This window comes from Nuphar pumila, chromosome 10 (genome assembly GCF_984573655.1).
Source record: "Nuphar pumila chromosome 10, dmNupPumi1.hap1.1, whole genome shotgun sequence".
Classification (NCBI taxonomy): domain Eukaryota; kingdom Viridiplantae; phylum Streptophyta; class Magnoliopsida; order Nymphaeales; family Nymphaeaceae; genus Nuphar; species Nuphar pumila.
Window position 1 is genome coordinate 115096144 of NC_143258.1, and position 72089 is coordinate 115168232.

The window sequence follows — 72089 nt, forward strand, 5'->3', positions numbered from 1 at the left end:
TCTCTCTCTTTCTAGACGCCCTCTCTTCTTTGTCTCATGCTTCTCACTTCTCTCTTTTTATGTTCATCTCTGGTTCACATGAGGACCAGACCCCTAAGGTCTGGTCAATCTGTTTTCTGGAAGAGCCCAATCTCCTTCGGTGCCTCAGGCCATGCATTTTAACTTTTTTGACAAGCCAATCAGTGTTGTTGCGTTGCAGAACATGCATACGAGTTTTAGAACGTGCGAGATTCTATCTCGACTTGCTACGGACCTTTAAGGTACCTCTACAATCCTTACATAGCCTTACATCAGCCTTCATCAGTTTTCGAGGACTCAAACCTAAAAACTGCATCTTGTCGGATACTCAATTTTTATAAACTAGTAACCTCTGACCATTAGCACCATTTTTCCATATTTGGAACTATACTAGACCCTTACATACGTCCCTAGGTCATCCTAAAGCAATTGAGCTAGGTTCTTTCAGTTCTAGACCGAAACAAAAACCTTAGTTGAGATGCTTATCGAGCTCAAATCACACTTACTCGATTGGCCGTTTGACCCTGCTTTTTACAGCTTCATCTTAATGTCAACCACAAGAAACCTCAAACCTCTCTCTCACCATGTCAATAAGGGCTCAACACTCTATACATGTGACCTACAGGTCTCACGACATAGAAACTGCATGTTTGACTTGAATCTATCAAGCTCAAATTGTAGTATTCGTTCGTTGAAAATTCGAACCTACTTTTTGGTCCTTATTTTGAGCCTTACACATCGAAAAATCTAGTGGGTGTAACAATTGGATACCAAGATACCAGGCATCTTCCAAGTAGGTTCATATAAAATCTTGATATACCAATTTTACTAATGCTTATTTGTTATGTTACATTATAACATTTTGATTTGCTTTATTACAGGTATTGCACATGCACTTAGCATTTTGAAGAAAAATTGGAAAGGACTAGCATTTGAAATTTAAGTTTATAAGGTTGCAAAAGTACACATGAAAGATCAATTTGAAGCTACAATGAATAAAATAATGAAACTTAATATTGCAGTATATGAATATCTAAACATATTGGAGGCAAGTACATGGTCAAGAACATGTTTTCCTAAGGGTTGCGAGATTGCGCATATCAAATATTTTTTGTGAATCATGGAATAGAGAGCTACATGGAAACTTGCTTTCTACCAATTATTAATGCCAAAGATTGGGTTAGGAGATCATGAAGACATTCCAATGAAGGCAAGTTCTAGCTGCAACTTGGACTGTGGCGATGGTTCACATTAACAATCACAAGCAAAATTGTCAAAATTTGCAAATTATATCAGTCGGTATTATATCTACATTTGTTATGCCTTGTAATTTGATTTTATTTATTTCCCGTTTTTCTCTTTGTTAAGTGATTTTAAATTCACTAGTTTAAACATATTTTTTGAATTTATGCAAGATATCAAGAGGTTGAGATCAGGTTAATTACAACTCTTTGGTTTTCCATGCATTCATCCAACTAGAGCTATAATGGAACTTAGGCATAATATTAATGATTACTGTTCACCATATTATACCATAGAAACATATAAGTGTTATGAAGTCATCATACATGCTTTGCTTAAAAGAAGCCATAGGCCAGAAGTAAATACAATTTATATCATTCATCCAAATGTTAAAACATCCTGTAAGTAGTCCAAAGAAAAATAGAAAACGACGAGGGTTCATCATCACAAAAGCATATTCCCTTGCAAACGACTCATTGTTTAAGTTGTTCGAAAATGGGATATAACCTTAGGACCTGCAAGGAACCTATTCTGACCACTGTCAGTGAGTGTGGATTGGTGACAAGCAAAAAGGAAGATATATTGATTTTCTTGCCAACAAACCAAGGAAAAAATATGCTAGAAGTGTTAATACTAGAGGTGAAGCTTCATATTTGTGACTTTTGTTAATTACCTTACAAAAATATATCAGATACACAAGTTTTGATATATGTTGTCACTAGTTTTTACTGTTTTGTTTTTTATTGCCACATGCAACAATACACATATGATGTCGATCATCATTGATGATGAGGTTTGAGCCTCAATAGGTAATTTTGAAAAATGAATGTTTATGGCATATGGTGTGAGATCTCTTATTTTTCACTGCCTTCTTTTTTGTTCCATTTGTTTTATAACTATCCTATGTGGTAAGGGGGGTCCTGTGTCAAGCTGAAGGTCCAGGTTCGACTGGTGCCTAACCCCAGCTTGCCTTTCAAAAAAAAGTTACTAACATGATCAATTATTCTTAACTAATGCAGAAAGTCTCAAAGCACGATTTTGCTTAAAATGGGTGATATTAAATGGGAGGTATTAAAAGCAGCTCATTTTGGACAATGAAAATTAGGCCTTCTATGATTAAATTTTTTATGTTTATATGCCCAATTAGACAGCATTATTATTAATCATGTTTACTTTATTTTTTTATATTCAACTCTCTTTTTTTTTATGTGAAATTGGATATCTCAAGAAGATGAAACTCATTTATTTTATTTGTTAATTGTTATGCACATATTATGGAATGTTCTTTTTTTGGAGTGATCAAGTCCAAACTCATTTCATATCCTTTAGGATGGGCCATTTAGCAAAGTTAGATATATTGATTGGTTTCTTTTATTTAAGATCACGTTTACCTAGCACATTTAAAATTTCTTCTTTAGAGTGTGGTGCACACATTCCATGGACAAGATAATAATGATAGCAAGCAAAGTTGTGAATATGTATGATTTCCTCTAAGTACACGTTTGTTTCATTCTCATGGAAGAAAATCGCCTTTTTTAGGGGGGGGGGGGGGGGAGAGGTTAAGGTATAAAAGGATTTGCACATGAAAAGTTATAGGTATTAGAAAAAACTGGGGCACACTTGTACTGGCATGACACTTTCTTACCATGATGCCTTTATGTTTGTTACACTTATGATGGGAAAGGGATGCCAACTTAGCATTTTTCATAGACAATTGCATGGAACAAAAATGAAATATGACTGTACTATACAGGTAATTTGACATGTTTATCTAAAACCCTACAATTTTTATATTTTTATCATATCCAAAATCGCAAATATCTAGATTTAAAAATTCCTTTTTACCCTTCGCACATGCGATTTTCTAAATATATGCAGATTTTCTCTCAAATATGTGACTATTTTTTGCATAATAGTCTTTGTTCTCAGATCTGTAACTCTTTGATCCGATGTCAATAGTCATTGAAAAACTGAGACATAGGCCTATAACTTTTTTGTTTTGAGTTAGAGTCAAAAACTCTTTTAGGGTTTCCATTTTATAGCTCCAAAATCAGAAGAGAAGCATGCTCTACAGACTAGAACATGCACATCTACACTTTTTTTGTTTGCTTTATGTAATTTTTCAGCTACATGCACTAAAAATAAAAAAAAAGGACAAAGATAAATCGAGATGTTAGCTTTCCAATGTCACTAATATCACCTTGATCTGATGAGCAGTTGGGGAAAAATGTCATCTGGAAGATAGGCTATTCGGATCAAGGTACCGTGCACGCACAACAATATTGCCGCGCGACTTGTTCCCATGTGCCATGCCTGCAACTACCATATCCCTGGCACACTGCTTGCTGAAAACCTTGAGGCTGATCAGCTTTCTGCAGCACTGATCAGCTTTCTGCAGCACAACACCTTGAGGCTGTGAACCTCCCTGCACTAGGGTGTGCAGAAGTGTAAGGCTGTCCTGCGAGATAACTTGATTGAGTAGGCTGACCGCAGCCTAGGCCGACTGTGGCCATACTTTGTGAGAAGAGTGTGATAGCTCTTAAGTGTGTTTGAGTGATACTTTGCTAGCCTTGTAACCTAGCTTTGAGCTAGACGAAGCCCCCTATTCCCCTTGTAATAGTGTAGAGTGTCAGTGGAAACATCAACACAAGCACACACTAACAAGTGGTGCCGAATACAAGGTCCAAGAAGAGGGAGGAGCTAAAGAGAATAGCTCAACAACTCCAAACTTCCGCGCAACGAGATTATAGAGACCTTGAGCAAGGTCCTTGCCTTCCGAAAATAGATCCTAAAACTAAGGTCCCACCACTACCTCCTCTATTTTGCTGCGCCCCTATGACTATCCAAAGCAAGGACGGGCAAAAGAGGTTTCTAACATAGAGATTCAATTCCATATTGTTGAAATTAGATATCACTAACCTAAACCCAACTACAGAGGTATGTTTGCCTCATGATAGCCATGGACAGCTTTATGAATTCCAGCTTTCTACTAAGAATTTGATGGATTTTGAAAGCAAATTAGGTGCTGGCTCTAAGTACACTATTAATGTGCTTTAAGCACCATGCTTTTGGTATATATAATGAGTGTAATCTAAAACCTACAATATAATGTGCATTGCTAGAGAGAGAGAGAGAGAGAGAGAGTTCACCAAGAGTTGAGGTTGAGGGAGCGAGGGGGGTTTATAAAGTTGTGATTTGATGAAGCCACCTGTTATTTAGGTGTCTCAAGCTCTGTAACAAATATCGCAAGATTTATGAAAATCTCGCGATAATATTGTGAAAATTTGCCTGAAAGTTTAAAACGGCAATTTCTTGAGAGATTTTCAAAATATCATGATATTTATAAAAAAACATAAATACCACAATTTAAATGCGATATTTACGTTTTAAATAGCTATTTATTGTGAAAAAATGTGTATTTTTATTTTTAAATAAATTTTTTTAATATTGTCTTATAAAAATAGTTTTTATATTTTTTAATTAGTTTTTTTATTGCCGAGATTTTGCTGAAAAAATGCGAGATTTATGAAAAAATTTCAATTCCTCGTGAGTTTTTGACAAACGAGATTTTGCCAAAAAAAACATTTGTCATTATGGTCTCAAGGCCAAAGCCATCCGAAAGAGATTAGTAAATGCAAAAAGTGTATATGCATGTAATTTTTCCATATTTGTGATTTTTAAAATAGGCAATTTTCTGGAGGTTAGCAACGTTATTTCCAGTTAACTAAAAATCCAATCAATTTTTTTATGATATGTCAAGCACTAGGAAGTCCCTTGTACATTGTAACTTTGTTGTGGCCAGTATCTAATATGCCCTCCACCATTTTTCACTAGTGTTGCAATAATTTATATTTTCATTTCACAAACTTGCTTTTCACTTTTTTTCCCAATAGGTAGCCTATTTTTCCACTTGGATATAGGGAAAAAATGAGGCATTTTTAACCAAGTAAAGACCTTTTGGATCCTCATTTTGCATGAAAGTGGAGGGAGTCTAAGACGAGCAAAAAAAAACCAAAAAAGGATGGCTATTACTGTCCTTAAAGTGTGAAATAGCCAGAACCCTCATCTTGATGCAAAGGGTAGCATGAGGCAATTTAGGGAATTCTAGAGTTCTCATTGTCTTCTGAAGTGTCATCCTAAACATGGGATCAAGGGAAAATTAAATCCATTGCATTACTTGTACTAAAAAGTGTTATGAGTTCACCAATTCTTATGAGGTGTGGTGTTTTACCTGACAATCCCTTATCTACAGAACCATGAAGGAGAAACTTAACCAAGTTCATGAATTTGCTCATTCGATCTCGATCCAACTAGATCCTGGTCTCTTTTTTATTCCCCTACTCTTCATGGTTTCTCTTACATGTGTTGAATCAAACCACTTGTTCATGCTAGAATACATATTTGAAACCAGAGCATAAGCTCCTCCACTAATGATCCTAGCATCCAAGAGATGTTCATAACGTCTATATGTATCCAAGTCCCCATGAATCTTGCAAGCACTGAGCAATGCCCCCAACACATGGCTATTAGGCTCCACGGTCATGCTTTTGATGATTTCTTCTGCTTTGTCAAGAAGACCAACACGCCCATATAGATCAACCATGCATGCATAATGTTCCATCCAAGGACGGATACCATAATTGGTCTTCATAACTTCAAACATGCACCAACCTTCATGAACCAAACCTGCATGACTGCATGCAGAGAGGATGGCAACAAAAGTTATGCCATCTGGGCGAATACCATGACATAACATGCGCGAAAAGAGCACGAGTGCTCGTTTGCCATCGCCATGCATGGCCAGGCCTCCTATGACGGAGGTCCATGCAATCAAGTCCTTGCATGCCATACCTTCAAAAAATTTAAGGGCCATCCTAATGTCCCCACACTTGGCATACATGTTCACTAGAGCATTCCCCAAAGCACCATCCACCCCAATACCACACTCATCTATATATGAATGTACCCATTTCCCAAGACTCAAAGCCCCCAATGAAGCACACGAAGACAGTGCACTCACTAGTGTTGCTTCATTAGGTTTCACTTCTCTCACTCTTAGCATCTCTCTGAACATATCAACGCTCTCCTCATGCCTCCCATTTTGAGCATACCCACCAACCATTGCAGTCCAAGACACTATATCTCTCTCAACCATGCCACCAAACATTCGCCTTGCACTTCTAACATCCCCACATTCCATGTACATGTCCACAATTGCGTTCTCCAAAACAACACTAGACCCATCCAAGTTCCTCAAACCATGTGCATGAATCCATTTCCCCAATCTCAAGTCCCCCAACTGCGAGCATGCAGAGAGCAGGGTGACGATGGTCATCGCATTTGGCCTAACACCCATGTCGAAAAAGGCCAAGACAGCCTCCTCGGCACGGCGGCAATGTGCGTAGCCACCGATAATGGTAGTCCACGAAACAACATCTCGTTGAGGCATTTCATCAAACACTTGTTGTGCATCACCCATACAGCCACAAAGCCCGTAAAAGCTCACAAGGGAATTCTGCACAAAAAGATCTGAATTGAAACCACACTTCACAATCCGAGCATGGGTTTCTCTCCCTTTGTCTAAAGATGGCAGCAGAGCGCATGATTTGAGGAGAAAGGTGAAGGCATAGTGATTGGGTGAGAGTGAGCATTGAAGCATGTGGTTGTAAGCAAAGATTGCATCCTGTGGGTTGCCTGAAGAAGTGAGGCACCTCAGCAGAGCGCTCATGAGGTGGGGTTTTGGCGCTTTGATGACGAGTGCGTGGAGTTGCTTCAGCTGTTGACCGGTGGGCATGCCGTTGCCATGCAACATAAAACCGTGCCGACTCTTGCCAAAGCGCCAGCTCGACTCGTTTGGCTGGGGTCGGATCAGCAGGCTTGCTTAGCTTAGCAAAGTGGTAGGCAACAGCCCACTAAGCCCACGGGCCGGCCCGGGGCCGGCCCGGCCCACCATCCGTTGGGCCTGGGCCTTCATTCCTGGCCTGAACCGCCTCAAAGCAGGCTGATACAAGCCAGTCCCGTCCAGCCCGAATGTATATATATATATATATATATATATATATATATATATATATATATATATATATATATATATATATATATATATATATATATATATATCTTGAACCAAGCCTTTAGAATGGAACATGTCTACTGAGTAAAAAATGTATCGAGTATAAGAACGTGTGGTATGTGTTGAAATGATTAGTGACATACAGTGGTAGCATGACATGCGATAGAGCAACGATATCGTCATTGATGTGATGGTGTATGATGACACAGATATAGAGCATTGTTTGATTAAGTTGTATGCCACAACAGATGAGAAGATATTGCATAGGAGTGTGTGTGGGTTAGGGCTATTTCTCATGGGGATCACATTAAGTATTTCAACAAAGTATGGTGACTCGAGGCTAGGCGAGTGAATGCCTAGGCATCAGGGAGCAATCAGAATAGTGTGGCTTAATATGACATATCAGATATCAACTGGCCAATAGGTTGGGCGGTCATGGGAATAATCTTATTATGTTCATTACAGACCCACTAGGTCTTCTAGAGTAACGCTCTAAGGAGGTCGCGCTGCAACCTTAGAGGCGCAAGTGTTGCTGTTTGGATTGGTTGGTTGTCCTGTTGGGTGTGAGTGTCAGCCCTTTCTTAGAGCTTGGACAGTTGCTTACACACTGTTATTGTTTTTCTTCTTTTATATTATCGAGGGCATAACTCCCTGATGTTGCTATATACTCTTCCGTCTACAAGGGAGTGTATATTTAAGCAGGGATTTCAGTGTATTTTAAACTCCAAGAGAACACAAAGTCGCACGCACCAAGAGCCTAGCTTGGATGTAGTGTTACACACTACTATAAACAATGAAATCTCCTAATCCATGTGGTAGGGGACAAGTCCTCTTAGACCATAGGACAGGCTTTTTCAGAACACCATCGTCTTGGATATACATGATTGTCTCCTACACTCCCATTGTGAGAGAAAGGATCTTTTAGACCATATGACGGGCTCAATAAGCTCACTGTCATTTCGAATCCATGGAGGATGTGCAACTTTAATGTGGCTTCCTTATAAAATTTCATTTATCAAATAATATGCAATTCACAGGGCATTCTCCCTAGTTCAAGGGTCATAGCCTACCCCAACTCGAATAAAGCCACACTTATAAACTTAAGATCTCATAAGTTGTATGCAACAATCCCTATTGCTATTCATGCGGTATAGACAATTGGGGAAACACTGACATCACAAGGGTTTATGTATCAACAATTTACACAGTATACCATAAAAACCTATGCATTCATATGCATATACTATTAAAAGTCATTTTAGGATCACAAAAGATTTGTTTTCTAACAAATTAAGTTTTTATGTCAATTTAAACCAAAAAGAATTTAATGTCAAACCATAGGGCCATTAATTTCATTAACATCCTTCTCATGTGCATACAATTTCAACACAGATGGATATAAACTCAAAATAGAATTCAACATTAATCATGATAGTGCTAGATGAAGCAAGCAACTTAAACAAATATGCTAAAATCCAATACGAAGATTTCTGAGATAGTCATGTTGTAATACAATTCAAACTGTTAAAATGAGGTTTGACTATGGTTATAAAAACAAAACTTCGGTGATTTGAAAACAAATGTCAATTTTAGTTTGGATCGATAAAATCTCTTTGTACTTCAAGCAGGCCTATAACACTAGCGGTAGCAGACTTCACCACCCACTGGATTTCTGTTTGGGATAAAGATCTTGTATCCCTTTGGAAAACTCCAATGAGTTGCTCACTGGTGGGTGACTCCACTATTTTCATTGACTATGCTAAACGACCACTTGATTTCCTAGGACTAAGTCAATTGGGCTGATAAATCCCAATGACATGCCAAATTGGCCAATTTTGTAATGCCGCGATATATTTAACCCCTTGTAAAACACATGAAAATCTAAAACTTTTCTTTTTTGAATCATCAGCGAAAACTTTCTTAGCTTTTGGTCAAAACCTCAGGCCGGTTACAGAACAATCAATCACAATAATATAAAATTTTAATTGAATAACATTTCTCAAAATGATTCTATTGTATAAGTCAGAGTAATTACAAAATTCATAATAACACGAATGTTTATACAAAATATGTGTCCCAAAATTTGGGGCCCAGGAAAAAAAATAATTGGCTCTCGACACTGCCTTAACTTTCCGCAACTACTCTGGCTCAGCTACTTAGTACCTAAAATGGTTTTTAGTAGGAGGCTAGAGCAGCTCCCAGTAGGAATACAAATATCTGAGCATGCATGCATAAAATCAAGTATACATGTAACAATATTCTTTTCGTACATACCAAATAAACAACAGTTATCAATATATACACATATAAAATATTTTTTCAACCAAATTCTAAAATTTAAAAATCACAATTCAAAACATGCATTCATTCTCATACAATTGAGAATATGTGATCATTCATATATATATTAAACACAATTCAGAATATGTGACCATTCACATATACATACCATAATTCATAATATGCAATCATTTGCATATATATATCACAATCAAGTAGTTTCCTTATTTAGAAAAGGATGTCAAACACAATTCATGTTAATAAATCATAATCATACATGTACAGTTAAATAATGCATATACTTACCATTATGAGTAGATCATCTCTTTCATGCATAGGTGGCTTTAACTTCTTTTATTTATGTTTCTTATTTAATGATGCATGTGATGCTTTACTATATGTATAATATAATTTTTTTTTCTTTTATAACTTTTTTATGGGTACGACATAGTTATACGGATTGGAGGCTCTGTAACATCGCATATTTTTATATTTAGTTAAATTTGATTTTTTTGTCAAAAATTTGACTATCTGGAGAAAAATCGTTTAAGGTTCGATTTTTAAACTGATGTCTTTGAGTCTGGGCTTGACCCAGGTCTCATCGACAAGGTCGAGCCGAGCCAAACGAAATGTGAGAAAGAGTTTTAATTTTGACCTTTAAATTCAAGCAAAATTCAGGTTATTTTGAAGAAAAAATCAGAATCTTATATGCGTGTAATATATCGTTGGATGCGTAGCAAAATTTTGAGTGCAACAATATCTTGTTTTCTTGATTTCGAGTTCTGATTTGCCCAAAAACTGCATTTTTCTAAAAATTTAGCAGTTTGTCAAAATGAATCCGGAGTTGGATTGGATTGGGTCCAAGGCCTATAATCCAAATTAATATGGATTTGGATCGTATTTAAGTCCTACTTAAATATGGGTTTGATCCAGCTCTTGATCCAATTTTGTTTTGGGTATGGGTTTGTTTTTTGGATCCGGATCTGAATCCAAATCCAAACCCAACATTTTCCAGCTTTAAATTTAATTTAAAGCCTTAATTTGGTGTTTATTTGTGTTAAGAAGCCTCCCCTATTAATTTCGTAATTTTTAAAAAAAATTATTTGTAATTTAATATTTATTTATTTAATTTAATTCCAAAATTTTATTTTTTATAGTTTATTAGGACTTCTTAAAAAAAAAAGTTCTTATACTTACCTAGAAGGAACTAAGAGGATTTAAGGACTTTAAAAAAAAATCAGAAAGTTTTAGAAAAGTCAACATTAGAGTTTTTAAAATTTTGGAAAACTAGGGGAGAGTTTCCCATATTGGAGACTCTCCAACCCTTTTAGAAAAGGCTGGAGAAGGGGGAAGGAAAGAGAGAAAAGAGAAAGAGAGAGAGAAAGGGGAGGAGAGGAAGAAGGAAGAAGAAAGAAGAAGGCTCTTCTTCTCCACTCATCCAGCCCCTTTTCCACCATTGTTTTTCCCTATTTTTCAATTATTAAAGGTATGAGTCTCCTTTCTTGAGATCGATTGATATATTGAATGTAGATAGGTTTTCCATGTTTGATTTGGATGGAAACTCATAAGAAAATGGTAGATTTGTATGCATACTCTAACATATATGAAGAAGGATCAATAGATCATCTTCCATAAGTGTAATATTTACCTTATTTACCTTTTTGAAAATAAATTTCAGTGTATGCATCATTTTACACAAAAAAAAAATAGAATTTCGTTTGATGGAAGATATGTGTATTTATGTATTTATGTGGATGGGCATCGATTTTGATGGATATATTTGGATCTGTTCAGTCGTTTCTCATAAAGGAAAATTTTTATACATCATACTTCTTTGTTTTAATTAACCGTGTAATACTTATGGTAATCTAGATCAGCTACCAGTCAATATGAGATGATTTATCATCTAGATGACTTGTTGGATGTTTTTGTTAGTTTCAGATTTATTGGTTGAATTACTGTAAAATTTTCTATTCTCAGAAGAATATGTTTTTACTGGCTTATATCACTTGGAGATTTTTTCTTCTTCTCAATAGGCAGTCTTAGGGGGTGGGGGGATAACCTGCGTAAGATTCTTGGAGATTGTTTTTTTTTGTTAGGTGATGGTATAATTATTTTCATGTATGTTGAACTTACATGATATAGAATATCTTGTTGTAGTTCTTTTTTATCAGGAAACTCTAGATACTTGTAGTGAGGTTTCTGGAATACAGACTTGTTTCTGCTGGCAAATATTTGGTTACATCTTTCATGATGAATGAGTTACTAACTGAACTTTGAGTTTTGAAATATGTGGACAATCAACTAAGATCCAACGAGTGTGGTATTTAGGCAAGTGTTTGTGTGTCATTATTGCAAAAATTATTAAAGACTTGAGGCATCAACATAGTGAGCCAGTGGTTGAGCTGCTTAACATCAGGTATTCTAATCCGTGCAACTTCTACCTAAGCCCTGATCACATCTTCCTAATTCTAGTAAGGTTGTTGGGTCTTAAATCTTACTTGTCATAGACTGGATATTGAATTGATGGATCTTTATTTTGAGCAGTTCAAGGACTGGACTGATGTGTCTCTTCCATATCATTGTCATGCTTTTCCTGTTCTGAAAAATTACTCCCTCTCCAAAAGACATGGTTGTGCTGATTAGTGTGGGTGATTACTTCCTCCAACTTACCTCCGTGTTGTATCCTCGTTATACTATTCTTAATGGAAAATAAACAGAAATGATGTGTCATGTCTCTTTTGTGTTGTGTTCTTGTGACATAGCTCACTTTGTTCACATACATGTGAAAAGTTATTATGAGTTGCATTTTTTACTGCAAGTTTTATTGTTAAATGCTTCAAATGTGTTTTGGCGTTTGATTTTGATTGCATCTAGATGGTTTCAGTCTTCATTTTGGTTCTAAACTTAAGACGTTGGACTGGGAGCAGTCACTTGTGATAGCAGGTTGAAAAATGGTGAACAACTCCTTTTTTTGTCTAGGCTGAAGGCATGAACCAACTCAACCAAGTCCATTGGTGCCCAATATCCTTAGTCCAATTTCTAATCAGGTTGAGATGAATGAGATGTTATTGAGTGTTTAACTTCATGATTCAGGTACTGTAAATGTGGGTTGGTGGGAATTATACATGCTTCTATCATATACAATCTATTGTCGTCCCCATTTGATAAGTGTCTAATGTTAATTACGATGACAACATTGAAGTACCCGTACAATCATTTTTATCGCATGTCAATAACCTCATAATATTAATACTATTTGTTACTGCCTTGGTCCCCTTTATTATCCCATTGTGACCATCTTCCAGTCGTTAAAGGAACATCATGTTTTCATCAAAAGTTATTGTTGTTGGCATCATCATCATTAATATCACTTTTTCATCATAATGCTTCATGGTGCGATCTTTCCAGTGAGTAATCTTGTCATATTTCTGCTGAAGATTTTGTCAAGAATATACATAATTTAGAACAGTGTATGAATGTTTAGTTGGAAGTCTTTCGGATAAATTCAGAATCCTATATTAGCTTCTATAATTTAGAGCTCCTTATAAAGTATGTTGGTATATGTTGCATGCACCATCGCTTGATTGTTCATTAGTTTACTTGAGGAAGCTTATGACTGAATGCATGCATTTAACATGAATACATATATGGAATGAAAGCATGCACATGGCATAGTGAGGTAAACTCATGCATATGAATGACGTAGATCATGCACATGTTTAATTGGCATGTATGGAGGTGCATTGGAAGCATGTTGACGTGATTGCATATATGGCATGTTACAATTTTTGCCTATGATGCATCGATGATCGAAATGAATCATCGTAGGTCTGAAGAGCCTTGAGCTTTGGTTTGCTCTTTCTTTACTTGTTTAGATGCATCACAAAAATCACATTAATAGTTTGCACTATATTGCACTGTTCTATGCTTTTCCACGGGTGGTCGTCCCGTGATGGTTCTCGCAGGGGTATATGCGAGCTTTTGCCTTTGCTTTTGCATGTTGAATTGCAAAACTCAATAATTTGCTTTTAATAAAAAGATAATGAATAAGAACAATGTAATATATGTTCTTAGATCTTCTATCAGAAGAATGAGAATCTTAGAGATTCAGTTTTGGGGGACCATGAGGATACAAAAACTTTGTGTGCTTTACTTTTACCCCTGAACCCGATATTGAGGTTCTTTCTCATGGCCACAATGTTAGAGAGAGTCTGTCACTTTACCTGAGGGTGGTGTATTCAACACATGGTATACCAAGAAAGTGACACTTGTGGGCGTGGAGGGTCCCTAGTATCTCCGACATTAGATGTGGAGGTCTAATGTTCCGAAGGTGATTTGTCGATGACTAAGTTTGGAACCCAGTAATAATATACAACTTGTGTGTTAAGCTATCCTAGAAACTAACTTGACATCGAGGATTTTACCCGTTTAGTGTATTCGCGGGCAACTGTAATTAAAAAGAGGAACTTAAATTGTATGCATTTAATATGACATACATATGAAAAAAATAATTTTAAGGAAAGATAATAAAGTGTTCATGCATTGCACATAAATCATGCATAATACTGCTATGCATTAGATCATATATATTTTACCTGTTCCCTTAATTATTACACGTTGGTGGATACAAGATGTTTAATTTCTAATGCATGTTAAATGTCTTGCTTACTTAAATTATAATCTCTGTTAATGATTAATGTTTTTTCATGCTTAATAAATGCTCCATGTTGCATGAATGCTTAATTGAATTAGGTAATTGTCATAATTATAATTCTTTTAAATTATTGAATAAAATTTTATCTAAATTTTTTATACCCATTTATTTCATTAGAGGGATTTCTACGCAAAATTCTTCAGATTTCTGACACCCACTTTTTATGATTTTTTCACAGCTGCAGGTGACCAGTGAAGCGACTAGCTTCTGGGAGAGCTATGGGTGTCACGTTTTTGCTAGACAGTTCACAGAGGGACAACGTGACTCAGTCTTTTTCTTTATTTACTTTTTGTCATTAAAATAACTCTGCTATGTCTTTTGCAATTATTGTTAAATACTCTTTCTTTCATGATTAATAGATAAAGAGTTGCTATGAATTGGGATGATAAGTGTAAACTCTATTGTGGTTGGTTGTTTTATCCAATTGGGAGTGGAACTGTAAAGGCCTCAGGTTTCTGGGGATGTTTCCGCACTTGAAAAAAAAATCTTTTCCGCATTTTCAAGGGGTATGAGTTGAGGTCGTTGCAGGCTCAGCCTAGAGGTACATTCAATCAATTTTGTATTTTATTACCCTGGCCTTGTACATCCGCTTTGATCCTTAGGATAGGAACATTCTAGTCAAAAGAGAGATCCCAACACCCACAACCTGATATATCAGAATTTGCTTTAAGGTAAAGTTCAATCTCACTAAGTGGTAGTTATCCCCTATCTTAGGAAAAGTAACCTATTGTGCTTAATAAAACCCCACAAAGACAATCATATTGCCTACTCTCTCATTGTAGGCCCAAATGAATGAACATATATATCACTTATTATTCAATTAATTCTCATTACATACGTGCTAAAATATTATTTACTTATTTACAAATTTTAGAAGCACATATGATTTCAATCAAACTATCATAGGGTTATCAACCACCCATCTAGAGCACTTAACATATATTAGTTCAAATAACCATACACAAGGTCATGAGCCACTAATTTGGGCACGAATCATGCATCCTTTCAATGCAATAATCATATGTTTGCCACACATGCCACATAAGCAAACAACATTCATATGCATGATTCAACATAATGTTGGGATCATGTTGAATTTTCTTTAGCCTATCATTCATTCGAATATTTTTTTAGCCTATCATTCAATCAATTTTGTGTTTTATTACCCTGGCCTTGCATATCCACTTCAATCTCTGAGAGAGGGACGATCCATTCAAGAGAGAGATCCTAACACCCGCAACTTGATATATCAAAATTTGCTTTCAACTGAAGTCTAATCTCATTATCACCCCATGACATAAGTGGTAACTATCCCCTATCTTCGTGGTTGGGGAAGCAACCTTATGTGCTTAACAAAACCCCATGAAACCAATTGTACTACCTACTCTTCTATTTGAGGCCCAAGTGAACAAACATGCATATCTTATTATTCAATTAATTTTGTTTACATACATGCTAAAATATTATTTACTTATTTACAGATTTCAAAAACACATATGATTTCAATCAAACCAGCATATGGTTATCAGCCTCCCATCTAGGGCACTTAACATAAATTAGTTCAAATGACCATACACAAGGTCATGAGCCACCAATTCGGGCTCGAATCATGCATCCTTTCAATGCAATAATCATATGCATATCACACATGCTATATAAGCAAACAACATTCATATGCATGATTCAACATGATGCCTTAGCCTATGATTCATTCAAATATTTTCCTTAGCATGCATTGCACATTTCAATCGCATGCAGTAACATAGCCTTCAATATCATGCAGTAGTATATCATGTATTTGCATATTTTTAGTATTAACAATTTATATAGCATTGTACCATACATTACCCGTGCATCTCTATACGAAGAGAGTCTCTCTTAGGACCACCGAACATTTACCAATGCAATATAATCAAAATCCTAGCAAAACAAGTCTCATGGTATGTTCCTGGCTCTATTTGCTTGAATTCTAGGCTTAACAACCCTTACCCAAGCTAAAAAAAGAGAAAGAAAATGCATCCTGGTATTCTAGGACTGACTCTTTTAAAGCAGGGGTCGACTCTTTTTAAATAAGGGGTTGACTCTTTTAAACCAATTTGTACTAAAATAACATATTAGTTTATATTTAAAGAACGTGCATACAACTGAAAACATAGATTTAGTTCAAACTTAACTGTGTTATAAACACATACGTTGTAAAATATTGATCTTTACAACTACACTCATGCATTGACAAATTCGGTTATTGTTCATGTACATTCTTAAAACAATTTGAATTACACAATCGTAACCAACAAAACTAAATCAAAGTTTTACTGTGTTGTACTATAAATCAGATCCGCAAGCATTTTGCAAAAATACATGCATTACTTATGTGTATGAAATCCACAAGTGAAGAACAAAAATCATAAGTGTAGCAAAATCTATGAGTTTCCTTATAAACATATTTTTTTGAAAGCGTTTATATCCAAAATGTAGAAATACAAACAAGTCTTATCATAATGAAACTTGAAAAGATATTTGAAATATTTGTGCATATTCATGTTCAAAACTTCTGAACACATGCATATTTTTATTTGCAAAAGTTTAATGCATGTATTAACATATTCTATTTGTTATGATATATTACAAAACAATTTTGGAAGATATATATATTTACAATTTTGTAAATCAATAAAAAGTACAAAAATTCCTAATAAGAAAAGATTATTACACAAGCAACCCAAATTTATGCATATATGCTAAGTCAAAAGTGAACCTACCTTGTAATGTGTGCGGATACTCGAAGAGAAGCAAAATATCCCCAAAATACTGGAAGAGATTTTGCTCCAAAATGTGCGGGGTAAATTGCACTTTCAGGCGACAATTCGAATGCGGGCAAGGTCTAGCTCGAACCGGTTGAGAGGAAATCAACTTATGTGAATCGAGTAGTAAGGTTGAACCATGTAGGCTAGGAGAAAATGAGTCAACAAGGAGAACCAAGTTACTAGAAAAACCGAGTCACTAGGGGGACCAAACCGTGTCACAAGGGAGAACCAAGCCGGGTCACTAGGGGGAAAACCAAGTCACTAGGGGGAGGTGGCAACCACCAAAGTGGTGGTACAAAGGGAGAGATGAGAGGAAGACATAGAAGGAAGGGTTGAATGAAACTAAAGGAGAGGGAACCCCCCCTTTATAGTGGAGGAAAGGGCTTAAGGGTTTGCTAAGTGTATGCTTGGGGCTTACAATTGGTACTCTCAATGCAATACCATAGGCTAAACCATGGGCTGCAAGGGTTTTGATCCTCTAAAGGGATCTAACCAGACTAAGTTCTGATTTTGGTTGGATTTCAATATGTAGCTGGGATCTAGTTTTTATAAACTAGGTCCCTATGTTTTTACTAAATTTTTAAAACAATAATTTTATTTATAAAAATGATATTTTCTAAAAGTTTTGAGTTTATGTAAATGTTTCTATGTAGCTGACTGAGCTTGGTCAACAAGGGTATGGATGACTATGACCCTAAAGTCGCTACAAACCCCAAAACTTTTTGAAGTTACCATTTTGCCCTTAAAATTGTCGGGTGTGTTTAGAGCTCGTACGAACTCTGATTTTGACAAAATCACTTTCGTTCTCTTCAAAATTTTGATGTGAATGCAACTGTGTACTCAAATAACATAAATTAGATCTTTAAAAAAATCCATAATTTATGATTTTGCAGTCACTGCAAATTGGGGTCAATCCAAACTCAATTTAGCTTTTTAATTTAGAGCGGGTTCACGATATTTAGATCCCCAATTAAATAATAATTTAATAGTTGTTTCGATAATCGAATTTCTTCCAAAAAATTTCAAAAATATTATTAGTCATCAATGATACAATAACATTTAATAAATATCAAAATCTTGTTGAGAAATAATATGATAATAACAACTAATTAATTTGCGAGAACATTATAATTAATTTCATTAATTATGCTAAAATAATGTCTTTTCAATATATTTCAAATCCATAGAATTTATGGGTATTACATATTTCCCATTTTAAAAGAGCCTTGTAAACTCTAATAAGGTTGTTGCAGGTCGATATACCATTCAGCCAGTGGTCCAATTGCACTAATATGAACGGATATTTAAATCCACACTTAAAATCAATAAGAGTACTATGCTTTAAGATTAAAGGACTTTGAAAACATTTGAAATGAATTTTTCATTTGGTTTTAAATGCCAAATTTGATTTTTTAAATAATATGATTTCAAACAAACTCAAAGATGATAAAATAAAAGTAAAATGACACTTAAAAAATATAAAATATATAGCTAATCACTTTTAAAACAATTTAGGAAATCTGATGGCTTTTCAAAACAATTTTAGTAAATCAATTTAACTTAACCTGTTGGCTTTTCAAAACAATTTTAAAAAACCAGTTTAACTTGAAAGAGGTTGCAAAACCATATTTAATAACAATAAAACCTTGTGATATTTGAAAAATGAATAAATTTAGAAAATACAAAAGTTGTAATAAAGTATTTGGTTTATGAGATTTATTTTCAAAGTATGTAATTAAGAAAAAAATGAACTTTTGAACATTTCAAACAAAAGTTATAAAACACCTAATTCAATTGCTTACAATAACAAATTTATCAAACTACAATATCATTATCAAGAAACTAATTTAGAAAGTAAATCTAATTATACAAATATGTGTGACTAATTACTAACCTTACTCGCTTTAATTGTAAAAACTAAAACTAATTATTCAAAAAAATAACTTAAGGCAAGTATGATCCTAATTATCAAAATTATAACTACTTACAAAACTAAATTTAAGAAAATTTAATTACTAAAATTAATATTAATCACTTATCTAAAATTCATGAGCTTCATCAGTTGTCGTCATGCCTCCTTTTCTTAGCCCCTCCTCTTCCTTCCTCTCTATCCACTTTTCATACCCCACCCCTAGGGATATTTATAGAGGAGCCAAGGCGGCAAGAGTAGGGGGTAGGCCGTTTGGCATGGGGTGAAATGATCATTGATCCATGGCCTTCATTTCTTCTTTACATTTTATTTTATTTTTATTCTTCATTTACTTAAAACATTACTTGTAACTAAACAAATACCCCCTATTTGAATCCATTAAAAATATGTAAAAATTCAAATCCCATTGAATAAAAAATCAACTTCAGGGTTCTAGAACAAATTTTAGAATTTTGCAATTGGGTCCAAGATTGTGCTTCTCAAAATCTTAAGTATTACTTTTGTATTATATTTTAAAAAAGTGTCTCTTTACATATTATTACTTTGTGTCAAATGTCTGACAGAAAATCTTTCATAGTTTAATTATTAAAAATAGTTACTTATTATGTGCACATTTCACAACACATGTATATATAAAAAAACCCAAGTTTGACTTTTATATGAATCACTATATTTGAAGTAAAATTAAGGCCTATAACTGAAAAAATAGGTTTGCATATTGCAGATTGACTACTCCAATCAAATGCATCTGAAAGCGAGGTTTGTTTTGCATAGCTAAAAATTAAAAAAAGAAAAGAAGTGCCATTTTCCAGACAAAAAATGGCTAGGCCCGTGCCACCCCTGCTGAGCGGCACCAGCCTGTCCATTTTCTAGTCAAGGGATGATTGAAAATGAAAAAAAAAACTGGAAAAATAAAAGAAAAAGAGCAACCACAAATTCCTCCCCCCCCTTCCCGCGGTTTAATTTTAGAAAATTTTTGAAAAAAATTGAAAAATCTTAAAAAATTTCAGCCAAGTGATGACCCCCTTTGAAAAGTTTTGAAAATTTTAAATATTGGAAACCAAATTTTTTTTGCCCAACTTTGAAAAGTTTTGAAAATTTTAAATATTAGAAACCAACAAAATTTTGCCCCACTTTAAGCAAAAATCTTATATTTTTTTTGAAAATTTTCAACCGAATAAGTGATGCTCCTTTGAAAGGTTTTGAAATTTTTAAATATTAGAAACCAAATTTTTTTTGCCCCCCTTTTAAGCAAAATCTTGAATCGGCCGCTGTTTGGCATGCAAGCAATAAGTTTAGAGTTTAAATCATATTGCTTACAAGTTTGAAATAATTTTTTATTTTTAAAGGGGCTAGTTTGAGCTTGGCTTACTTAGGTTTATAGTTCAAATTCTATTGTTTTCAACTTTTTAAAAAATGTCTCTTTTAAATGAGCTTGTTTGTGCTCGGCTCGCTTGATACAAGAAAGGCGCCAAGCTTGAACGCCCTCAGTTCAGTTCGTTGGGCTCGTTTACCAGACCTAAACTCTACCGTGAGTATTTATTCGGATCCAGATCCAGATCCTGAAGATCCACTTACTGAAACTTGGATCCAGATCCTGAAGATCCACTTACTGAAACTTGGATCCAGATCGGGTCAACTCAGATCCGATCCGTTTGAACCCTAACTACATCGAATCTAATTTGGGTCCATGTTCGGATCAACAGTGATTTGGACCGTATTCGACCCGTTCGCATCCCTACTAGTTCGCAGTCTTCAGCGTTCCCCCCCCCTCACTCTCTCTCTCTCTCGTCTAGGGCACGCGATCAGACTCGGCGGAGCAATGGCGATGGCATCTCGGTTGAGATCGACTCTTCCCCTCATCCGCAGCACTACGAGGGCAGGATCCGTCCTCTTTCAGAGGCCGATCGCTCCTTCTCTTTCCCTCCCCAATCCTCCCGAGGTCTCTCTCTCTCTCTCTCTCGATTGATCGCTCCATTCATTCATGAACTCCATCTCTAAGCAATGCATCAACTTCATTTGCATTCATTTCTGTGGATTTCATGACATTAGGAATCGTGGAAGCGTTTATTGTGATAAGTTTTTGGTCTCAGAGAGACCGGAATCTGACCGGAAGGGCTCGATTGGGGCTCTCTCGCCGACTCTGGCCGAAACCTGCCGTGGATTCAGTCGTATACTTTGGTTTGAAATTCTATCGGAGGTCTTCGTATGGGTTTGCTTACCAGTTTCGGAAAATTTTAGCTACTACTTTCTCGGGTCGGAGCACGAAACCGAGGAATTCGGTGGAGTGCAGATTCCAGAATTGGAGTCGATCTGAACACTGGAACCGCGAGCTTGGTTGGATTTCTGAATCCTGAATAAGAATTTTAGATGACTTAAGCACCGATTTGGTGGGGTGTTCGGATGGACCACTCATCCAGAAATCTGGGAAAAGTCGCCACGGTGTGCGTGCTTCCGAATGCAACATCCCAATCTCAGTTTTATGGATAAGTGGGTGCTTCCCGATCGCCGCATTAGAGACTAAACACATGATTGTTGCCAGAGATATGGCAACATTTCAACTAGTTTCTGGCCATGCCGGAAATTGATGATGGTGAGGACCCAGTTCCCTCAACAACTGCATTCGAGCCTTTGCTGGATCGGGGAACTTGCTATGAAAGTGAAAATGAAAAAACGTTTGCTTTTGTTTTGGTGCGTGGGCTGTGGTACACTGCACGTTGTTTTGACATTCTTGGAATTCTCTTTTGCAGGGATCAATGAATTATGCAACTTCAGCAACACCCAAGAAAGATGCAGATGTTAAGGTGAAGGCCTGCACCTGCTTGTACTTTGATATCTAATGAATGAGGAAAACTTGTATGTGGTGGATTCTAAATTTTACTTTGTTCTTGCTGTTTCTACTGCCATCTTAGGCCCTGAAGAAAGGAGATTCTATTTAAGCATATGCATAGTCACTCGCCAAAATAATAACAAATGATTTTTTTTGGAGGTTTATAGATAAGTAGTGGACAACTCGACTTAAGGTGTGTAAGTATGCTTGGTTAAAGTGTCGAACAACAGATAGGGAGCGTAAGAGACCTGTACACATTATCGTTTTCTGCACCAGTTGGTATTGGCGTTGTCTGGAAATTGATGGGTTTGGCACCCATACAAAAGATGGGAGGGGGCACCATTATCTGGCAAATGTATCAACAAGATCTTGCTGCATTGCTAAATGGGGCCTATCGCCTAGTGCGAGGACATTGAGCTGTTAAACGGACAATGTAAGGAGAATTGCCAGTATATGTGATTTGTTTAGAGAGGAGTTGGAGTGCTTCCAACATCATTTGGAAGCTTGTCAACCCTTTTGATACCTACTTTCTCTTGCACGGTGAGAGAATCTAGGCCTGTTGATAAAGTATGGAGCCATTGGAGAAATTTGCTGATTATAGGCGATCAATGGTAAGGGCATCAACTTGCTAGTGGATGCCGTTTGCGTAATGTATAGATGGAGCGGTTGCTATGTTTGTTTGGAGGTTGTGGTTTCCCCTTTGTACACCTATCTGCACTTGCATGGGAATGAGTATCTAGGCATACAGGTAAATTATTGGATCACTTAAGGAATTTATGTGCAGGTTGGATTCAGAAGTCAGACAAGAAGTGGACAAAAATTTGATGGTGTATAAATGTTCTTAATCTTCATTCTCCTGGAAAGAAATGCAGGATATTTAGATGATGATCTATTTGTATATTGAATCCATTCTTAAAATGTAAAAAGGAGATTGTGCTAGGGCTTGGTCTACCTTGGATGCTATGTAGCAGCACTTTGCAATAATGTTTTTTGATGATATAGTGAATTGTATAATTATGTGCTCTCACTGAACACGCACAAGAGCCTGCTAAGAGCGTGGAGCAAATTAGTTGGTCCAAAAAATTGAGCCTGTACTCACATCAGATTGTACTATATCCTTACAACTCTGCTTCCAATTTTCTAGGAGGTTATTGGCTAACCCAAGGTTACCATCAAAGAAACAATAATAACCCTTTCATGATGGTCCAAGTCCCCAGTTATTTGTCAGAGGGAATGATAAAAATTTAACGTCCTAGTTGTCAGCAGAAACCCTATGTCACAAAGAATTAACTGTGAATTTGAGACCATAAGAAATTCTGACACGGGAGATTGCAATCTAAGTAACTCAAATAAATCCATTTTTTATGTGCGAGCAACAAAAAATAGCTATTTCAAATGCCTGGCGAATTGGAATGCAGCCAACATTTCAAGTTTTGGGCATCTTCTTACCCGGAACACTATAAGCTTTCTGGATAATGAAATTCAGTGGACACTTAGGCTTATTTATCTAAACAAAAGAAATATTTTCCTTTTGTTTTTATCTTCTACTTTAGAACTTATGGTTTATAGTAATGTTTTTGAAGAAATTTTGTGGTAGCTTGTACCAAGCATTTCATAAACCTGATCCATTTTTTCAAGCTCTGTGTGGCTTTCGATATCCAACTGACTGACAGTCCCTTATTTTCCCAAATAACGACATTTGAGGCTTTCTGTTGTTTATCTGCCAACCACAAAAGCCACTTGAGAATGAGAACTCAATTATATGATATTTAATTGATTCAGACACCCCCTTTTTTTTCCTGTTTGGCTTCTCTTGTCTAAAGATAGATATGAATTTGTCTGAGAAGCCTTTACTAATTCGTTATCAGCCAGCTGGATGAGCATGAGAATAACTTTCTTTCATGTGTTGGTCTTCTTTCCATGGGATGCAATGGCAGTGGTCTTGCCAATGATATCTCTCTTTTGTGGTGTCCCTAAACATTTTGTAATTTCGTTTTTGAGAAAAAAGTTTTGTAATTTCATAGACTGTTGATTTTATGATCTGTGATAAGATTGCTGTTTTATAGTGCTTTTTGATAGCCAAGCTGGGGGAAGTCCCTGGCCCAGATCCCTTGTCTATGATAGTCCCACTTTTTTAATTTAATTTAATTTTATTTAAGTTCTGAGCTATGTCACAGGGACATGCCACTCAAGGGGAAAATCACATGTCGGCATGACATGACATGGATTCAGACATGGGATTCGGTGCGATTCGCATCCGACAGGCAAACACCGTGTCTGACACATTGACATGATATATGACACGTATCCGACATGTCTGAATGGTGTCAGATACGCCAGACACAGTGTTTGACACACCCAAAATAGTGTCCGACATGCTCAACATGGTGTTCGATGCAATAAAAAGTATGCTTATAAATATAAATTTAAAAATTTTTAATCAATAATATATATATATATATATTATACTAATATAAATATATATAATATATGTACGGTTGTGTCCCCGGATCCTAATTTTTGAAAACTGCCATATCGTAGCAAGTGAATCCGCATCGTATCCTGTATCCGCATAGGTTCTGAGGTGTTCACTTTTATTGTTTCTTTTCCTTCTAGATACATTTGAAATGGAAGTGCTTTACAATTTTAGTTTTTGAATTATTTTGCTACCTAAGCTATATAATTGCTGCCTGGAGATTTTTGATTAATTAAAAGTTAACAAGTTCAACTGCCAGAGTAGAAAAGAAGGTTATCTCTTATTTCTTGATCTTTAACCTTTATCCTTGCCATAATTTTGACTAGCTTATTGTTTATTGCAAATTTTTTTGCAGGTACCTCTTGCTTTGTTTGGTGGGTCTGGAAACTATGCTTCTGCTCTCTTTATTGCATCATCAAAAGCTAATATATTGGACAAAGTTGAGTATGAGATTCTTGATGTTGTTGCGGCTTCCAAGAAAAGTCCAATCTTCTCACAGTTTATTAAGGATTTATCAGTGCCTGGAAAGACCAGAGTAAAGGCTGTCCAAGAAATTTTTTCTGAGGCAGGGTTTTCAGATGTTACAAAGAACTTTTTGGGTATTAATTTGCCTTTGTGATTTATGTTGATTTTCTGAGAATTATCTTTCCAGTTGCTGGATTTGTATAGAAATATGTTTTTTCAGATGAATCTTAGTAGCATGAGCCTCCATCAAAGGCATACCTCTGCTCATTTCTTTTTATGTACTGCTATGCAAATTAAGCTATCTTAGGTGATTTATATGATGTTTAGGTTCGTGCTTTTGACAACTTTGATATGGATTATTTTTTATAGGAAGCATTTTCTGTCTGTGAAAAACAGAGGGAAGCCACCTTAGTGTACATTCTTTTGGTAGGTGAGTGTACAATTAAAAGGTGTATATATGATTTTGTATTTGAGCAACAAGGTAATTCTAAAGATTTTAGCTTCCAAATTGGTTAGGCGTCCTAACTCTTAACAAATCTCAAGGTAAGAAGGTAAGACTTGCCTCTTGATGAGAAGACAGAACTTAACATTTGATATGCATATGGTTAGCTCGATTTGTAATAGTTGCTGAAATACCTGGATGTTGTGTGGTCCCAAAACTTTATGTTACAGTTTATAAAGTTTTCACTATAAACTTCAATGGAGCCTTTTATGATACCTTGAAGGAAGCTAAGGCAACAACATTAATTCTAGTGTTCTTAGGTGCGAGAAAGGGGCCAATTTTGGTAGCTGCTATCTTTGTAATGTTTTAGGATGTCTTTGCTAGTGCTCATTTTTATTGCTTTGTTGACTTTATAACTCTGGCATTCTTTTCCCTTTCCACTTAAGTTACTTGGTTCCGAAGAATGATAGACATTGGGTTTTAGCATTTTATGAGAGAGTTTAGGAGTAATGCACTAAGGTTCAGTAAAGTAAGAGATGTTGATGGCAAAGCCAAACTAAATATGCTTCAGGTGGTAGTGTGAAGAATTCTCAGATTATGTGTTATTGTTGAACCTTTTCGTTGTGTTTAACAAAAATGTTAATGAAAGAAAAAATTGAGAGAGAAAAGAAATAATTGTGTCATTGGATAAAATTTTTCTATAAATACAAGAAAAATAAAAATATTATTTTTTTAAAGGGGTAGTGATGAGTGGCAATACTTGCAGGTTTATCCAAAAGACCTTAGGCCACTCATGAGTTCAGAAAACCTGTGACAATGCTTTCAGGTCTATCAAAAACCCTAGGCCACTGTGGGTTTAGCCAACTCGTGGCAACACTTCCAGTTGTATCTAAAAGTCCTACTGGTTTAGCTTACAAGTAGGGCCCGCCTGCTTATTCCCACTTATGGAATTTGTCAAGACTCAACGGTTTATCCATGTCATTTATGGGTTTAATCTCTCCCACCTATGAGTAGCGATACTTATTGGTTTATCTAATGACTGTATGCTACTTATGGATTTTGCCTTGCTAGTGGTACCTGCTTAATCCCATTAGTGGCAATACTTACCCGTTAAGTCCCAACTCACTGTTTAGTGTTTACTTTCCAGGTGTAGCCCAAATTTCTGATTAAGCCTCATTTGCCAATTCTAGATTAAACTCCACTTGCCACTTGTTGGTTCTACCCTGCTTACCATACTTAACTTTCCACTTTATAGTTTTTTAGTGGGTCCTACAGAAGTAGCTTACCAAAGCACCATCATTGTTCACCCATAAACTCTACTTGCCACTTCCCAAGTTGTAAAGCGCATGTTTAACTTCACTTTCCAGTTTTTTGGGTTTTACCTTCACTTTACAGCTATGTCACAGGGACTTGGCCAACTAGGTGCCGCACCCGCATCGACGCGACGTGGGTGCGGCACCCGGTGCGGTCAACCTGACCCTGGGTGCAGTCAATGCACCCAGGGTCATTTATGTCCAACTTTTGGACTTTATATATATATATATATATATATATATATATATATATATATATATATATATTTGCTGCACCCCTGCACCCAAGTTTTTTGAAAGTGCCGCACCCCCGCACCCGCACCCATGTGACATAGCTTTACAGTTGTGAAACCATGTTTAACCTCACTTTCCAGTTTTTTGGGTTTTACTTTCACTTTTCAGTTGTAAAACTCATGTTTAACCTAACTTTCCAGTGTTTTGGGTTTTACCTTCGCTTTACAGTTGTGAAACCATGTTCAACCTCAGTTTCCAGTTTTTTGGGTTTTACTTTCACTTTTCAGTTGTAAAACTCATGTTTATCTTCACTTTCCAAATTTTGGGGTTTACCTTCACTTTCTAGTTGTAAAACCCATGTTTAACTTCACCTCCCAATTTTTGGTTTTACCTTCTCATTCCAATTTCCATAGGTTATGAATTTTGATCTCTGTAGTGCTCAAGCAAAACAGAATATAAAAGAAAACATTTAGAACTTTATTGATAGAACCCTATCTTTACATGACATTGATCCTATGAAATTTTACAATGAAAATAGCAGTGTTATTAAAAATGCGCCTTAAGGCGCAAAAAGCGCGCCTCGCCTCAAGGCGAGGGGCTTTGTGCCTTGAGGCGCAGGCATAAGGCGCAAAAGCCCTGAGGCGCATGCCTCATACGCCTTGAGGCGTACGCCTCAGGGCGAGGCGCGCCTCAAGGTGAGGCGTACACGCCTCACCTTGTTTTGGTCAAATGGGGTCGCTATCAAAATCTACTGCATCAGCGAGCTCCGAAATGTCGACACCATAGGAAACTTCGGCAATGGCCTCATCGTTTCGAGTGTAGAGAACGACGACCTGGCTGTTCCTGCTGCTGAGATTATGCAAATGGATCGGTCGATGGTTGTCGACAACGAAAACCCGAGCGAGCAGCCCCAGATTTAGAATCTACCGCAGGTCATGGTGGTACCCCCAATTAATCAAGAGGATAGAGATGGGATGATCATCAGATCGGGTCTGATCCATAAGAAACCGAGTTGCAAATATAAGCCCAAAAAAAAAAAATCTTCCGACGGGTGCTGCCCCCCTATGCCCCTCACCAGGGGCGCCCCCTGGACCCCCGCCCGCTGGCCGCACAACGGGACCCGCGCCGGGGGGAGCCCTCGGACCCCCCTACTGCAAGGGCAAAAACTCTGAATCAGGCTCCACAACTCATCATCTAGACGAACCGACGTACCTTGAAATCTGAAGAAGGGTTTTTGGGAGAAGGAAATGATTTTTCAATTCTTCCTCTGTAGAAGAATGACGAGAGAGAGAGAGAGAGAGAGAGAGAGAGAGAGAGAGAGAGAGAGAGAGAGAGAGATTTTATCTGGATTTTGATAACACTTATGCTTCGGTTTTGCGTCAGTTAACTTCATTACTTGCTGAAATTGGATTGAACACAGAAGGGGCCCATGCTTTCTCTACTACATATGGCTATTCTCTGGATATTTTTTTAGCTCTGTTTTTTTTTCCTGCAAATGCGGCAAGAGATCAATTTAATTGAAGAGAATTTTGGTTTCTAATGTATGAAAAACAACATAAATAAGATCTCCTGCTGTGAGAGATTTTTGGTTTCTTAGATACTTAATTAGATCAAGTTGTTGCATTAATGTTACTTTTACATGTTAATCTCATATTTTTTCAGTATTTATTTGCGATATTTTATTTCTTGTTGGTTGTTGCTTCATCAATAAAGCATTTTTTATTTATTTATTAGATATTTTTTATAGTTTTTTTTTAAGTTTTCAAAAAAATCTTTTTGAGGCTTACGCTTTACGCCTCACCTCAGATTTTGGTGGAGCGCCTCACTACGCCTCAACGCTTTTCACAACACTGGAAAATAGCAAAAAGTAGAGGAGGACGAAGAGGAAAGAAACATTCTAGCTCCTGCTTCAGCCTTTCCTTCTCAATTTTTTTGTCTTTCTCCTTTCATCATCAGGATTTTTGTGGTATTCATAGCCACCTCCTTTGAGAGTTTACCTGTACTTGTCTGTTGTGACTCCCTCCACTTTGATCATCCAACTTGAAATGTACATAAAGGACATCCAATTTGTGGTATTTATAGTTCTTAAAACTACACATGTTGAGCTTCTTATATTCACTTATTCAATGAAAAGTGGGAAGTCGTATTGTTCCATCATGCTATGGTCATGGGCCACAACCAAGCTAATGGAAAGTGGGAATTAAGTGGATGAAAAGTGGGAGGTAAGGGCTACACGAGGCCTATTTGAGATTCCTGGAAGTGTTTAAATAGAAAGTGCATTTTGCAACCAAAAAGTGGGTTGAAAACTAGAAAGCTATGTCACATGGATATGTTTGAGATAAGGGGATACAACCATTTTCATGGAGATTTTTAATACAACTAGTACATAAGGGGATACAATACAGCAATAAAAATGGAGTATCCATGTGTCATAGCTATAGAAAGTGGTGTTAAACTGAAAAGTGAGGTTTAAACACCGGCAAGTGAAAGTGAAATCCATAACCTAAAAAGTGAAAAATAGGGATGAAAACTAGCAAGTGAGGTCAAATTTGTTTTTTTACAACTGGTAACTGGTAAGTGAAGGCAAAACCCCAAAACTGAAAAGTGGGGTTAAACATGGGTTTTACAGCTGGCAAATGAAAATAAAACTCAAGAACTAGAGAGGGTATGGAAAATGAAGGTAAAAACCCATAATATGGAAGGTGGAGTTAAATCCATAAAGTGACTAGTGAGGTTTAGTTGGAAAGTAGGGTTAAAAATAGAAGGTGATTTAAGGTTTTTAGGTAAACCGTAAGTATTGCCAAATCTCTTAAGTGAGATTAAGTGAATAGCCCCCCACCAGTAAGCTAAACCCCCAAGTAGCCTATTGTGTTTGATATTACAAAGAAGAGAAGAAGCACTAGAGAAGGAGGTCACTTCAAGAGCAAAACTTCATTAATTAAAAAGAGAAGTTACAACACTTATGAGAGTTGACCTCTCTAGCCTCACTACAAGACACAAATCTCTGACTTGTTACCTATAGCTACTTTATAATGATAACCCCAAGAATAATGATATGTACACAAAGAGGGGTAGCACCTAAACATGTAAAACACACATTATACAATACATTTCTCAACACTTCCCGTCAAACTTGAGATGATGTGAACACAATCATACCAAGTTTGAGGAGAAATGTCTGAAAAGCCTTAAAAGGCAAACTCTTGGTAAATCAATTTGCAATTTGATTTGTCGTCCCAACACATACCAATGAGATGAGTCTTTGATATGCTCTTCGAGTGAAGTGACAATCAATTTTGATATGCTTGGTTCTTTCATAGAACTCTGGATTTTTGTCTATTTGAGTTGCACTTTGATTGTTGCAGTGTAGTGGAGTTCCCTCACTAGTCCTTGACCCCCATATCTTCAAGCACCAACATCAACCACACAATCTCAATAGAAACTTGAGCCATGACCCTATACTCGGCTTCTAGGTTTGAGAGAAGAATTCTTTGTTGCTTTTTACTTTTCTAGGATATCAAAGCGTCTTCCAGAAATACACAAAATCCTGTAATTAACTGATGATCTTGAGAGACCCCTCAAAAATTTGCATGACAATAGGCTCTCAACTCAAGCGCCACAAATGAAAAACATAACAAAGTATAATTCATTTTACCCTGATATATCTGATAATCCATAGTACTATTGCAAGATGTGTGGGTCTAGGAGCACTCATGAACTAACTTACAACATGAACTGCAAAGGTGATGTCAGGTCTAGATATAGTCAAGTAAATCAGACTCCCAACCAACTGCCTATACATAGTAGGATCCTCCAAAGAACTCTTCATCTGAGTGCTTTAATTTGCAATTTGCTTCCATGGGAGTATCCACCTGCTTGTTATCATTAGCCAATCTAGCCTTGTTAGTTATGTTAGCTGCATGTTTATGTTGTGTTGTATTAAGCGATGTTGGGATACTCTTTTCCAGGTGGTTATTTAGAGAATTTTGATTATTAGGAATAAAATCATTCATAAAGAAGAAAAGTATTCTAAGATAATGACACAGGATGGAAGCAGACACATGAAGGTCCATGATCCATTTGGATTGTTCTTTGAATCTTTTTGTTTATATTTAATTTGAGTATTAGTTTTGGGTTTTAGTGAGGTATGAGATTTATGTCAAATTCATAGTAAAATTAATGTTTGTCCTTTTTTTATAAATGCTTGTCATAGAGATAGGATTGAGAGGGGTAATTGATGATTATTGGTTTTTCTTTCATTTCTGCTATTTAATTCTCTTACTTTCATTAGAGTGTAGTTTTTCCATAGTTAGCATGCTGTTGGTATAGATTGTATTTCTTGTGATCCTGCTTTGGGATTTGCATTAGTTTTGATAGACCTGTAAGTATTGCCAGATTAGGTTAGTTATAGACTTATAGGTGGAATTATGTTAAACTTGTAAGTGGCTAGAAAAAATCCATAAATGCCTAGGAAAAACGTGTAAGTATTGCCACTCATAAGTGGGTTTATGCTAAACCTGTAATTGTCTGGGGAAAAGCCATAAGTATGGCCACTCATCCTTACCCCTTAAAAGTTTATTGTTATTATTATTTATTTAAATGTTTTAATCCAACAAGCATAAACATAGATTATGGTACCCGTATAAGTGGACTTGATTGACTAGACCTTGTTGGATGAAACTGGTTATCAGTTAGAAATCCCTATTCCCCAATTGCAAGTGCTTGAATGGCAGAGGAATGAGTGTAGCCCTATAAACTGGAGTTTTGTAAACCGAGATCAACATAGCCTAGCGTTCTTGGGTCTAGGATTTCCAATCTCACTCACACATAAAAGAAAAGGGTACTCTCTTGCCTTCCCCATTCCCCTCCTTTTGAACAATTAGAAAAAATAAGGTAAAAGACCACAAGAAAAAGGCAACTGCTTGCCTAGTTGCTCAACTGGCAGTAAATAATTGATTGGCTAGAAATAGTCAACGAAAGTCCTGTAACTGGTCGTATGCCTGTGTCTGGCTTGATTAGGTGACTAGTTGACTGACTGATTTGTACTCCTTTACAAAATGCTCCCTGTAGGCAATTGTAGCCACAAATTTCTAATTAAGCTTTAATATATTATACATCTAATGACCTGTTTGCTTTGGTAACAGATGGGGATAAATGATCACAGCTGAGAAGGTAGAAGCTGTGATTGTCAGTCACAAGGTCAATCTTGTGACCAACTTTCACAAGCTTCAAGGCTAGAACAATCACAGCTGGCAATCACAATCACAGTCACAACTTGTACTTTTCTCGTGTTTGACTAACCTTGAGAAAGTGTTGTGATTGTTATTTACAATCACAGGATCTTTGAGAAAATCCAAGAATAATAGGTCATTGCAAACATGGCCTAAGAGTCATCACCTAGTCCTTGTCTCTTTTCTTTTTCAGAATCGGAGTAAAGTCTAATTTATACCAGGTGATGAAGTTAAAAACTTCGCAAAGGATTTCTATTGTGCATGACCGCTACCACTAGTTGAATAACTTTCAAGCTATGTAACATGGACACTTCTAACAGGGCAATGCACCTGTGTTGCACCTGCACCGATGTGGGTGCGACACTTGGACATTGCTTCCTTTGTGTCAGGTGAAGTCAACGACACTAATGTCCATTTCTGTCCAAAAGTGGATTCCAAGTTCAGTTTTATCTATATTATATACATAAATACACACACACACACATATCCGCACACAGACCCAAGTTTTTTGAAATTGCCATGTCGCACCCTCCGCAGCCACACCCGCCCCCGCACCTATGCGACATAGTTTTCATGAGTGTGATCATTTTTTTATTACAAAGGTTGTTTCAACGTTTGCTTGCAGTACTTACATCCATATGCAGGCTGCTAGTGGGTGGGTTAGATGTGTTTTTGCCAGAATTGCCTATTGCTAGTTGGGTTAGCTCTGGCTTGGGCTTATGCGTTTTATGCTTGCAATTAAATGGATTGATCTATGGTGACTTGCAGCATGACTGATTCATCGCCACTTTGATCCTGTGACTAAGTCTTGACTTATTGGGTTTGCAGTCATGCATCTGGACAAATTGTATGGAACTGTCTTTACTATGCCTATCAGTGTTTGTTAGTTTTTAAGCTTATCCTTTTGAAGCTTAGTCTGTTGTATGTGAAAGGTGATTTCAAATTTTCCACTCAAAGTCACTCTATTTGCTTGGAAAATTCCTATTGTCTCCATTATATTTCAAAAGATTAGGCTGCATGGTTTATATTGTGTTTTTCATTTTGTAGTAAAAAAAACATCAATCAGCTTATTGCACTTCATCCTTATGCCTTTCTTTTTGTGTATCCGAAGCTATTTTAGCTGAGAACGGAAGGTTGGGGTCCATTGAGAGCATTGCGCAGAAATTTGTGGAGTTGACAATGGCACACAAGGGGGAGGTGAAGGTCATTGTGACAACTGTCATTGTAAGTTCTGATTGTCCTTGAATAACTTTGGTTTTATTATGGTTTAGGCCCATTGAAAAGTGGTTTATCAAGAGATATTGCATGTTGGAAGTTTAGTTTTCTGGGCAAGAAAAAGTAACCTTTGATTACAGGGAGGTTACTGTAGTGTGCTGGATAGCACTTAATTAAAAACCATAATAAATACAATAAAAAATAAGACTAAAAAGCTTGCTTAGATGAGCCAAGCACCAATCCAACTACACAACTGCCAAGTGTTATGATTCTTATGAATGACTATATAAAGGTGGCAGTTGGTGAAGGGTATTGCTTGCAGTGGCTTTGCATGACTTCATGGAGCTCATTGGTTGTATTCTTTTTGCTTGGTAATCCTATCGATATAGTAGTTCAGAATTTTTAATTGATTTGTAGAGATTCTTATTGCCTTCTTATTCTGGCCAAATAATGTAAGAAGGCTCTCTTTTGATTTCCTTATTTGATATATGATGAAGGATTAGTTATGTATTATTTTATCATCTTGGTCATTTTCATGGCCTTGACTTTATGCTTTCATTACAATCTCTTCTCATTTTGGAGATAATTTTGCTTCAAGTTTCTTTCTTTCTGCCATGAGTTGCATAAAAAAGTAATTTATTTACATATGTTGAACTAGGGGACCTTTGCTGACATATGTAAAGTACTGCTTATTTGATTCCTAAATGAAATAAAAACAATATTTCTGTGTATTTATAAGAGTAATCATGCCTTTTTCGGCAATTGAAAGCTACAGCAAAATGCCTCTCCTCACTGCCATCAATTCTGGTTATGATTTCATGATTGATAGTCTAAGCTGTGTCAAGTGATTTGCTTTCTGCTTTCGACAGCCACTGCCAGCTGAAGAGGAGAAACAATTGAAAGAAACTTTACAAGAAATTCTTGGGCGTGGGAAGACTGTGAAGCTGGAACAGAAGGTAATGTTGATTTTGTATATTGAACCTTATCACTGTATTATGTGATCCTTTTGTGGTTATTTTTGTGTACCAAGCTTGTTAATCAACTTGTGACCATTTCATGTCATTCTGCAATATTGATCCTTGATTCTAAATGATGCTCGCTGCTTCCATTTGTGCTCTATTTTAATTAGCTTGTTGGTTGCTCATGCCTTCTCTTTCACAATCAGCTTGTAAATTTTCATGCCTCTGTGTAATCATCTTCTCTGTTGAGGCTTTGGATGGTTGGAGTTAGTTTTCCATGCTTTTAGTCCGTTAAATTCAAATTGTTGCTTTATGTGTTGTAGTTGTTTCTGCAATGTATTATAGCTGGATTCACCTTAAGATAGCAAATTTGATGTTCTTTTAAGTGTTGATTCTCCTGCATTTGATTATATCGTGTGACATTCTTTTATTGTGCGAGGTGTTAGTGGGAACTCCTTTTAGGTAAAAGTAAAATCTCTTCCATGAGAAACCATGTATTTTTGGTCAAGCACTAATCCTGTCAAATGCAATAGGCGCATGCTGCTGTTTCAATTTGTTGCTTTGGTCTTTATCCCTTCCTTATTTTTTGTGATCGCTGTAAGGATTTGAGGTAAGTCATAACTGAAGACTGGACCTTCTGGTAGATGTAATCTATTTTGATAATTTAGCTCAAAATAGTGGAACCTGATGTGAATCGTGATTGATAAAGTCATTAGTAACCTGATTGGTGAGAATGGGTAGTGACATGCTAAGTGGAAACTGGTGCACAGTTTAATGGGAAAAACTAGTTGAAGCCTAGTCGTCTCACTGGCTGACTAGTTGTCGAACGAGTTTGTCTGGTAGGGGTATATATATATATATATATATATATATATTCGTCTCATCAATTCATGAGTAATGAAGCCTTACTTCTTTGATGCCCTTTCAAGCTTCTCTGTCATATTAGTTTAGTTTTTATTTTCCTTATATATATAGGAAAACCTGTAAGAGTAAATTCTGGATGTGTGTTGAATGCACGTCCAGCGTTTATCTCAGACAATGTCTGGGATGAAAAATCATTTTTAGCGGCTGTCGCGACTGCCGCTAAAAGTGTTGTTTTCCTTAAAAAAATATCTGCTGCTGATCTGCGCGCAATCAGTGGCAGATATTGGTCCGATAACAGTGGACGATTTGCTCGTCCACTGTTACAGGCTTTTCATATATATACTGTCCAACCAAAGACGGCCATAATCTACAACCGATGATAATGGAAGGCATTCCTTCTCTAACCATTGAGTTTTTCATCAATTGGACTTTACATATTGGATTTTTATCATTCATTTAGTTAGCAATATGTTTTGGATTATGATTTTTTGATGCTTAAATGCATTTTTGTAAGCGCTAAAAATCAACGGCCTACAATACTTTGTATTGTAAAGTTTTAAACGCATTGTGAGCTGTCGATTTTTTACCTTTCAAAAAACATGCCTATATGTCGTAAAGTCTTGGTGTAAAGCATATTTCTTACTAAATAAATTATAAAGAACAAATATATGAGGTCCGATTGATGAGATACTCAAGCATTGGAGAAGGGGAGCCGTCCGATCGTTGTTGGTTGTAGATTTTGGACCTTCCTTTGGTTGGACTGTCCCCTTCCCTATATATATATATATATTAAAACTTGTCTAGCTATTCATGAGTAATGAACCCCTTTGTTCTTTGAGGGCCTCTCAAGGCTTTAATTGGTGCATGTTACTTTGCTTTCTATTTTCCTTGTTAACTGGTACATGTTAATTCATGGAACCTTGACAAATATATGTTGTCAGATGGGAGATTGTAAGATTTTGTCATTTTAATTATCATTTTATGATATTATGCATTTGATCACTACTTGCATATCATTACTCTTTGTACATGTTTTTTAAAGAGTACGAAAGAAGAGAAAAACATGTTTTTTAAGGGTGACAGCTTATTCTTACAACTCACCTAGTCCATGCCCATAACTTTTGAACCGAGTCTTCTGGTACAACCTGGCACATTTTATTGCATAGTACATCTCATGACCATGCGTGCTTTTCTTTTGAAAAGGGGTTTTCTGAAAGAGGTGGTAGGGCCTCTACTTTTGTAATTCAAGCTATGTTGTTGTTTTAGCCCCACTGAGCTCTTTGATGACTCGTGGATACTACTTTATTCCTGAATTCTTGTTCTTGGTTGCTGAAATTGATCTTTGCTTGTTCATGCCAATCGTCATCATCAGCATCTTCAAGTATCACTCTCATCACCATCTTCAGCATCATGATCGTTGTGGTCCATTCATTAGAAACTTAACGTGTTAAAGTTTCTGCAGATTGACCAGAGTATTCTTGGGGGATTAGTGGTGGAATTTGGGCAGAAGCTTTTTGACATATCGATAAAAACAAGAGCAAAGCAGATGGAGAAATTCTTGAGTGACCCTGCTATTTTCGATAGCATTTGAAAAGGTTCAAAGATCAGTCAGAAACTGTTTCTGCTTATTGCTGCTATTTCTTTCAGTTTTTGTTGGAAAGATGGTTGCCTTCTCTTTGACAGTCTTGTCATTTCCCTTTAAATGGTGCTTTTGATCACTATCCTGAAATAAAAAAGAAAGTTGGGCTCTGTTCTTTTCTGATTGAATTCTGCTCTGACTTTTATAGTTTTGAGGTTCTATAAGAAGGTATTGTTTTTTCTGACCTTTTTGCTATTATAAACATCAAACTTCACACTTGCACTTGCTTGACTCTAGCCAGCCCTAGAATTTCTAGTTTTTCAATGGTCAGTGTACGAGGTTGTCCTTGATACTGACCTCTTTTCTCTATCCAATGACTTGGGTCCAGTCCGAACAGGCCTGTTTGGGTCAGCCAAACAGTTTCTGGACCACTCCCATCCCAGACCTGGATTTGGTCATTATTTGCTGAATAACATACCAAGAGTAGGGTCCCCCCCTGTTTGGTCGGACTCAGTAATTCCAGAGTGTCTTTCTTTGTTCATAATGGATGAGACCTAGTTGTTGTGCTACCAAGGTTGCCAGAAGGGAAACGGGAAACGAGTTTTTTCAGGTGCATGTGAAACGGGAAACAGGAAACAAACTGGGAACCGATTGGGAAACAAATGGAAAACATTTAACAGGAAAAAACTTAACAAACATGAGAAACAAGTATCCCACAAAAGGGAAATGCATGGGAAACGACACATTTGCCATAAACTTTTGGGCATTTTTCACACGTTTTGAAAACGAGGTGTTTCCCTTTTCAGAAACAGTTTTTCAGGAAATGCGTTTCCCATCCTCTTATAGCTTTTTGGTAACCCTGGGTGCTGCTGCTACCCAGAACCGAGTCACTTAAGTATCCCGCTTTCCTGTGAAGTAAAATTCTGTGTTGACAAGACTACCCAGAACCGAGTTACTTAATGGGCCGCTTTAAGTAAAATTTTGGGTTGACAAGACCACCTAGCCTTACGTGCCCCAACTGTGATAAAGTAACGGCAGCCTCCATGCGCCAGCAGGATTTGACCCAGAGCCTTAGGCTTGACGTAGGACCCTGCTGACAACATGAGTAACTACCACCTTGGTCCCATTCTTGAGAACACATACATGATGAGTTGCATGCGTGTCATGTTAGTAATGCCTGCGAGGTCGCCTGGTTGGCTTCTTAGTTTTTTTTCCCTTGTTTTAGGCGTTCAGCTTTCTAACCTTGCTAGACCTCTCCAACTGTTTTGCTGATTTAGCGTGCTGTGTTGTCTCTCGTGTAAAACAGTCAATTTGGGAGTGAAGCCATCATTGTCATCGTGTAGCGAAGAAAAGTAGAACTTTGGTTTCTCCCACCATTTTCCACGAGATGTTTTTGGTCGCTTGTACAAAAGATAAAATAGTGGGTGTCAAGATTCTTTGTTCTTTTAGCTTTTCTCTTTATCCTTACCTCCAAAATTCTCTCTTTTTCTCTAGGGATGGCAATGGACCGGGGTGGAGGCGGGAGACAAGATCTTCACCCCTGCTCCATTACAAAATTCTGCCCTCCATCGCTCACTTCATTTCTGCACTACTTTTGATTTTAACCTCCATCCTCGTCTTCATTCTCATTTCATGCCCTCCATCCCCGGTCCAAACGGAACAAGGCGGGGCAGAACCTGTTTTTCCCCGGTCCCTAAAGGCATTTTAGTTATTTTACTAATGAGGGTTGGGGCAGGACGGGACGTGAAAAGCGTAAGTCCATCCCGCCTCCATTCTTGTATGGGGTTTGATTTTAACCTTCATCCACACCTCCTGCAACGACCCCAACTCATCCTCATGAAAAATAGTTTTTTTTTTAAAACAAATTGTGAAAACCAAAACCCAAAGATCCAAGCGAGGCCTCACAAACTTAACGATTTTCAAACTACAAGTAATCTTTACATTGAACCAACCACGAATAGCTAACTTTATTAATCAATAAATAAATGTTATAAAACATAATTAAAATAAATAATATAATTCAGAGCTACACTGTCAAGGAATATCAAAAACTAGTCACGCGATCTCGCAGGCTCCCTATGACAGTTATCCCCGTCACTAAGCTCTAGGTCCTAAGAAAAACATTCGAACTACAGGGTAAGAATCAAAGATGCTTTATGCGAATTCTTATAAAAATTCAAATAGGCAAAAAAAAGTATAAATTAAATTCATGCAAGACATTCAAAGGAATATAATAATAACAATCTCATAATTCATTTACCATTTAAGCATCTAAAGACAAATATCATGCAATAACAATTTCTCACATAAAACAAAACAAGTAAGAATGTATGAACTAATGAAGAATAATAAATATGCATGATTTAATTCACATGCATGAACAATTTATTAAGTTATTATCATAGTTATATTTTGCATGCATGTCCTTATTAAATACACACATGTTTAGTTTTACTTCTCATTAAACCCACGGATACTAAAAAAGGGTATACCAATTTCTGAAGTTCAAGATAGGTTCTCAGTTGTAGCTTAATACATAATTTGTATTTAATTACTAGATTTTACACTTGTCTTTCGACCGATATCAAGAATCAACATCATTCATCGAAACATTAAAAATCAATATCTAATGTCGGAACACCAGAAAAATCAATATCCACTAATGCCACTTTCTTAGTATACCAATAACAATAGTTGTGTCTACAACACTACCCCCAAGCAAAGTAGTTAAAAACTTCTTAAAACCACAGTCGGGAGGCGAACCACCATATCGAGTTCAGGGTCATAAATGCATATAGAGTTTTAGTATCCTCACGGTTTCTCCAAAATCGTCATCCAAAATTCTCACACTTTAGAAAGAACATCCAGGAAGAAAATTAATTACATTGTTTATCTCTTTTATTTTTTTTAACAAAAGTCAAGTTCTTTACACAAGAATTGTTTTACAAATCAACATGCAAAACCCAACACAAGACCTGACCCGCTACAATTTTTAATAGTGCAATTAAATTAGAAAACCAATATTTAAGAATGAATTTTGCGATGCATACAAACAAACCTTGGAGTAACACATGCTCTTGCCCCACACGACCTACAATGATTCACATCTGACCACCAATACATCTTAAAAAAAATCTTCAGTGAACATGCACACATACACAACTATTGAAATATGTCTACAATGCACATTCATTCACACACAACAAGAATGTACATATAAAATAAATTGCATATGCATACTAACAAATGCTTGCAACATGCATTTTTCATGATCTATCATATATATAAACTCTCAAATATACACATAATCATATACATGTATATAATAAATTTTATGAGTTTCCATGAGTAAAACATAAGTATGATAATCCAATACATATCACAACCAATAAACACTTTTGCCATTTATACGCAATAAATTTGAGCATAATACATTGCTCAGGGTACATAACATAACCACCGAGTTATCGCTTTGCTGCCACAATGCACAAGACGACATTCACTACAAGAAAATTGTTAATTAGCGACGGAAATTAGCGACGAATTTTTTCCGTCGCTACTTAGCGACAGATTAGCTAGAGATAGAATCTGTCGCTAATTCGCGACAGATTAGCGAGGAAACGACTTTTATCGCTAATCTGTCGCTACTTAGCGACAGATTAGCGACTGCATGTTTTTGTCGCTACTTTTTATTATAAGAACACCATTTTAGCGATGGATTTAGAGAGGGAACTCTGTCGTCGCTAATCCGTCGCTAATTAGCGACGGCGTAGCGACAGAATATATTCCGTCGCTTTTTTGGTATTTTGGTTTAGCGACGGAAACATTCCGTCGCTAAGCCGTCGCTAAATGTCACGTAAATCCCTAATCCCATTCCTCTTTCTCTTTTCCCTGTTTCGCTATATTGCTCCCTCCCGCCGCCCGTCGGCTCTCGCCACCGTCCGACCGCCGCCGCTCGCCAGCCGCCGCTCCCCGTCCACCGCTCGCCAGCCGGCGCTCGCCAGCTGCCGCTCCCCGTCAACCTCCCGCCATCGTCCGGCGATGCGCAGGTAATCTTCTTCTTCTTCTTCACGCTGTACGCCCCTTCCCTGCCGGAAACGCAGGGGGTTTAACCCCCTGCCGTGCTTTCCGGCAGGGGGGGTCGACCCCCTGCCGGAAAGGCATGGGGGGTCGACCCCCTGCCGGAAAGGCAGGGGGTTTAACCCCCTGCCGTAAAGGCACGGCAGGGGGTCAACCCCCCATGCCAGAACTGCCTTTCCGGCAGGGGGTTTAACCCCCTTCCCTGCCGGAAAGGCAGGGGGTTTAACCCCCTGCCGTGCTTTCAAACTAACAAATTGAAAACAAACTAACAAATTGAAAACAAATTGTTGTATTTGAAAATCATGTCGATAAAAGTAGAACTATTCTTAAATTTTTGTGGAAATCAAAATCCACTACTGAACTATGATAAATCAAGCCACTGATTTGCAATTTGTCAAACTGCTGTGAAAAGATTGAATCAAACTACTGGAAATTATAATAAATATGTTGTCATAAAATCAACTGCTAAAAAGAATGTCTAACTGCTGATATATATATAAAAAATTGACTATTTGGATTACAAACATCGGCTCAAAATAAAAATATAAGTTGCTGATGATTTGAATAAAAAAAATTAATACTTTTATGTTGTGCTAAAATCAGATCGTAATTATTAGAAACAATTACTGCTGTTGAAATAAAAAGAATAACAACGGTACTACAATTCAAGCTGCTGAAATTTGAAACGACTGTAGTTATGAAGAACCACACTGCTAAAATATAATAGACTATTGTGATTGAACCCAACAGTTGTAAAATTAATAAAATCGTAGCAAAAGATTTATTGTTTTGAGTTTAATCAACAACTATAATGACTAAATTATAAAAAAAAAATTCAAATCGAAATCAATTGGCTAGGTTGAGATTTAATCAACTGTGGTTAGTTAGAGTATTTCATAAATTTTTATCAATTTGTTAGTTTGTTCTAGTTAGAGTAGTTCATAAATTTTTATCAATTTGTTAGTTTGTTAATGTCTACTGGTAGTTAGTTTTACTTCAATTTGTTTTCTTGAAATCTGGTTAGTTAGAGTATTTCAATCTATTAGTCTTTTATAATTATATTTTTCTTAGATAGATTGGTATTTAATGTTCTCACAATCAGTTAGTTAGATTAGGGCTATTTGAATTCTTTATGATAGTGGTGGTTAAACGGAGTTCACATCTTTTCTAGTAAACTAATTGATTGATTTACTATTCCTTTGCTAAGTAGTTCAGATTAGAAATTGTCTATGACTTTATGTTAGTCGACTGGTTCAACATGTTATAGCTGGTTTGTTAAATTAGCATCTTCTAGTTAGATTTGGCTTAACATATATACTATTTTTCTTTTCTCTTCTTTCAATTAGTTAGAGTTGTTTTAATTTGTTTTAATTTTTTTAGTTAGTGTTTCATCTTGTTTCATGATTAGTTAGTTTGTTACTTAATTTGTTTTGTTTTTGTGCAGATTTTTCAACGGAACCAACTCGTGCTCGGCCACCTGTGGTAAGTAAATGACAAAAACAATGCAAATCGGGTAAATACCCATGGTGAGTAAGTGATGCAAACGTATCACATGTTATTTAATTTATTGAATGCAACACTTTATTGCTCACACACTCACTTAGTTGTTGATATCTAGGACTGCTTTGTTGGAGTTCGGAGATCATGCTGAGCATGATTTTAATGTAGGAATATGGAAGTGTTCTTATTTTTGGAGTACGGAGTCCATGCTAAGCATGGTAGTAGTTAGTGAGATATTGAAGTGTGTTTGCTGCAGGTACATGTTTGCCATTTATTTGATATGAATGATTATGATGTATTGCAATGTTTGATGTAATTGTATCCATGCTTGCATGTAGTTACTTTCAATTTGATTTTGACTTTCATGTGAAATTTTATAATAAAAGCATGCTTCAAATGATTGTATCGTGTCATTAATAGTTTGCACATGAAAATATTAAGTTATTAATGCATGCATCAAAATTCTTGTTATTGTTTGACATAGTATATTGCATGATAAATTTGATATTTTCTTCATCGTAGCATTCTGATTGTTTTTTTCTTAATTCGTTAGGATACTATTCGTAACATCATACGACAGAATGACTGCAAACCGTGATTGGATGTACCGTAGGATAGTGGACAATGAGTTATCGCATGAATATATGGATGGTGTCGATAGTTTTATTGAATTTGCAACGGCGAGTGTCAGTACGGTAGATCCCACAGGTCGGATTAGGTGTCCCTGCAAGATTTGTAAGAATAATCGATTTGTAGATTTTCAGATGGATATGTCTCTAACATTGCTCGGGCTGTGAAGATTGACGATGGACAGTTATATGGCTTGAAGAGCCATGATTGTCATATCTTTATGCAACGATTGATACCCCTAGCATTCCATGATATGTTAGACAAACCTATATGGGGGGTATTGTCTGAGTTGAGCGGATTTTTCAGAACATTGTGCGCATCGGAGGTCGTTGTATCAGATGTAAAGAATCTCGAGGACTCTGTCATCACCACTGTTTGTCTGTTAGAAAAGATATTTCCGCCAACATTTTTCGATGTTATGGAACATTTGATCATACATCTGCCATATGAACTAAGGGTTGGTGGCCCTGTGCAATATCGATGGATGTACCCATTTGAAAGGTATATGTTTTTTATATTTGTCTCTTTAATGACAGATATTTAAAATTTGAAATGTATATTCTTGTCAGATGCATGTTCGACCTAAAAAAAAAGGTTCGTAATAAAGCAAGAGTAGAAGGCTCTATTTGTGAGGCGTACACTTTAGAAGAGATTTCAAATTTCTCATCTATGTACTTCGAACCTCATATTCCAACACGTTACACATGCCCACCCCGTAACGATGATGGAGAACAAGTAACTATAGCTGACAAGCTGTCGATATTTCAACCACTTGGGCATGCATTTGGTAGTTGTCGATCAAGGCTATTGACAGATCGAGAGCAAGATGCAGCACACATCTATATTCTTTTTAATTGCTCAGCGATCGACCCATACACCGAGTAAGTATATGTATATGCAACTCAATTATAAATCCTTTTATGTTCTATATGTGGATACATGACTCAGTAATATAAGTATTTGTGGTTTGCAGACGATTTGATCTGGAGTTGCGAAACGAAGTTTCACATCTCACTGATGCAGAAGTACAAAAAGAACGTGAAACTAAGTTTGTGGAGTGGTTGAAACAGTTGGTAAAGAAGCTAACATAAATTTTGTACTTATAAACAACACTAAGTTACTTAATTGATCGTGATCATAATCATTGTTTATGTTTGTGCGTAGGTTTGCAATAGTGATGTTAAAGATCAAGGAATATGTGATTTAGAAAATGGTCCGACCAAAGTTGTGCAATGCTACAACGGGTATATCGTAAATGGTTATCGATTCCATACAAAAGACTACGGTATAAACAAATCAACGATAAATAGTGGCGTGTGTGTCAAGGGTAGCAGCTACGGTGAAAATGAACATGATTACTACGGTGTTATAGAGGAAATAATGGAGTTGACTTACTTAGGCATGAATAACAGGGTTACGATATTCAAGTGTCATTGGTTTGATCCAACTGCAACAAGACTCGACAAAGCTTCAGGCATTGTGGAGGTGAATCATAAATCCAGGTTTGGAACATATGAACCATTCATATTAGCCTCACAAGCTCAAAAAGTTTATTATACTTCATATCCGAGTATAAAAAAGTCAGATAGAAATAAATGGTGGGCAGTTTGCAAGGTGAAATCCAAACTATACCCCGAGTATGATCAGTTATAGAAAGATGAGTTAGCTGAAGACAGTGATTACTATCAATCAGATGATGTCTGTGACTTCGCTTATGGTCACGATGTTGCGCATGATATGCATGTCATATCTCCATTGGCTGATGAAACATTCATAGAGGAATGTGATCCAAATGATGTACCAAGTGGATGGGCAAACAATGAAGAAGAAGAAGAAGAAGAAGAAGAAGAAAGTCAAACTAGTGACGAGGAAGAATTCTCAAGCTAGTGAGCAAAATCTTATACTACAAACCTCTATTTAAATGCATTGTAATACTTGATGTGAGTTGTATTGCAATACTTGGTGTGAATGATTAAAAATTTTATTTGAATGTATTGTAATACTTGATACGAATGATTCGAATGCATTGTAATACTTGATGTGAATGATTTCAATTATCTGAATGTATTATAATTTATGCAATTAACGAATGATTTGAATTAGTGCAATACTTGATGTCAATGATTTAAATTATTTGAATGCATTGCAATGCTTGATGTGAATGACTTGAATGCATTGTAATACTTGATGTGAATTATTTGAATGTATTGTATGACATATGTTATTTGTTAGAATATGGTTCGTGGAGGTTATAGTGGTCGCTCATCCAGTAGTAGCCAGGCTCAACCTTCATCTTCACGGGCTCCTGTGATAGGTATATCATATAACTAATTAGATGCTTGATTAGTTCAAATGCACATTCTGAGAATTTCTAATGTATTTTTTTACAGATGATGTTGCGCCTGTACATGACCCACCTACACCAGTTGATCACACAAGTCAACAGCCAACACAGGAAACAGGGTCTTCTCAGGCTGGCACAAGAAGACTCATTCGAATAGTGTATATCGATAATCGACCGTAAGTATTTTGTTTTCAATTATTGCATATCTTTTAAATATTTTATATTGATATTTACTGTGTAATAATTCATGTGCAGCACGAGGTTTGAGCCACAAGAAGTAGTACGGGAGATTAGGAATTCACTTCTTCAACATCTACCAGGACCAGTTGCTCAATGGAAAGAGTACCCAAAGGAGGTGTTAGACAGATTGTGGTCCTCATTCATGGTATACAGTTGTTCCTCATAGTTAATGTGTTTCATATTTAATTTATTTAAGCAATGTCTACTAACTTTCTGAAAATATTTGTAGGCTTCGAATCGCTTTGCAACTACGGTGGAAGAAAATGATGCAAGGAAGGTGTGGCAGAAGGTGGCTGCCAATCGATTTGCAGACATGCTGCACACTATGAAGACTGCAGCAAAAAAAACATCTGGCGTAGTAGATGATCCATTACTGTGGAAGGGCCATGGTCCTATTACTATCAGGAGAGATTACTGGGATGAAATGTGCGATATGTGGGCGGGAGATGCATTTAAAAATCGCTCTGCGAAGGCTTCACAAAATTGATCGAAGATGCCCGAAGCCCATCTACACACAGGTGGATCTAAGACATTTGGGAGCCACCTAAAGAAAATGGTAACTCATCAATATATAATATTAATTTTATAAGTATTGTTGCAAACTTGTGTACTAAATCTTTTGTCATTTAACTTCGCAGGAAGCAGAAAAAGGAGGCAGTGTACCATATAAGGATGTGTTTGTAGAAACACATAAACGGAAGACCACAGGAGTCTTCGTATCAGAGAAGGAGAGAACGACAACGGTATGTATTAATTCTATTAATAATCATTGCAATATATATGCAAGTTATCATAATGTTATCATTAATTATTAATGAATACTTTAAACATTATTTTGTAGGAGGCATATGAGCAACAGATGGTAGAGCGATATGGCGAAGACGCTACTCAACATCCATCATTTGATCCTACAGCATGGGTGACTGCAGCAGGTGAACCCAAAAAAGGTCGCGTGTTCAGGTTTGGGAGTAATATGAACACTTCACCAGTTATTGGTTCTTCCAGTTACGGCTCACCGACTTCTTGCGCCGACATAAGCTCCAAGCAGCCGATTATTCTTTCCGGTGATGATGTACGCGAGATCATTAATGAATCACTGAATAACTACTTCCAATACACCGTCGCCCCCTTTCTCCGAAATGAGATCAAGGCCGCTGTTCAGGATAGGGGATCTTCGATTCCAGGTCCCTCTCAGGTATAATCACATATATAGTTTTTTTTACTGTCTTAAAGCACATCTGAGCATGGTAGAATCACATATAGAGTTTTTCTAGATGCCTTAGAACACATATGAACATGCTATAATCACATATTCAATTTTTTTACTGCCTTAGCACACATATGAGCATGATAGAATCACATATAAAGTTGCTTTGCCTGCCTTAGAGCACATATGAGCATGCTATATTCACATATTTAATTTTTTTACTGCCTTAGCACACATACGAGCATGATCGAATCACATATATAGTTTTTTGCCTGCCTTAAAGCACATCTGAGCATGGTAGAATCGCATATAGAGTTTTTTTATATGCCTTAGAACACATATGAACATGCTATAATCACATATTCATTTTTTTGACTGCCTTAGCACACATATGAGCATGATAGAATCACATATATATATATATATATTTAACTTTTTGTCTGCCTTAGAGCACATATGAGCATGATAGAATCACATATAAAGTTTTTTTGATTGCATTAGAACACATATGAGCATGCTATAATCACATATTCAGTTTTTTGACTGCCTAAGAACACATATGAGCATATTATAATCACATATTCTGTTTTTTGTCTGCCTTAGCACACATATGAGCATGCTATAATAGCATATAGAGTTTTTTAACTGCCTTAGAACACATATGAACATGTTATATATCATTTATGATAGAATCACATATAAAATTTTTGGCTTTGCCTGCCTTAGAGCACATATGAGCATGCTATATTCACATATTCAATTTTTTTACTGCCTTAGCACACATACGAGCATGATCGAATCACATATATAGTTTTTTGCCTGCCTTAAAGCACATCTGAGCATGGTAGAATCACATATAGAGTTTTTTTAGATGCTTTAGAACACATATGAACATGCTATAATCACATATTCAATTTTTTGACTGCCTTAGCACACATATGAGCATGATAGAATCACATATAGAGTTTTTTTATTGCCTTAGATCACACATGAGCACATGATAGAATCACATATAGTGTGTAATTTATTTCATTATATTTTGTTTATCAATACTGACTGTTCTTTTCTTGTGTAGGCTGCTAGCGATAATCAGGGTAGTGGAGCTGAAGGGACAGATAAAGACAATGAACAAGAAGACGCACAAAATCTTGGCGATGATTAGAGGACTGTGTTGAAGAAGTTCTATTTTTTTTATTTTTCCTAATTGTAATTGTTGAATTGTAAATAATTAAACTTCTTAATTTTAAGGTGGAACGATTAATTATTATAGATACTTGTTATATGAATTTTTTTGTGTGGTTTGTTTTTTATTTACAGGAAATATAAATTGTACAGGAAATAGAAATTGTACAGTTCTCGGTAATTAATTTTTAAATAATTTTTTTTGATTTTTTTTCGTGTTTGCGACGGATTAGCGACGGATGATTCCGTCGCTATTCATATTAATCTAGCGACGGCTTAGCGACGGAACTATCCGTCGCTATTCATATTAATCTAGCGACGGCATAGCGACAGAATTAAATCCGTCGCCAAGCCGTGGTCGCCGTTTAGTACCGGCGGATTGGCGACGGAATATAGCGCTCGTTATTCCGTCGCAATTAGCGACGGACCTGGCGACAGAATTATTCCGTCGCCAGTTAGCGTCGAAATATTCGCGACGTAAGCATACTGTCGCCTCGTTGTCGCGAATCCGTCGCTAAGCGGAATGTGGTCGTCGCTAATCTACTGCTTTGTTGTAGTGATTATCATGCTGCTGGCAGCATGTTTCTCATGCCGAAACATGCAGCCAAAAGAAGTGGACAATGTTGTACATAAATGTGTAGCATTGTTTTGCCCTACAACAACCCACCAAAAACAAACAATTATATGCATAATAATACTGGGCAGACCTTACACGAGTCAGCTCAAAGGCCAAAAAATCCAAATTGTTGATTTGAGCAATCAACCAACACACTTAAAGTGACCTGGACAAATCTGAACCAAATCTATCCACACTATGTGCATCAACAAATCAGTTTAGATTTGCAGGTGCACATAACCGATTTTATTTATATATATATATACATAATCTGCTCTAAAAAATTGTTACACGGCCAACAAAATTTGAACATAATGGTTATGAATGTCAACCGCTCAATTATAACTTTTACAACAACCAATTGGAGGAAACATGCTAGAAATGCATTACTTATGCATATTTATGTAGAGAGATAACATGCTGGGAATACATTACTGATGCATATTTATACAGAGAACTCACATGCTGAAAAATATATGACTGTTGCATGTTTATGCAGAGAAATCACATGTTGAAAAATACATAGTTGTTGAATGTTTATGCAGAGAAATCACATGCTGAAAAAATACATGGTTGTTGCATGTTTATGTAGAAAAATCACATGCTGGAAATTATATGATTGTGCACAATAATACCATCCACTAAATGCAGAAATACGATATGCTGGAAAAATATGGTTGTTGCATGTTTATGCAAAAAAATCACATCCTGAAAAATATATGACTATGCATGATCATACTAGCTACTAAATGCACAAATACGATATGCTGGAAAAATATGATTGTGCACAGTATACAAAACTACATTATGTTGGAAAAACATGGTTGTACACAGTTCTAACAACAATTGAGAACATAAAAAGAAACAACATACTGAAAACAAAATAAATCTTCTGCAGGTCAATGACACAATTTTTTTTTTGTTTTAATCATGGACTAAGATGGTGATTGTCGGCTGGAATCAAATTGGATATAATCTGATCAGACTTGTTCCCAGTCGATAATCTGACCAGACATATATCAGTCTGGTCACAAAACACAATCAACATATCAGTTTAGAAAAAGGTAAGTTTAATGACAATTTGTCTAGGTCTGTCCACATGTACAGTTGATAGATCTGTCCTGGTTTGCCAACATATACATTTAGCAGATCTGTCTGAATTTGTCTACCTGTGAAAGTAAGCAAATCTATCCTGATTTGTGAATAAAAGAAAAATCGACAGATCTGAACACACACACACACACACACACATATATATATTCAACATGAATGTCCGAAAAGAGAATCAACAACATTATATTAAGCTACATGAATACCCAAAATTGAAAAAACTAAAATTCTTTGCATATTTTTAAATGCAAATCAATAAGACCTAAACACATGTACATGACCAGAGATCTGAACATGTACCTATCCATATATATTCCATGGCATGAACAAAAATTTACTAAATCTGAGTACATGGCATCCTTTTGTATTTTTGTTTTGCATACACAAGAAAACATAAAATCGACAGACCTATTCATGAATGAAAATTCATCAAATCTGAACATGAAATAGTATATACATGAATTCAAGAAATCGACAGGTATAAATCAAAATTTTGATACATAATGAAAATCATTCTTCATAAAAGAGTAAATCTGCATATATATATATATTCAAAATCATGTATTTTTCTATATATACACATAAAATCAAATTTCTCACTTTTTTTTACTAAAAGTATACATAAAGCTGATTTAAACTATGAAATTTTACTTAATTTAACTTTTATATTGAATTTAAAACTTTAAATTGGTTGGACTTAGATTTTAGATCTAGATTTGAATCCAAGATCCAAATCCATATTCAATATCTATATGGATCTCATCATGGACTAGATCCTAATTAATATGGGTCTTTGACTGAGTCAAGATCCATATCAACTTGGATCAAATAGATCGAATCTGATCCTATCCAGAACTGGTCATTTTTTAAAAAGTATGATTTTTGAGCCAACCGTAGCTCGAATTCAGAAAAACAAAATATCAATGTCTTTAGAATGTCGAGACACATCTAATGATATATTATTTGATTTTTGACTCAAAATTTTACCTAAATTTTGCTCAATTTTAAAGGTCAAAAATAAAAAGTTTTACCAAATCTTATTTGCCTCGTTTAGGTCTTGTCAATGAGTCGTGGGTTACACTCAAACTCGAATGGCGCCACCTAAAATCGAAGATTTTATCAACTTTACAAAACACTTAGCCAAATTTTAAAAAATCCCAGAATTTAACATGAAGAAAAACACAGATATTACACCTCTATCCCTGTTCCATGTCCTCAATCCCCGATCCAAACGGGGCGAGGCGGGGCCCCATTTTTCAACAGTTCACTGCCATCCCTAATTCTCTCTCTCTCTCTCTATATATATATAGATAGATAGTATAGTCAATTGTAGGTATAAACTAATTGAAATATCACAATGCAACTTGTTTTGACTTAATCTAACCTCATAGATGTGCTTAACATAGAAATTGACTCTTAGAATCAGTGCATTTATAACTGTTGATTTTTGCATCATCGAAAAAACCTGTACATAGATCATATTCAAAATCCATTTATCACATCCATGGGTTGATGTGATCCACCCCCAAAAATAAAAAATAAAAAATGAAAGTTGCTAAGTTGTCTGTACGTGCAAACGATTTTAGCAATTTTAACCTATATATATGAAATGGGGATTGTCCTGCCCCTTTTTTTGGACCTTCCAAAAATAATAGTTTTAAGTGTTTTATGCTTGATCAATTAAATCTGTTTATTTAAAGGATATATATTGGATTAAGCATTTTTATAGTCGGGTAACTTAAACAGTTAAAAAAATTCAATGGTGATATCGTACTAAAATTTTGTAAAAGCATTCACATTTTTACATCAAATCAATTTAAAACAAAGCATGTTTCTTAATAAATAAGTAATGAGAAACACATTTAATGGTTCAGAATAAGCATAAAACATCTTAAAACTATGATTTTTGGAAGGTCCTAAGTGTGACCTAATGGAAAAGAAGGCAGTACGATCCTCTCTCTCTCTCATATGCATATATATATATATATATATATATATATATATATATATATGAGCAACCTTGAAAGTAGGTTTGCCTCTTTTCCAGGGTAACAAAATTCCACTGAATGGTCATGCTTCCTCTAGGTTTTTCCTTTTTGAGGTTGTTCCGTGAGTCCAGAGTGAGTTCATTGAGAGTTTAAGGGAGAGCTTCTCCGTGACTTAATCCTTCGTTATCTTCGGCCAGAATCCCTCAGTGGGTTGGACTCTTGTTGGATCTAGGCATTACTAAATCTGACCTAATAGAATCTAATTTATTCAGATTAGATTCAGATGGAAAAAAGCAATGCCAACCCAGACCTGAATAGCTAGTCAAGTACATTTTATAAGTAACCAGGTTGGATTATTTGTCAGACTTGGATTCAAATTCTGAGTTAGAGATGGGAAAAAGTGATACCAAAACCCAAATTCAATTATTAACCACATTTTATTTGCTTTACCAAATCCAACCAATCGGAGTCAGATTTGGTTGGATATCCATTGACATCACTAATTACATCACATGTTTAGTGGAATATGGATTTTGAATCATATGATTGTGAGGAGGTGTAAGCATAATTTAAAAAATTAGCAGTCTATAATGTGTTTAACAATTCGTAAATCATGATTCCACATTAAAAAAAACATGACTCCACGTTTGATCCTTAGCAAATACTAAATAAATGTACGGGGTTTGATTGGGTAGATATAGCTTCTACCTATGATTCTTCAAAAATAGAAGGTCATGTCGAGGTGATCGAATATTAACCCACTATATATATATATATATATATATATATATATATATATATATATATATATATATATATATATATATATATATATATATATATATATGGAGAGAGAGAGAGATGGCCACACTAGGTTTAGGGATGGCAGTGGACCGGGGTGAGGCGGGGGACAAGGTCTGCACCCTTACCCAGTCTCAAAATGTGGACCTCCATCCCTTCACGAGTTTGGATTTTAACTTCCACCTCCACCTCCATCCCCGGTCCAAACGGGGGTGAGGCGGGGCACGCCCTGTTTTCCCTCAGTCCATTGGGGAGGGGACGAGACGAGACGGGGCGGGGCAGGGCAAGGCAGGGATCGGGGAGGGGCAGGGGAAAGCGTAAGTCCATCTCCACCTTCATCTCTACACAGGTTTTGATTTCAACCTTCATCCCCGCCTCCATCTCCGTTTTGTGTCCTTAATCTCCGGTCCGAACCGGGCGAGGCAGGCCCAGTTTCCCCCCTGCCCACTGCCATCCCTATGTAGGTATTCTTTTAATTTTGCAGACCAGTTTAAAGTTAACAAGAAATGAAATAGATACAAGAAGCGATGAATGAAGTTGAAGGGGAGAAGCGATGTTAACATTTGCTTCATCTTCTTTGGATGTCAAATCAGGACTTTACCTATAAAATATCTCAGCCTCTCCCTTCACCAAGGGGTTTCTAAGGATCGTATTGGAAGGAGATTGAGGATAAAGCAGGGGCAAAAATAAACCCTTCAGATTTAATTTAGTAATTGTGGGAAGGGTTACGCTAGTTAATCATGTACTTAGTAGCTATTTATTGCACTTTGTATTAGTTTTCCCAATCCCACAAAAAACTAGGAAGAGGATAAAATAGAGCTTTTCAAAATTTTATTTGGTCGGGCAAAGTGCAAAAAGAAAAGATGCACTAGGTCTTGAAAAATCATTACTCGCAGCACAGACGTGAAGCGTTGTTTAGTTTAGTAAGAAAAAGAGTGGTTTGAGAGTTCAAGAGATGGAGAGATGTAACAAGACACTCCTAATAAAATGGTTATGGTTGCTGTTCACAGTTGACAAGCCTTGAGTGAATGTGGTGAAGCAAAAATACAGCTTAAGGGGTTGGCCATGGGAGTGGGGAGGGTGGTGCTAAATGGTTGCGGTGTTCCGAGATTTGGAAGGGGTGGGTAAAACTCCGATACCTGGTTTTGGAAAGACGCTTGGAGTGAAGAAGGTTACTTGAAAGACCTTTATCTGGCACTGCAAGGGGCAATCAGCTCATTTTGGGACTAACAGTTTGGGTGGGAGATACAGCTTAAGGGCTCCACTAGTCTTAGTAGCACTATAGATGCCCCATGCTTGAAACATTCTCTCAATGGCATTTTCTCTACTTCTTCATGCAACCAAATGCTTGGGTCCACCAGTTGTCCAATGGCTGATCATCCAAGACAAATTACTAACTGATCATGTACTCAAGAAGAGAGGGTTCAGTCTCCCTAGCCAATGTGTTTTTTGTTGGGGAGAAGAAGAAACTTCAGCTTATTTACCTGAACTGTTTATTCTTGATATTGATTTGTAATTGTAGTAAAGAATGACATCTCGCCATTCTTTATTGTAATTTTCCCCATCCTATTGAATATCATTCTGAGTATTTTTTTCTTAAAAAAAAGAGTAATATGAAGTGAGAAGCGTGATATGGTTGTGAGGCGATTATGCAAGTGCGTGAGAAACGAAAAGGAAACACATATGAAGCATGTGTTTGAGAGAGAGAGAGAGAGAGAGAGAGTTGGCTACACTTGTAGGTCCCAAACCCACAAGTCAAAAAATAATATTTTCTTTTATTTTTTTCATATTAGCCCATAATAAATAAGAAATGAAATGAATACAAGAAGAGATACGTGAAGTAGAAGCAGGGAAGCAAGTGCTAAAAAGCAGTATGAAGCGAGAAGGGGTATGGCTGCGAAGTGATTGTGCAAGTGCATGAGAAGCTAAAAGGAAATGCAAAAAAAGTAATATGAAGCGTGAGCAAAAGCCACTAAGAAATGAAGTCAGAGCAAGTACAAAATGATGCAGGATCAATAAACAAGCTTATTATAAAAAATTGTTATTTTCTAATATAAAAAAAGTCAAAAGTGAGGGAAAGCAAGTGAGAAATGACAAGAGGGAGATCTTAATAAAGTGAGGAGAATGGATTTCAGAAATGAGGAAGAGGCGGGCTTCCCATTTAAAAGGAAATGAGTTTCTCATATTTAGGAAGTGGGTTTCTGTATGCTTCCCCTCTTTTCTAGAAAAGAAAAGAGTTTCCTACTTGTGAAACGCACTTCCTAAAAAGCGAGCTTTCTCATGTAGCAAGAAGCTTCTGGTAATGCACATAAGGCTCCTCTCATCTAGTGTGACTTGTAAATGCCACTAAGTTGATTGGACGTCACAAGTTCGAAACCCATGAGTGGCATCCTTTGTTGCAAGGTTGGAGCTGGGTGTACTCCTCGGTGGGCAGGGAGGACCTCAAAGGTTTTACCAGCCGAAGGAGGGGAAAGTGATGGGGAGTTTTTGTTAGAAAAGTTTTAAAATTAAAATTTGTGATTTTGTTTACTACCAAAAATGCCTTGAAAAAGTTTAGTTTCATATCTAAGAGAAAAGTTTTTCAAAAGGTTTAAATAGAGAGTTTGTTATCTATTCTTTACTTTGGTAATCCATGTGTCTTGGGGTGGCTTGCGGACGTTGATGCGCATCGTGCAGAAACGGACATGTCGTTCGTGCACACGCGCGCACGCAAGGGCGCTTGAGGCGCAATATGGTGTTTTGATGGTGCACTTTGCACTCTCGCACACTCGCATCGATGCGAGGCACAAATGTCCATTTTGATTTTTCGGTTTTGAGATATCTGGCCGTTTGAAAGGTTTTAATAGCATTTATATTGAGTTTATGACGCTTTGTGGCTATTAGACGGTTTTGAAGGCCTTTGATTGACAGTCAAAGGTGGGTGATCGTTCAAGGACTTTTTCATCCTATTTTCAAACTGTCAGGATTATGGCCATTAATCTTATTTATCTCAAAACATTTTGGCCTGGCTAGTCTATAAATCTCTTCCTTTTTCGTCTTTTAGATCATCAGAATTTCTGACTCTCCAGTTTTCTCCTTTCTTTCTTCACGGTTTGGCTTGCAGAGTTCATGTGTGGGAGAGGTCATCTGTTCTTGCGAAACAGTGACTCTCTTGAGGTTTAAGCCTAGTTGTATCCTGAGAACTCAGTCGTAACAAAACCCTTTTTCGCATCTTCGAAATTCTCGGAGTGGGGCGATTGAAATTCTAAAGATAGCAATCTTAAGAATGTGCCTATAGGCTTGGGATCTCTTTTTTGAAATCCATTTTATCACAAGGTTGGAATAACAGTTTTTTCCATGAGACTCTCCAAAAAAAATGATGCTTCTAGTAAGCATGGATCAAATTAACCCTCCACATGTGATCTACATGTTTGATTTATTAGAGTTTTACTAGGGCAACTGTTGCACCAATAAAAGCCTTGTCGGTAAAGGTTTTACTCAAGGCTTATACTGGCAGAAATTACATTCGCCAATGAAAATCATTTTCATTGGTGCAAGTTCAATGCCAGTGAAAAGTTTACTGCCACAATCACAGCACCAGAGAAAATGGCAACTATAAAAATAACGTTGTTCTGGTTTCATTTCTCTATAATAGATAAAAGAAAATATTTTATGCAACACTAAATTGGCAAAAAAAATAGCACCAAATCTATAAAAGAAAGCTTACAAGCACCAATCATTTACTTGATTTTCTGTTAGCCATGCATCAAAGAACACAACAATGTATTATCCTAAGAAGCGACAACTTACATGTCCCTTATACTTGTGTACTCAGAGGAATTTAAGTAGATACACTTACCTTGATCAACATACCTGCAGTGAAAACAGAAAAAGAATGTTTGCAATAGTCTATAACTAAACCCAACTTCGTGAGAGATTCTGGCAAGAGATCGTTATCATTGTTCTCCATAAAGGATATGGGCTGCCAGCAGGAACTTTGAAATGAGATGCAAAATTATCTACTCAACATCAAACTTAAGATAAATAAAATGCAATCAAACCTGAAGAAGATATAAAGAATAACACTAACAAAAAAGAGCAAAATAAAACAAAAGGTTCAATGGAACACACAGGCACCGCACAATTCAACAGTAAACTAGGTAGAATACCAAGCACAATTTTTTCATAAACCATAGAGCTGTTGAAATGAAATTTGACTTTCGTTTGAGAGGTGGGGAAGGAAGGAAACATTATTGTCTTTTGAAAACACATATCACTGCTACTTTCTTTACACTTTTTAGAAGAAATTACAACCACCAAGATGACTTATCTGAAACACCAAAGATACAAACAGTCACTCTGACACTATTAGAGCACAAGCATCCTAATACGATGAATTTGCAGAAAGTAGGGAAAACATTTTAAGTGAAACCAGAAGAGTGCCACTGCGATTAAACAGAATCAGTTTTTTGGTAGCATCAGTATGTACATAAAAAGTATATGGCTGATGTCATCCATATAAAAGTACTTGTTCAAGCCCATAGAAACGATTAAATAGAATCAATACTTGTTCAACAAGTTTAATGCAATGGGTCGTCATGTCTTCCATCCCCAAGTATAGAATGGGCAAATGACACCTATAATAGGATATCAAAAAAGTTATATTTACTCAAGTTATATTTACTTTTGATTGAGATGAACGCTTTCGAACACAAGTATCACAACTAAACAACCATTACTGAAGCAAAATTGATGAATCTTCATTAATTTCAAACCGATTGCGAAGATAGACATTGTCAAGCAATGGAACATAGCACCATCAATGGCAACAGGGTTACCTCTGGGGAGGAACTGGCAACATATAACCAGAAGCAGCAACCGGATCCTAAGGTAACATTCAAAAAGATACATCATAAGGGGTGGAGCATAACCCATATATGGCATAGCAGCCCCATAAGCTGGCATATATCCATCCAAACCAAACTGCATCGCAGGTCAATATGCACCATAGGCAGCAGGACCAACATGCATGACAAAGTTCTCGGCACCAAAATCTTGAGAAAGTCTCCAATATTGCATTCCATTGCTGCAATAAGAAAAGAAGGTACAATTATACCACAAGCCATACAACAATGTTTGGTTAATCAGGTTTGCATACTAAAATATAGAAACATAAACATGAGAACATACGATTGGAAGGTGGTCTGAGTCTCTTTTTCTTCTTTTTTTCTGTCCCATGAAATTCACAAATTAAACATATTCACAAGCATAACCCATATTCTGTAATTTGTTTCAAAGATGTGATTGATCGTCTCCCTAAGCCTTTTATTAGGCAGTAGATCATCTGCAAGTACATCGGTTGCTCAGCAAACACATTTTGATTCCGAGATTATATAGTCCCTGATACCTGAAGCAGATGCATAATATTATTAAGAAGCTAAGACTTGGCAGCTATGAAGGAAAACAAATTGGCCCACCACTACAAAAACCAACAAACCCTTGAACTTGGAAAACAAAGCCCAATCAGAAAAGGCACATTTATCTTGCACATTCCAACCAAACATTGTAAAATCTTACAGAAAATAATTGTAAGTAACAATTTTCCAGCAAATAAATGCCAACTGCCATCTAAATGAACCACAAGAAAGTTTAACATAAAAGTAAGGTCCCTTCACAATGCAAAATGGTTCATAGAACAAATAACAATTAAATCCTATGAAATATAATCCTATAATAAGAGATCCACCCTTCTGCATCTCCTCACAAAAAATCCTTAACCCCACTCTTCCCCCTCCCCCAACATTTAATCCTTCTTTCCTGCGAAAAGCCGTAAAATATCCCTTCCATTTGAGGGTGATTAAAGTGTAAGAAGAAAGAGGATAGAGAAAATCACTCACCTCAAGAGAACGCCATGCAAATTTGTTCCCTTTGAGAATTTTATCTCTCTCTCTTCTACCATTGGCATCCGAGTTTTCATTGCCTCCGACGTCTTCAACTTCTAGAGAGACTCTCTCTCTCTTCTCCCTTCGGCGTTCGAGTTTTTTGCCTCCGGCATCTTCAACTTCTGAGACAGAGAGAGAGAGAAAGAAGACGCTATATGTTGTTGTGCTAGAGAGAGAGATATATATAGAGAGAATAGACTCTCCAGCTCGTCCGCCATCGTCGTACGGTTTTGAAGCTCCGCTCAAGAATTGCAGCAAAGTGCGACCATTTTTTCTCCTTCGATGAGACTTAATTAGGCTAACTCCACAAGAGACGCTACACCATTGACATAGCTCCCCTCTGCCTTGCTCCCTCACGATTCCTCCACCGGATCACCCATTAAAACGCTTCTCCGTGAACCCACAACTTATCTAAATCAGACAGAGAAAGCAGGTTGGGGCTGAAAAAAAAGGGCAGGAGTCTTCGCAAAATGAAAATAAAGTGAAATTCTTTAATCGAGCAGTTGCGCTAAAGATAATGGGATTTACTGGCGTAGTATTGGACAGCGCTAGTGAATCATTAAATCTTCGGCGCAACTCCATGTTGCGCCAGAGAAACTTAATGTTTTACTGGCGCAACACACTTTTGTGCCAGTAAAATGGCGTTTACAATTGTGCTACCGTCAGTAAAACACCGATTTCTCATCATCATGTTTTTCAATATACATGTCAGACTTTTTAGGAGTCAAACCAAATTTTCACTCTTCAAAAAATCACAGTTTTACATAAAAAAATGATCTAAGGGCTGATTCATACTATTTTGACCCGGTAATATTTGGTCAACACTACCCTTTGAATTTCAATTCGAAGGGTTTAGAAACTATATACATATATAGGAAAAGTGGTAGCTGCCTACCAGTTTTTGAACCTAGCGCCAGTAAATAGGCATAGTTGATTTGCTAGTAAATGATACTTGGCTTATAAAATACCAAATTGTACTCTTCAAAAAACCACACTTTTACATAAAAAAATGATCTAAGGGCAGATTCATGCTATTTTGACCATGCTGAAAACATCTATAGGGTCATAATTGGTCAACATTACCCTTTGACTTTCAATTACAGGGGTTTAGAACCTATGAGTGTAACTATCATATATATATATATATATATATATATATATATATATAGAGAGAGAGAGAGAGAGAGAGAGAGAGAGAAGTAGCAGCTGCCTATCAGGTTTTGAGCCTATTGCTTACCTACCACCAGTGAATAGGTGTTCTCAGGTTGTTTTTCACAAACCTGACCCCGACAGATGTGTTAGGCATAGTTGACTTGCTAGTAAATGATACTTGCATCATGTTTTTTTGATAAAAAAATTTTGAATTTTAAACATTGAATATTTTTGGAAATTTAGACCATTGATTTTTAAATCTTATAAGAACCTAAGAAGATCCAATAGTCAATTCCTATAAAATAAAGCATGTAGATCACATATATATGGCCAGAGAAAAAATTGAAACAATCCTTCTAATACAGTGGAGGCTGGCGGTAGGTTAGAAAAGTGATAGACAACTACCACCTACTATATATATATATCTATATATATATATATATATATATATAAAGGAATCGGATGGTGTGCCCCAAGTTTTGATAGCCCTCGTGTACCCAAATCCTAAATTGCCCAATTGAATGATCAGATGGTTAAAATAGCTCCACATATATGATCTACATGGTTTGTTTAATAAAAACCAGGTTTTGGATCATATATTGCGATGCATAAGAAGGATTTTTGAAAGCATTAAAAATTAATGTCTCATAATGCACCAAAATTTTATTAGTTGAAAAACCATGATTTTATTTCCAGAAAACACAATCCAAGGTATGATTCCTAACAAACAAACAGTTCTTAACACATCCATAGGGATAGATTGCACGAAAGAAGTGTGCTTGACCTTGGGGCACACGAGGGTACACCAAAACTTGGGGCACATCATCAGATCTCTCTCTCTCTCTCTCTCTCTCTCTCTCTCTATATATATATATATATATATATATATATATATATATATATATATATATATATATTCTATAATTTCAGGTGAAATACCGGAAGCCTCCAATAAATTGTTAAGTGAAGTAATAGGGTTTGCTAAAAAGTGGGGTAGTATCATTATATAGTAGCACATATCAACACATGCACGCATACACTTTTTTACAAAATTACAAAAGCAACTTTGCTGGTACTGTTCATGGCAATATTAATTTTAGAATTTGGAAATTAGTAGGGCAATGAAAAGGATAGTGGTTAACTAATTGTGCAATACCAAATTTTACAATAGTACAAATTGATTGGACCACACCAAATACCGGTGAAGGGTGGGACTATGTAACAAATGTCGGTGATATTTTGAAAATATTTCAATTTCATTGGTATTTTCTAAAGTTGATACGATGCTGAAAAAGTTTTACTTATTTTGAAAAAATTATATTTTTGTTGCAATATAAATGTAAGAAATACATTTTTTGATATGTTTGCATCACTTATATTTTTATTCATACTATTATAATATTATATATGCCAATATTTTCTTGAGTTTTCTTAAGATAATATATTTCAGTATATCTTAAGATTTTCCCACTCATTCTGTGACATGGGTGTGGGGGATCCCAACTTGCTTTTTTGATGGAAAATTTAGAAGTAAACAAGAAAAAGGAAAGCAAGAAGACAAATGATGACCTCAACTATGAAACTGTTGTCGCCAACAAAGCCAACACACACACACACACATATATATATAGCTTACCAAGATCCATTATGATTTATGTAGGCTGCCATGGCCCCTGATTATTTATAAATGTGTTCACATTATATGTAGCGTCGTTACATGGTGGGCATGCAGCAACCACTCATCTTAGCATTTCTTTACATGGGTGTAGTTGGGTGTAGTGTCCGTCTCAAGAATGTTGAGATGGATGGTTATCAGCAGTGGAGCTAAGCATGCAGAGCCTCTGCATAAAAAAAGACCTTTTTATAAATAACACTCTCATTCGCATGTTACTTTCTGCAAGTACTGGAAAGGGGCTCAGCTAAACACACCATATATATATATATATATAGAGAGAGAGAGAGAGAGAGAGAGAGAGAGAGAGAGAGCTTGTTTCATAATTAAGCTACCAATTTGCTTGGATTTTACATCTCTCTCTCTAAAAGATGATTACCTTGTGAGTGAAGAAAACATGAAAAGAAGACAAGAGCTTGAGTCAAAGACAAGAAGACCAAGTGTCCCCATCACCCTCCACAGTCCCCTTCCAAACCGTTTTTCCCACTCGACCCATCAACCGACGCTGCCCCACTATTTCTCATATTTCAAGCAACAAACAGCATCCAGCCCAGTACTACTCCTCACCATCCATCACCTATCATCACATCTCTCTCCTTGTCTCTCTCTCTCTCTCACTCTCTAGAGTTGGAGTAGCAGGAGAGAAGCAGCTAGCCTACAATGAGAAGATCAGACCTATCTTCTTCTTCTTCCTCCTCTTCCTGCAACAAGCTTATTGTTGGTACCCGCAGCAGCGTTGTTAAGGATAGTGGCAACAACAGCAGCAGGCTGAGGAAGGGGCTGTGGTCCCCGGAGGAGGATGAGAAGCTGATGAATTACATGATGAGGAATGGGCAGGGATGCTGGAGCGACGTCGCCAAGAATGCAGGGCTGCAGCGCTGCGGCAAGAGCTGCAGACTGCGCTGGATCAACTACCTTCGCCCCGACCTCAAGCGTGGCGCCTTCTCACCCCAAGAGGAAGACCTCATCATCCACCTCCACTCCATCCTTGGCAACAGGTCTCTCTCTCTCTCACAAATAATGATGTTAATGGCAGTGCTACCAACCATTTTAATTCATTAGTGATAAATATATGATCTCCACTTGGTCTTATCATGTCAGTTGTAATGGGTCACACTTTGTTCTTTGACTGCTTGGAACTAATAAGCTTTAGCTCATCCGCTGTATTATATACATCGCACCAAAGATATTTGGTAGGAATCCTATGATTTTAGTTATCTCCAAAGCTCTAACATCTCATTCTCTCTAATATATATATATATATATATATATATATATATATATATATATATATATATATATATATATATATATATATATATATATATATATATATAAGGGGACCTTCCAACCAAAGAAAGGTCCAAAATCTATAACGAACGATGATCGAACAACTCCCCTTCTCCAATGCTTGAGCATCTCATTGATGGATCTCATATATTTGTTCTTTATAATTTATTTAATAAAAATATGCTTTATACTAAGACTGAAGACTTTATGACATATAGGCATATTTTTTTGAAACTTAAAAAATTGACAGCTCACAATGCTTTTAAAACTTTACAATACAAAGTATTGTGGGTGGTTGTCTTTTAGCGCTTTAAAAAATAAATCTAAATCTAAACTTCAAAAATTCATAATCCAAAATATATTGCTCACTAAATAAATGATAAAAATCTAATATGTAAGGTCCCGATGAATGGAAAACTCAATCATTAGAGAAGGGATTTTGGACGGTCACACACACACACACACACATATATATATATATATATATATATATATATATATATTGAAAGAATCTCTAATACACACAACTTGGTTTCATAATATCGATTATATATAAAGCAGGCATCTCGTTAATTTGGAAAATAGTTTCACTTAAAGTGCCATCTTGTCTGGTTTGTAGTGCTTTTTTCTTCTGCACTTGCTTTCTGTTTGATTGAATTTATATATGTAGTTTAAGGGGTTCATGTCATTGCTTATAAGATGCTTGTTCTTTTCATGTATTCGAAATCGTGGAGGCATTACATGCTGGCATTCTGACTACATATTCGATTGGATCTGATGGTACTCAAAGGGAAACAATTGTGTGCGTAGGTTGGGGCATCTTAGCCCGAACTTTCAAAGAAAGATAGCTTTTATTCTAAAATCGACTTCCTGCTTGAGAAAAGGAATTCTACCAAGTAGCTTATCATACACTCATGCACACGAGAGAGAGAGAGAGAGAGAGAGAGAGAGAGAGAGAGAGAGAGAGAGAGAGAGAGAGAGAGATTGGCACATTAATTGTCAAGTTCTTTTATCATTTCTTATCTGTGACTAGGTTTTCTAATTTTGTAAATTGTGTAGAATTCGTTTTTCTATTTCTAAGAAAAAGAAAAGACACAAAAATTTCCTTATAATTAACAGTCACTTGTTGATTTCCTGTTTGTTGTGATTCCTTTTGTTTTTTTGGGGATAATAGGGAAAGCCCCACCTTACCCACCAAGCTCATTGGTGTCCCCCTTGCTCACCAAGAAGTACACCCAGTTTCAGACGTGTGGAGATCAGGTACAATCAAGTAGAACAAATGTAATGTGTCGCTGCATCTGATCACCATCCATCTGCTGTAGCCTGTAGGATCACACCCTGACAGGCTGTATAATAGAAGATGGAAAGTGATCAGGTGAAACAACGTATTGCATTTGTGCAATGTGATTGCACCTGATCCTACCTCGCTCCAACCTTGTGGCAAAGGACACATCGTTGCATTTTCAACTTGTGATGTTCTGTCAACTTGGTGATGTAGACTGGCGGAGCCCTCGAAGGCTAAGGATCATCCTTTGTTATTAATGGAAGGCTAGGTGTTCATGTCATTTGATTCCATATATATATAGTAGTGCGCTGTTGTTGCTCCTTTTTTTCGTTATGCCCCGTTATGCTCCTTAAAAATTCGTAGTTTTTTTTAGCTTTTTCTCACATCTAACACCATAGACCTAATCTATAGGTTCTGTTTATTGGGAACAGTCTTTCAGATCACTAGAATCTGAGATGTATATAGGGTTGTCCGGAGATCCAAAATCAATGGCTATGAAGGCATCATTTTTTACAGCTCATAAAAATATATTTTGTCATCTAAAAAACATGATTCAAGAGTCGATTCCCAGATTCCCACTAAATAGCACATACTAAACACATTTAACGGTTCAGATCTATAATAAAACACTTCAAACTATGGGACCTAACGGGGCAGATCAAGAAAATGGGGCCTAATATGTTCAGTTTTATATATATATTACAGTGCACTTTTATCTATGATAAAGTTACACGTCTTCTTGCGTAATCTCCATAAAACAATTTCCAGCAATAGTAAAAAATAGAGGGCAATTATTAATTATTATCCCCCAAAGAGCGAGAAAAAGTTGGTGAGTCTTTTTCTCTTTTCTTTATGCTCTCTTGGTACATGTTTATAAACCTATGAATACATGTTTCCTTCACTTCCTTAATCTGAAAGCATATAAAAACAGAGAGAGAGAGAGAGAGAGAGAGAGAGAGAGAGAGAGAGAGAGAGAGAGAGAGAGAGAGAGAGAGAGAGAGAGAGAGTCGCTTGGAACTTATGGAGATTGCAAAACTGTTCCAAACAAAATGATGAGCAAAATGAAATCGATTGAATAACCACTAGGGCAATTTGGCATTGCACGATTAATCAGGCTGACTTCGTTGTCACCTTACTAACGTCTAAAAACAAGAACAACCAATGTGGTTATCTTTTCATTAGCTGCTCACACTCCACCACTAAGCCAATAATGATTTGGTCATATGAGACATAATTATCACTATAGATAAGAACCATCATTGTGATTCATGTGAGTATAATAGAAGTAGATCAATAAAGTAACCGAACTCTGATGAAAAACAACTAGTGATGCTCCAAGACTGATATTGCTTTTGCTAGGCAAGCTAGGGGATAATTCTCATGAGATTTGAACCTGAGACCCCTCAATTATGATAGTGCAGCCTAACTATCCAGATATCTCATCAGACCCCTCCATGACCGATTTTTTTAAATTGGGTTTCATTTATTTATTGGATCATTAGTATGGTGGAAACGATCATAACTGTACCTAACAATAAAACATATACAAGGAATATTTTTTGTTGCATAGGTCCCAATGTAATTAACATAGTATCTAGAAGCACAAAGAAAGGTATATAAGCATGCATATTGACATGGATAACAAAATAAGTCTTTTTCATTTATCCTTATTTATTATACTATCGATCAATTATTATTATCACCTCATTGATTATGAAATGCTATTATCTCAAGGACCAATACTAGAGTGAGATGCTATTCACTTTCTGTGCGATTATCTTCATCCTCTTTCGGAGGAAAAAGAGAGAGAGAGAGAGAGAGAGAGAGAGAGAGAGAGAGAGAGAGAGAGAGAGAGAGAGAGAGATTTCTGCTTCTAACATTGGCATGGAATTTGTGCACAGGTGGTCACAGATTGCTTCTAGGCTGCCGGGCAGGACCGACAATGAGATCAAGAACTTTTGGAATTCCACCATCAAGAAAAGGCTAAAAAATCAATCATCAACAGCAAAGCCAAGTGATAGTGGTGAGGCTAAAGATGAGGTGCTCATGGGGGGGTTCATGTCCATGCATGATACTGACATGACCATGTACATGGACTCATCATCAGCCTCATCTATGCAACCATCTATGCCATGCAGCCGGTTTCCATTACTAGAAGCTGGATATGGCATGACCGGTTTAGCCGGTTACCTCCATATGCCCAACTCCTTATTGGGTGGTTTAGGTGCCGAAAAGAGTGGCTTGGAGGGTCATCCCATTATGGAAGGCATGGGTGGAGATCTTTTTGTTCCATCCTTGGGAAACATTAACATGGATGAGAACACCACCACCACTGCTATCATCACCCCCACCACCACTCCCGCCACCACCACCGTCGCCAATATCAACTATAATACTAATAATAATAATGTTGGTGATGAAAATTACTGGGACGGAGATAAATGGAGATTGAGGGAGTGGGATTTGGAGGATTTGATTGAAGATGCATCATTTTCTTTGCCTTTTCTTGATTTCCAAGTTGAATAGCTTTTAAAGATTTCTGTGGTGCCCACATTCTTTTAATATACCCTGAAGTTAGGGCCCCATTTTTAGGTGCAATTTTTCTTTCAAGGGTTCTTTGTTGATCCCATACTTTTTAAGTGTGCTTTTTAAAGAAGAAACGATTTTGCATGTGATAGGAATAAAGGCAACAACTCATAATGTTCTTCTTCTGTGACCTTTTTTTTTTCCTTTTATTAACAGAAAATGTATGTTTGCCAATGCATCACATTGATGGCAATGGCAGTTATACTGAGCTGTACAAAATCATAGTGGGCAAAAGAGATTGTAACAAAGAGAAAGTCAACAACATCTGCTAAAATTAGATACATGAGCAGAGTTCCTTCATGTAATACTTGGCTTTGTACATGAATATATAATAAAAGAGCTCTCTCTCTCTCTCTGGTTCACGCAAGTGATAGTAGACTTGCCTGTGGCGTCCTATATACGAAACTTGAGGAATAAACGTCCTTAACTATAATGTGAATACTCTTTGCTCATTCTTTTTGAAATGAGAGGCTTCATGTTTCATCTAATTTTTTTTGAAAGAAAAATATTCATTAGATTAAATAAACAAGTATTACAAGAATAAGGAGAGCGATGAGATGTCAAACTTCATGCTGTACAATCATATTCAAACAAAAAGAGGAAATGGCACTTTCAGCTGAGATCATTCTAATTGAATTCGAAGACCTAGCTCACGCAAGGCTGAAGCTGCTAGCAAATAACTTGGTTGCATTAACTCCGAATGACGCCCATTCATTTGAAGCCATAGAAGTCTCCATAAGATAACTACAAAGCATCTCCAGGAGAATATAATTTTTCTGTTTTTCTTAAAACAGAAAACGTTCGACACTTTCTTAAGATCCCCAACGCTGTTCCAAAAATTATGAGAAGCATGCCACACTCAATTTGAAAGCATTCCCTAGCATAAGCACACTCCCAAAAAAATGTGGTATTCAGATTCTTCGGCATTTTTGCACACAATACATTGATTTGGAAAGCAAGTGACGTCCTCCCGTGTGCCCCTTCTTACATTTCTTTTAACGGTGTCTTTGACAAAAAAATGCTAAATGTTTCAATTATTTTCACGGATCTTTAAGGCATGCACTAGCTGAAGGGAGTAGGGATGGCAGTGGACCGGGGGAAAACGGGACCGGCAGCGCGGCGAAGGACATGAAATGGGGATCAAGGTTAAAATCAAAACCCGTGCAGGAATGGACTTACGCTTTTCCTCGCCTCGCCCTGCCCCCAATCCTTCTAAGGGATGGCAATGGACCGAGGGAAAACCGGGCCTCGCCTCATTTGGACCAGGGATAGAGGACATGAGACAGGAATAGAGGTTAAAATCCAAACCCATGCAGGGATGGAGGTCCTTATTTTACGATGGGGCAGGGGTGGGAACCTTGTACCCCGCCTCTGTCCACTGCCATCCCTAGAAGGGAGAGTATAGTTTGTTTAATGAAAAATTGCTAGATGAAAAAGCAATTATTATAGAGATGAACATAATAATATAATAATTAATTAAAATAATTCAGTAATTTTAGAAAACAATTATTGAACAATTTTAGGAGAAAATGCCACTAAAAGAAAAATGCGAGGAGCAGGCAAACAGCTGGACGTGATTTCTTTACAAAGGTACACTCAATCCCGATTACTGGATCTGATCTCCATGGCGTGCACTTTCAACGCTATACATAAACTTGGTATTTAGGGCAGTTTTCTAAAGCACAGTTGCCAAGTCAGATTCTCTCTCTCTCTCTCTCTCTCTCTCTCTCTCTCTCTCTCTCTCTCTCTCTCTCTCTCTCTCATGTTTTTTTTTTTTTTTGAATTTATAACCCGAAGAAACAGCACACGGCACAAAGACCTGGCTCAGCCTGCCATACCTACCGTCGTCATGCCGACAAAGTAAATGTTTGTTCATACAAACTGGAGAAAGGGATTTTACTTTCTAAAAAAGGATGGGGGAACTGTGGGCCCCATGTAGATGGATCATGTCCCTTTTGAATCTCCTGTTCTCCCACCTTGTGGGGTTTGCACATGGGATGCCATCATCAGATTTGGCTTCACTCCTTCCAATCCTCATGGCTGCTTTCCACACATGGGGGTTATCATGTGAATGCAAATTCTCCATCCTCAAGATCAAGGTGGGGTTCATGGTTGATGGTCCACACATGGAAAATCTAGCTAATTTTTTGGTTGGTTGAGAGTTGGAAACAATGGTCCATGGGCTCACCAGGGGTGGGAGGGACTCATTATCACATATGGAAAATGTACATTGATGCAAGGCTACACAAGCATATATGCTCCATTGGGCTAGGTTATAAGGGCTCACTTGTACTTGACCCACCACATTCATATGGGGCTATAGTCCTGCAATGTACGTGCATTTTCACCTGTAACTGCTAGTTTGTAAAATTAGATAAATTTACAAAAAGCCACCCAACCACCTTGAAAACACCTGCCTGAGGTATAAAATGACAATTTGTTTGTTTTTTGTAAAAATAGGTCTTGTGGCCTTTTGCTAAACTAATCAACAAATGTGGGTGTTTTAGTCACTCTGTTTGATTAAATAAAAGTGGACTAAATGATTTTAACCGTATCTTTGTAGCATAAATTATAAAGTAGGCAGTAAAATGTAATGATCAAAATGTAGGTTGCTTTTGTAAATAACTGATAAGTTAGGCCGTTTTTTGTAAATACCTGATATATAAAATAACTCAAGTTAGCTAGCTCTTCATAGGAGGATTTATGTCCAACGTGTCTAAGAATATGTATGTGGTAAAAAAAAAAAAGATTAAAAACAATTTTTTTTTGTAGATTGAAAATGGCAAAAACTTGGATTATACGTTTTGATTTGTCTATGACCAGAAAGATAAGTTGGTGAGTGAGAGAGACTGTTTCACCTTTTTGAGAGGTGCATATGGTGTGTTCTTAATTTTCATGATTTGAAGAAGATAGCAATGTCATATTAAATTAATCTGCCAACAAATTAGGCTTAATGATATATGGTAAACACTATTAAAGAACAGAAAGGGACACAACTTGCTACTTAAACAATTTTATATATCATGGAGATAAACTGTTGGACAGAAAATTGAGAAAAAATAGCTAGTTTTAAAGTTAATTTAGAAATATATGATGATCTTAATAATTATTCTATCCAAAATTTAAAACTAACCTTTTGTTTTTCAGATAAAAAGTGTCCCCTATTGCGATTTAAGAAATTGAATGTATCATAATATCTACTGCAGGAAGCCAAAAATCGAACTTAAATGATAAAATTCAATTTAAGAGTTACAATTTTACAATTTCTTATGAAAATTAATTAGGGGTGTTGTTAATTGCCAGCTCAAAACAAAAAAAGGGACTCATGTTACCATGATTAGGCATGCTAGTTATTATGATTCTTAATTACCAGGAAATCTCAAAAGGGTGATGACAACTTAGTATAGTTTTTTTTTTCTCCTCAAAAAAAGTATAGTTTTTCTTTTTTTGAGTAATTTACATATAGTCGCCTAACTTATGAAAATTTTATTTTTAGCTACCTCAAGTTCCAACTATATAAGATAGTCTCCTAACGTTTTAAAAAGTTGTTCAAATGTATGGCTGCATGAGTTGCTTTTTATTCACCTAACTCTAACTAACTCTTTAAAATGACAGTTTTGACCTTTTTTCTTTAAGCTATTGAATTACTTTTTGGCCTAACTATACTTAAGGGTAAATAAGTAATTTCAGGAGAAAAAGCAAATCTGTTATCATATGAGAGATTTCTTAAAAGAATTAGTAGTCTATCTTAAATATTTAAAAGCTCAAACGGTTAAACCTAAATGTGTTAGGCGCCTGCATGTAAATTACCCTTCCTTTTTTTTTTACTTACATAAAACTTGGTTTACGAAATTGAACGTATCATGACGTTAATTACCAGCAAAAAATATAGGACAAGAGTTTCATGTTATTAGGGTTTATGAAATTAAATGATGGTAATTGCAAGCTAAAAGTTGGGTAACTTGTTACATCTTGTGAACGTTATGGTTCATGAATTTACTTGCCTGGTAATGTAAATTATGTCAAGAGGACTTGAGAAGGTTGCATCTTATTATGGCTCATAAAAAAGTATTACTGATGAAATTGTTCTATCGTATTGTGAATGTTATAAGAAATAACCAAATGTTAAAATTTAATTTATTGATCTAAAAAAGATAAAAAAAAAATCGATTATGATTGGCAAACATAAGTTGTTAGCATCTAGGTTAACACTCAGAAAATTTTTCGAAGGTTTTTAAAGAAAATATGATATTTGGTGGCTATTAGAAAAATATGAATTTGCTTTGGCTCAACTTATCAACTACAACGGCTGCTGTTAAATGCTTAAGCCACAACCATTGAAAGCAATTCCCTCATGGGTCAAGACTATACCGCATCAAAGAAACTACTACAGTATGAAATGATTGGGCTTAGGGTCTTACCAATATTATTTGACCATGCTCACTTTTGTGCATTTCGTTATATGATCAATTAAGGGCCACCTTCCTAAAGAAATTTATGATAATTATGTTTGCCATAATAGATAGTTACAATCCTACTTTAGCTACTACACATAAAAAGTAAGCAAGAGTCCTACTCTTTTCTGTATATAGTTTCTAATAGTAGCCAAGGCCTTGGCTATGTTTCAGCAAGACTTCCAAACATGGTTTAATAAACTTCAATACTTTGTGAGTGGATGAAGACCAAGCAAGGGGACAGTGATGGGCACAAAAGTTGTGCATGAGCCACTTAGGAATTGGACAAAGCAATACCACTATGGGAAAAACATTTCAATGTCAAATTCCAAATGATGAACCAAGTAGAACTCTATAGTAGTTTCAGATGGGCCATATTTTGCTTGTAATGTCTTGAGAGAATCAATTGTTGGCACCCTTCTTAATTCACTCTTTATACATCATACACCTTTAGGTCGCTTTGCAGAGAAGGTGTACATATATTCATAACTACTCCAATGTTTGGAATTTAGCTTTTAGAATATTTTTTAGCAGGCAGTCAATCTTGGTTCAATTTTATAAGGAATAGAGGTTATACCTTGATTGAAATGTTAAGATTTACCTTCATCATAGGGAGCAACATTCAAGCCGCAAACATGGTCTAAATGGCGATCTAAAAATTCCTACTATAATTTTCTGCTTGACACAATATGCAGAGAAACCACCCAAAACATTGCCTTTTGAAGCTGTTTAGGACAATTTAGGAGATAAAACTGTTTAGAACCTACTTATGACCTCTCTCTCTCTCTATATATATATATAGTTAATATATATATAGTTAATATTTGGTGCTAATGTCACACACACACACACATATTCTTCCTCCACATCTGGTCCTGAATCTTCTCTGTATCTATTTCCATTTTATATGCACTGCAATGAAATTATCATGCATTTGTTTTACTACCTGAACTAATGTAGTAGGTCGACTGCACCATCAATTTCTTACATTGGCATGGCAGAAGAGGGGGCTTGGTGTTGCTCGGGGTTACCAGCATCCTTAATTTATGGAGTTTCAGTCCTCAAACTAGGCAGAAGCCCAGGGATCTATTTCAACTTTGAGTTCATATGGAACTGAGGTGAGTAGTATCTGATAATCTTAAATAACGACCTTGTTAAATATATACAACAGAAACAGCTTAACTAATTAAACCCAGGAATTTCATCAAAGTTATCTATAGCATCTAACAATTGTGTTCGCTTTTGTAATGGCTTGTCTATGGATGCTTGGAATTCAATATCAGTACAAACAAATTTTAGAGCCATTTACAAAAAGCTGCCTAATTTTGGAGTTATTACAAAAACCTTGTCATATCG

The 72089-nt window shown here is 36.4% G+C and overlaps 1 protein-coding gene, 1 long non-coding RNA gene and 2 pseudogenes across 2 annotated transcripts; 3 read left to right on the top strand and 1 right to left on the bottom strand.

The window, feature by feature from the left end:
* Window positions 1-3490: 3490 nt before the first annotated feature.
* On the bottom strand, window positions 3491-7054 carry LOC149827999 (pentatricopeptide repeat-containing protein At4g38010 pseudogene; annotated as a pseudogene).
* A 13787-nt stretch (window positions 7055-20841) lies between these two features.
* Window positions 20842-36846, top strand: ATP5 (delta subunit of Mt ATP synthase). Its single transcript, XM_090019790.1, has 6 exons — window positions 20842-21009; window positions 21818-21871; window positions 24729-24972; window positions 33170-33282; window positions 34143-34229; window positions 36559-36846. Exons 1-6 carry the CDS (start codon window positions 20890-20892, stop codon window positions 36685-36687), a joined length of 747 nt encoding a protein of 248 aa, XP_089875916.1. The 5' UTR covers window positions 20842-20889; the 3' UTR covers window positions 36688-36846.
* Window positions 36847-42083: 5237 nt separating this feature from the next.
* On the top strand, window positions 42084-47942 carry LOC149828001 (uncharacterized). The gene is made up of 2 exons (XR_016434590.1): window positions 42084-42281; window positions 47752-47942. It is a non-coding gene; the product is annotated as an uncharacterized LOC149828001 (long non-coding RNA).
* Window positions 47943-61868: 13926 nt separating this feature from the next.
* LOC149828002 (transcription factor MYB83 pseudogene) lies at window positions 61869-66219 on the top strand (annotated as a pseudogene).
* The last annotated feature ends 5870 nt before the right edge of the window (window positions 66220-72089 follow it).

Bases quoted from the DNA above. Each gene is read 5' to 3' on its own strand.
- ATP5 (XM_090019790.1), top strand. From the start codon at position 20,890: ATGGCGATGGCATCTCGGTTGAGATCGACTCTTCCCCTCATCCGCAGC. The intron at 21,872-24,728 runs GTGAAGGCCTGC...ATTTTTTTGCAG, and splicing joins AGAAAGATGCAGATGTTAAG to GTACCTCTTGCTTTGTTTGG. The intron at 24,973-33,169 runs GTATTAATTTGC...GTGTATCCGAAG, and splicing joins TGTTACAAAGAACTTTTTGG to CTATTTTAGCTGAGAACGGA.